The following is a 72,089-nucleotide window of genomic DNA, read 5'->3' as shown; positions in this document are numbered from 1 at the left end:
CTCCCATGATCACACGTTCTTGATGCCATTGGAACACAAGTATATCAACAAACTTTTCAAATTCTCTGTTTAATCAAATAATCTTTTAATAATTACTTTTGTTGTATTTTTGACACAATTCCAGTCTCTCCCCACCTGCTAAAAAATTTCGTTACGACGTGACCTGCCAGATCCTCACAATGTCACAGAATTGCAGTAAGTCTTAAGGAAAATGAAGTATTATATTCTGTTCATACCGAATGCTGCACAAATCGCAGTTCCACTGTCGCAACAACAACCCTTTGTTTGGACAGATGAGTGCCAAGAAGCTTTTCAAAAACTTTGCATTCCTCAGCGATCGATGCTTGGTTCACTTTGATCCTAACAAACCAGTTGTGATGAAAGTTGACGCTTCTTCTTACGGAATCGATGCAGTGCTTTCGCACAGATTTGGTGATAAAGACAGACCTATTGCTTTCGCATCAAAAGTGTTGTCCAAAGCTCAGTGTAACTATTCACAAATAGAGAAATAAGCATTGGCTATTCTGTATGGTGTCACCAAATTCCACCACTATTTGTATGACAGAAAATTCTACTTAGTAACGGATCACAAACCACTGCAGTTCTCGTTTTATCCGATGAGACCGGTTCCTGTACGAACTGCTCAAAAGTTGCAAAGATGGGCGTTGTTGTCTCAATACCAGTACGAGACTGTATCGTCCGACAGCTCAACATGGTAATGCTGAAGCACTTTCTCGTCTTCCGATTGGCCCTTATACAGACTCTGACGCTTCTGCTGCATCTTGTTGTCACATTGATGCTCACGATTCTGAATTGCTTCAATCTTTTCCTCTGAACTATAGGAATACTGCACAGGCCACGGAAGCTGATTCAGATTTGAACATTTTGCTAAAATACAATCCCACATCTTGGCCTCGCTCATTGCATAGCATAAAGACTCTGTAGTGTGCCGATACTTTGCACGTCGGCATAGCCTCGCTATACAGCAAGGTGTGATTCTTGTTCAGAATGACAGTGGAGAGTCAAGTGTGTTGATCCCCATAGCTTTTCAATAGAAGCGTTGCAGTTACTTGACCAAGGACACTGGAGGATTGTTCGTACGAAACGGTTAGCGCGTTGACACTGTACTTGGCAGGGTATGGACACCCAAATAGAGCATATGACGTCTCAGTGTCACGCATGTGCAGAAAATCACAGTCCGCTCCGTCACAAATATTCTCTTCTTGGCCTCGCAATCACCATGGCAGGGTGTGCACATAGCCTCCACAGGTGCTTTTTGGAGCATTCGTTGGTTGATTGTGGTAGACTCTTACAGAAAGTTTCCTTTTGCTGTGCCAATGAACTCGACAACGTCACATAGAACAGTCCAGGCGTTTTCCTCTATTTTTTGCCCTCAAGGTTTGCCTGAAGTCATAGTGTTGGACAACGGCTCTCAGTTCATGCCAAATGAATTTGACACATTCTGTGAACACAATGGTATACAGCTTGCAACTAGGGCACCGCCCCATCCACAGTCAAACGGCGAAGCGGGACGTTTTACCAGAACCTTGAAGCAGCAGATGACCAAACTTCGCTCCGCACACACTAGGGATCAAGCATTGCAACTGTTTCTCGTTTCCTATCGCATCCACGAGATGGACTATCCCCAGCGGAATTGCTTCATTGGTGCCGCCATCGGACGCTGCTCCATCTGCTCCACCTCCCTCAGCATCCAGCACCGAAAAAGGCCGCAAGTATAGCTTCGCACCGCACGATTGCGTTTTCCAGAGTTTTTAGGGGCAGCAGACGGTGGGCGCAAGATCCTTCGTCGACTTGGCGTGTGCACGTATCTCAATTCAGGACCTGACGGATTGCAGCGCCGACATCACAATCAAATTCACCACTGTCATGTGCCCAGTGATCCTTCTGTATCTCTTCCCCCAGATTCAGGGATTCCGAGGAGTGCGTGGCCACAGCAGCCGCCAGAGGGTGTCATCACGACACCGCTTTACGACCCCATGGAGACGGAGCCTTCGCCTCCTCCGCCTCCTCTCGTTCTACCGATGCAGCTGGACCCGCCCACGCTGCAGTGGGCAACACCTTCTACATCTTGGTACGGGCCTCAGGAGGTGGACGCGTACACTTCTGGCAGTTTTCCAGCGGGCGTTGCCACCTGAGCGAAGGCCGAATGGCGGGGTACTACTGGAAGTCTGACGTCCCCTGCAGCCACAGCTTCTGCTCCATAGAAGCGTCTACGCTCCCCCCCCCCCCCCCGGTTGTCGTGCTCTATATACGACAACGGTCCGTCACTTTGGGGGGGGGGGGGGAGGAATGTTAAGAGGTTAGCCAATCGCACGCTGATCCCTCCAGGACGACAATGCGTCAGCAGCAGTCCCTAGATGAAGAGGACATAAGCATCGCGCCCGATTGGTGGCAGCCAGCTTTGACAGTAGCTTCAACGTTAGACACTTCGTTACCCAATGCATCATAGCCTCATCATTCGCAGTCTTTATGTAGCACCGACTTGTGTTTTTTCTGTTCTGAAGAAGACTGATTATTTCGTATGTCGCTCTTTGCTTGAAACACATCTATCAAAGTTATGTAAACTCATTAATACGAATTGTTTGTCTAACAAACCGAATATGTAGGATTCCTAGACACAACAGAATTAACTGACGTTAAAAAAAGATGTTATAATGCAAGAGCTGCCTCCAACATTGGATCAGATTCGTGTAGACGACTATTACGTTTTGGATTTCGACATAATGCAAGATTTTGCTGGGATTTTTATAAAATGGAGATAAGTGACTGCCTAATATCAAACTATGGCTTGCGCTGTAAGGAGACTGCCAAGGAAGCAGCAGTGTGATTGTAGACAACGACAAGGGAGTTGGGACTGATTGTTTAATGTGGATGAGTTCCAGTTGTACACTAAAGAGATTTTTTTCATGCCAAATCACAAACCCAACAGTGAGCAAAGTTGTTGGTAAACACTCTATAAATTTTATAATGTGACCAGTGGTAAATTTTTACGTCTTCTTCAGCTAAACAATATGGTATTACCAGGCTGTAGGCTACAAGATACTGCTACAGAGTGGCTCACTGTTTGAGGCTGTGGAATACTGTCTAAGCGTATTACACAGAATTCACAATGTGCTCCAGTTTACACTGTGCTGACCGCTTCCATCTCGCATCAGTTAACGAACAATGTACAGAACATCTGCTTTATGGTGTTTAACAGCGTTCTGCAGATTGTCTACTGGGATAATAAGATAACACGAAGACATTACTCCCTCTTTAAGAGAATAGCGTCTCAGTATTGCGTCCTCCTAGTCCGGGAACCAGTCATCGGTCCTGCACACTCCGACTCCTGATGACTGATGTTAGCCCTGGTGGTGATCTTCTTAGAACTTCCTTTGCCGCTACGATCTTCGTCACCTTTCCGCTTGTTACCTGTCGCTGGAGCTTCGAAATTACCCTGGGTTGCAGGATCCTTATAGGGCTTCATTCGAAAGACTTGGGAGCATATCTCTGATTTTTCGACGTCTTGCATAGAGGTCGAAATCTTCAACTTCAAAAGTAGCGTCAGACAACTGTTTTACAATCTTATGAGGTCCAAAGTAGCGCCTGAGGAGCTTCTCAGAGAGACCAACCTTCCGAACAAGAGTGAAGATCCAGACGAGTTCACCAAGCTGGTAGACAACAGGGCGGTGGATCGTGTCCTACCTTCGGCGATCGTTTTCTTGAGCCTGCAGCATGTGGAGTCGAGCTAACTGCCGAGCTTCCTCATCTCTGTTTAACACCTGGCCGATGTTGTCGTCGTCTACGTCATCAGGATGTAATGGAAACACAGTGTCCATCGTCATAGTCGCCTCAAACCCATGCACCAGGAAAAATGGCGTAAATCCTGTGGTGTCTTGTTTGGCGGTGTTGTAGGTAAATGTCACGAAAGGTAGCACCTCATCCCAGTTGCTCTGCTCAACACTGACGAACACTGATAGCATGTTGGCTAAGATATTATTAAGGCATTCAGTAACCCGTTAGTTTGCAAATGGTAGGCAGTTGTCATGTGATGAGTAATGTTGTACCGACAGTTTATCTCTGTCACAAGATTCGATTGAAAAATTTTCCCTCGATCTGTAATAAATGACCTTGGGGCACCGTCTTTTAATACAATGTCTTCCATGATGAATTTGGCTTCCGCAAATGCTTCGGCTATTTTCACGGCTTTTGTAATGGCATAGCGCGTCAGATAATCAGTGCAAACAATAACCCACCTATTGCCACTAGCAGACGTTGGAAATGGTCCGAGGAGATCAATATCAACATGCTGGAAAGGCATTTCGGCTGGCGGAATTGGTATGAATCGGCCAGGTGGTTTCTGAGGAACTGCCTTTCTCCTCTGGCACTCTCAACAATATGAGACATAGTGTCAGACACTCCTAAATAAACCTGGCCAGAAAAATCTCTTTCGGATCCTATTGTACACTCCTGGAAATTGAAATAAGAACACCATGAATTCATTGTCCCAGGAAGGGGAAACTTTATTGACACATTCCTGGGGTCAGATACATCACATGATCACACTGACAGAACCACAGGCACATAGACACAGGCAACAGAGCATGCACAATGTCGGCACTAGTACAGTGTATATCCACCTTTCGCAGCAATGCAGGCTGCTATTCTCCCATGGAGACGATCGTAGAGATGCTGGATGTAGTCCTGTGGAACGGCTTGCCATGCCATTTCCACCTGGCGCCTCAGTTGGACCAGCGTTCGTGCTGGACGTGCAGACCGCGTGAGACGACGCTTCATCCAGTCCCAAACATGCTCAATGGGGGACAGATCCGGAGATCTTGCTGGCCAGGGTAGTTGACTTACACCTTCTAGAGCACGTTGGGTGGCACGGGATACATGCGGACGTGCATTGTCCTGTTGGAACAGCAAGTTCCCTTGCCGGTCTAGGAATGGTAGAACGATGGGTTCGATGACGGTTTGGATGTACCGTGCACTATTCAGTGTCCCCTCGACGATCACCAGTGGTGTACGGCCAGTGTAGGAGATCGCTCCCCACACCATGATGCCGGGTGTTGGCCCTGTGTGCCTCGGTCGTATGCAGTCCTGATTGTGGCGCTCACCTGCACGGCGCCAAACACGCATACGACCATCATTGGCACCAAGGCAGAAGCGACTCTCATCGCTGAAGACGACACGTCTCCATTCGTCCCTCCATTCACGCCTGTCGCGACACCACTGGAGGCGGGCTGCACGATGTTGGGGCGTGAGCGGAAGACGGCCTAACGGTGTGCGGGACCGTAGCCCAGCTTCATGGAGACGGTTGCGAATGGTCCTCGCCGATACCCCAGGAGCAACAGTGTCCCTAATTTGCTGGGAAGTGGCGGTGCGGTCCCCTACGGCACTGCGTAGGATCCTACGGTCTTGGCGTGCATCCGTGCGTCGCTGCGGTCCGGTCCCAGGTCGACGGGCACGTGCACCTTCCGCCGACCACTGGCGACAACATCTATGTACTGTGGAGACCTCACGCCCCACGTGTTGAGCAATTCGGCGGTTCGTCCACCTGGCCTCCCGCATGCCCACTATACGCCCTCGCTCAAAGTCCGTCAACTGCACATACGGTTCACGTCCACGCTGTCGCGGCATGCTGCCTGTGTTAAAGACTGCGATGGAGATCCGTATGCCACGGCAAACTGGCTGACACTGACGGCGGCGGTGGACAAATGCTGCGCAGCTAGCGCCATTCGACGGCCAACACCGCGGTTCCTGGTGTGTCCGCTGTGCTGTGCGTGTGATCATTGCTTGTACAGCCCTCTCGCAGTGTCCAGAGCAAGTATGGTGGGTCTGACACACCGGTGTCAATGTGTTCTTTTTTCCATTTCCAGGAGTGTATGTCTTAATAAATCCTGAATGTCCGGCCTCAGGTGTGTCATGGAATTTCTGTAGAACATCTAAACACATGTGTTTAGGAATCACTGGTAGCCACCTCTTTCCAAACGGATCAATGTTTTTCTTGCAAAGTAATCCATTAAGTACCTTAAATTGTCCTTTCACATCCTCTGACTAGTTTAAGGCAATCATAATTTGAGATATCTTGGCGTCCTTCTTCTGCTCAGCAGAGAGATCCTGGAGTGCAATGAGAAAGTCGCTATCTTCATCAAAGCCTTGATGGTGTTGCACAGGGTTTCTTGAGAGAGAGCCGGCATCTTAGTGTTTTCTTCCTTTTTTGTACACTATGGTAATGTCATACTCTTGAAAATGTAGTGCCCACCTGACGAGTCATCCTGTTGGATCCTTAAGACAAGTCAACCAACAAAGTGAATGATGGTTTGTAGCAACTGTCAATGGCCTTCCATAGAGATACTGTCGAAATTTGCACATGGCCCAGATCACAGCAAGACATTCTTTTCCTGTAGTTGGGTAGTTTCTTTCAGCTTTTGTAAGTGTCCTAGAAGCATAAGCTATAACCTTCTCTTTTCCATCCGAAATTTGCACCATAACAACACCGATCCCATACCCAATGGCATCTGTGTGCAGTTCTGTAGGTGCTCTCTCATCATACAGACCAAGTACAGGGTCAGTTGTCAGAGCTTTTCGCAGCACGTCGAAAGAAACTTGTTGAGCACCACCCCAGGTAAATTTAGCATCGGCTTTTAACAATTCTTGGAGTGGCCTGGCTTTGATACAGAAATCTATGATAAAATGACGGTGATAAGAACATAATCTAAGGATGCTTGTCACATCTCTGATACTTTTAGGAACAGGAAATTCCGTTATAGACCTCACCTCTTCTGGGTCTGGCCGCACACCTTCGTTTGACACAAGGTGTCCAAGTATTTTGATTTCTTTTGCTCCAAAGAGACACTTTCTTCGATTAAGTTTCAGTTTGCCTTGTTGGAGACACTTAAGAACGGTCCTCTGTCTTTTTAAGCGTTCATCAAATGTCTCTGAGAACACTATAATGTCATCTAACTAACAAAGACACATCATCCACTTCAGGTGACGTAGGAGATTATCCATCATCCTGTCAAAAATTGCTTGTGTATTACACAAACCAAACGGCATTACCCTAAACTCGTACAGGCCCTCAGGGGTGATGAATGTAGTTTTCTCACGATCAGCCTCATCTACTTCGATTTGCCAGTATACCGAGTACATGTCCATGTTTGAGAAAAACTTAGCCCCCTTCAGATAATCTAGTGTATCGTCAATTTGTGGAAGGGGGTAAACGTCTTTTTTAGTTATCTTATTAAGCTTCCTGTAATCAACACAAAAGTACCAACTGCTATCCTTCTTCCTGATGAGAACCACTGGTGACGACCACGGGCTCTGCAAAGGCTGAATGATGTCATTCTCCATCATTTTCTCTATCTCGTCGCCATGTATTCGACGTTCCATTGCTGACACACGTTATGCTCCCTGCCGCCGTTGGATAAGCAGTTGCCAGCAGCAAGTCGTATACTCTTAGCTCACTTATTTGTAACATAGTTTAATTCTTAATTTCTTTGCATGTTTTTGGTACTTGCATTGTTTAATTCATAAATTTCTGGCGTATTATAGTATTTGAGAGTTGTAGCATCGCGTTTTAGTACCTGAATAGTGTAAAATCGCGTAGTCTCCTTTCGCCGCCGAGCACTGTGTCAGCAGTGCGCAAGTAGCAGCATTACTGCATTTACTAGGCAATATTGTATTTTAATAATCGTTTAAATTTTGTGTCGAATTGTTTGTGCTCTCTGTAGATTCTTTGCACAACAGTTTTTAGCATGGATAGGGACTGCAACTGCCGTGTTCGGATGCAGGCTGAGTTGGCATCCCTTTGCTCCCAGCTTCGGCAGTGTTGGCTTCGGTCACACAGCTTGAGGCTGTTGCCAATGGGCATCACTGTGGGGGTCCGAATGGGGGTTTGTCGGGGACAGCCAGCTCGTCCCATGCATCCCCCGATCAGACTACGACTGTTGCTGCCCGGGATACTGCCCACATTGAGGCTGATCCCTCACCTGTGGTAGAGTGGGAGGTCGTCTCGAGGTGTGGCAGGGGGCGAAAGACATTCCAGAGGGCTGAACGGAAGGCTTCTCCAGTTTGTCTGATGAACCGGTTTCAGGCTCTGTCTCAGGCTGATACTGATCTTCGGCCAGACATGGCTGCTTGTTCTGTTCCAGAGGTTGCCCCTTGGTCTGCAAGATCCGGGCGGTCACAGAGGGTGGGCTTACTGGTAGTTGGGAGCTCCAACGTCAGGCGTGTAATGGGCCCCTTATGGATATGGCAGCAAGAGAGGGGAAGAAAACCAATGTGCACTCTGTGTGCATACCGGGGTGAGTCATTCCAGCTGTGGAAAGGGTCCTTCCGGATGCCATGAAGGGTACAGGGTGCACCCATCTGCAGGTGGTCGCTCATGTCGGCACCAATGATGTGTGTCACTATGGATCGGAAGAAATCCTCTCTGGCTTCTGGCGGCTATCTGATTTGGTGAAGACTGCCAGTCTTGCTAGAGGGATGAAAGCAGAGCTCACCATCTGCAGCATCGTCAACAGGACTGACTGCGGACCTTTGGTACAGAGCCGAGTGGAGGGTCTCGATCAGAGGCTGAGATGGTTCTGCGACCGTGTGGGCTGCAGATTCCTCGACTTCCGCAATAGGGTGGTGGGGTTTTGGGTTCTGCTGGATAGGTCAGGAGTCCACTACACGCAGCAAGCGGCTACACGGGTAGCAGGGGTTGTGTGGTGTGGAATGGGCGGTTTTTTAGGTTAGATGGCCTCAGGCAAGTACAGAAAGGGCAACAGCCTCAAAGGGTGCGGGGCAAAGTCAGGACATGTGGGGACCAAGCAGCAATCGGTATTGTAATTGTAAACTCTCGAAGCTGCATTGGTGAAGTACCGGAACTTCAAGCGCTGATAGAAAGCAGCGAAGCTGAAATCGTTATAGGTACAGAAAGCTGGCTGAAGCCAGAGATAAATTCTGCCGAAATTTTTACAAAGGCACAGACAGTGTTTAGAAAGCTGGTGGTGGCGTGTTTGTCGCTGTTAGTAGTAGTTTATCATGTAGTGAAGTAGAAGTGGATAGTTCCTGTGAATTATTGTGGGTGGAGGTTACACTCAACAACCGAGCTAGGTTAATAATTGGCTCCTTTTACCGACCTCCCGACTCAGCAGCATTAGTGGCAGAACAACTGAGAGAAAATTTGGAATACATTTCACATAAATTTTCTCAGCATGTTATAGTCTTAGGTGGAGATTTCAATTTACCAGATATAGACTGGGACACTCAGATGTTTAGGATGGGTGGTAGGGACAGAGCATTGAGTGACATTATACTGAGTGCACAATCCGAAAATTACCTGGAGCAATTAAACAGAGAACTAACTCGTGGAGATAACATCTTGGACCTACTGATAACAAACAGACCCGAACTTTTCGACTCTGTAAGTGCAGAACAGGGAATCAGTGATCATAAGGCCGTTGCAGCATCCCTGAATATGGAAGTTAATAGGAATATAAAAAAAGGGAGGAAGGTTTATCTGTTTAGCAAGAGTAAGAGAAGGCAGATTTCAGACTACCTAACAGATCAAAACGAAAATTTCTGTTCCGACACTGACAATGTTGAGTGTTTATGGAAAAAGTTCAAGGCAATCGTAAAATGCGTTTTAGACAGGTATGTGTCGAGTAAAACTGTGAGGGACGAGAAAAACCCACCGTGGTTCAACAACAAAGTTAGGAAACTACTGCGAAAGCAAAGAGAGCTTCACTGCAAGTTTAAACGCAGCCAAAACCTCTCAGACAAACAGAAGCTAAACGATGTCAAAGTTAGCGTAAGGAGGGCTATGCGTGAAGCGTTCAGTGAATTCGAAAGTAAAATTCTATATACCGACTCGATAGAAAATCCTAGGAAGTTCTGGTCTTACGTTAAATCAGTAAGTGGCTCGAAACAGCATATCCAGACACTCCAGGATGATGATGGCATTGAAACAGAGGATGACACACATAAAGCTGAAATACTAAACACCTTTTTACAAATCTGTTTCACAGAGGAAGACCGCACTACAGTTCCTTCTCTAAATCCTCGCACAAACGAAAAAATGGCTGACATCGAAATAAGTGTCCAAGGAATAGAAAAGCAACTGGAATCACTCAACAGAGGAAAGTCCACTGGACCTGACGGGATACCAATTCGATTCTACACAGAGTACGCGAAAGAACTTGCCCCCCTTCTAACAGCCGTGTACAGCAAGTCTCTAGAGGAACAGAAGGTTCCAAATGATTGGAAAAGAGCACAGGTAGTCCCAGTCTTCAAGAAGGGTCGTCGAGCAGATGCGCAAAACTATAGACCTATATCTCTGACACTGATCTGTTGTAGAATTTTAGAACATGTTTTTTGCTCGAGTATCATGCCGTTTTTGGAAACCCAGAATCTACACTGTAGGAATCAACATGTATTCCGGATACAGTGATCGTGTGAGACCCAACTCGCTTTATTTGTTCATGAGACCCAGAAAATATTAGATACAGGCTCCCAGGTAGATGCTATTTTCCTTGACTTCCGGAAGGCGTTCAATACAGTTCCGCACTGTTGCCTGATAAACAAAGTAAGAGCCTACGGAATATCAGACCAGCTGTGTGGCTAGATTGAAGAGTTTTTAGCAAACAGAACACAGCATGTTGTTATCAATGGAGAGACGTCTACAGACGTTAAAGTAACCTCTGGCGTGCCACAGGGGAGTGTTATGGAACCATTGCTTTTCAAAATATATATAAATGACTAAGTAGATAGTGTCGGAAGTTCCATGCGGCTTTTCGTGGATGATGCTGTAGTATACAGAGAAGTTGCAGCATTAGAAAATTGCAGCGAAATGCAGGGAGATTTGCAGCGGTTAGGCACTTGGTGCAGGGAGTGGCAACTGACCCGTAACATAGACAAATGTAATGTATTGTGAATACATAGAAAGAAGGATCCTTTATTGTATGATTATATGATAGCGGAACAAACACTGGTAGCAGTTACTTCTGTAAAATATCTGGGAGTATGCGTACGGAACGATTTGAAGTGGAATGATCATATAAAATTAATTGTTGGTAAGGTGGGTGCCAGGTTGAGATTCATTGGGAGAGTCCTTAGAAAATGTAGTCCATCAACAAAGGAGGTGGCTTACAAAACACTCGTTCCACCTATACTTGAGTATTGCTCATCAGTGTGGGATCCGTACCATATCGGGTTAACGGAGGAGATAGAGAAGATCCAAAGAAGAGCGGCGCGTTTCGTCACAGGGTTATTTGGAAACCGTGATAGCGTTACGGAGATGTTTAACAAACTCAAGTGGCAGACTCTGCAAGAGAGGCGTTCTGCATCACGGTGTAGCTTGCTCGCCAGGTTTCGAGAGGGTGCGTTTCTGGATGAGGTATCGAATATATTGCTTGCCCCTACTCATACCTCCCAAGGAGATCACGAATGTAAAATTAGACAGATTCGAGTGCACACGGAGGTTTTCAGACAGTCGTTCTTCCCGCGAACCATACGCGACTGGAACAGAAACGGGAGCTAATGACAGTGGCACGTAAAGTGCCCTCCGCCACACACTGTTGGGTGGCTTGCGGAGTATAAATGTAGATGTAGATGTATGCTCTCTGGCTTATTGGTTGATGGTCTCCAGTGCTAATACGGTGCTTCACCACCGATTTGTCTAATTTGCTCATCACCTGTGGATTGAAGCATTCAGAGAACTCTTGAAGAATGGCAAGTAGCTTCTTCTTTTGTTCCTTAGTGAGACCCAGTGATAGTCAAGCTAGAAGATCTTGTCTCATAGTGGAAGCGCCAATTTCGCCCACAGACTCAGCATGGAAGGTTTCTATGACACTCAGCCGTTTGGCAATTAACAGCCCAAAGTTTGCTATGCACATGCGTCTTGGAACGATCTGCAGTTCTCGGCAACAGTTAACTATCCACAATTCACCGGATTCGTTCTTAAACGAGACGACAGAAGCTGGTATGACCAAGTTATTCTTCAGTGGTATGCATCTATTACATTCCACTACAAGGACCATAGGTTTATGCATGGCATGTCATATGAGAGTTACCTTTCTAGCACTGACTGCTGGAATGATCACTTCATCCAGCACACATAATCTCCACACTCTCGTATGTGCATCTTCCTGTCCACAGTATCTCACCTCGTCTAGCATAATCTTCGAGGGACCACAATCTTTAATGGCCTGAGAAGCTTTCAAAAAGTCCATCCGAGAATGACGTCATGACTACACGCTTGTAAGATGATGAATTCTAAGGGCTGTGTATGGCTGCTTATACCCACATGAATAACACATCTTCCTGTAGGTTTTACATATTTCCCATTAACCACCTTTAGCAGAGATGTTTTGCTGTCGACGAATACAGTTTTCTGCAACTGGCGACGGCATTTCTCCGAAATGACTGAATATGATGCTCCAGAGTCCACAAGAGCTTGGACTGATCGGCCATCCATGAGGATATCGACGTAGTTTCCTATCAATTTTGTAGTGATCGAAAGTGGAGGATTTTTCTCTTCAGCAGCGTCACCTCCACGAAAGGTCGTACCCTTTAGTTTTCCAGGTTACGGCGCCTAGGTGATCGGCTGTAACCTTTAAACGGCGATGAAGACCTCGATTGGCGTCTTGAGGAGCGTCCTCTCCAGCGACTAGCTTGTGGCGATGGTGACCTACGTCGTCCTGCACCCACATCTTCTTGTTCAACTTCGTCGCCCCGGAGTTGTCATTGGCTAAGATTGGTCTGCTGTCTTCTGGCACGGGCGTCATCAAATATCCTCGCCTTTCTCGACAATAGCGCACCACGTGTCCTGGTCGCCTGCAGTGGAAACATACTGGTTGGTTATCCTGGGTCCTCCAGATGTTGGTCTTCCTTGGTGCCCAAACAGGTTCCTCATGCGGCATTGTAGGAACATAACTTCGCCTGAGTCTCGACTTTTTAACCGTTTTAAAGGGAAATGAAGGACGAGAAATTGGGTTCAATGTCTGTTCCACTTCCTCCCTTATGACCTCTTGAAGCGTCTCGTTTTGCTCGCCGTGCGATCCAAGTGCCTTCTGAACTTCCTCTTTCACTATCTGACGAAAAACACTTGTGAAATCAGTTCCTTCCTCCATCACAGACATCGATATGACGTTTGGAAGCCATTCAAACTTCTTGCGTGTAATTCTTTTTTGATGCATTGTCTCGATATACTGGCACTATTTTATGAAGTCGTCTGCTGTCGAAACCTCCTTCAGGTGTAGGGCTTGATACATATCCTCAGCAATACCCTTGATGAGATGTGCAACCTTATCTTCCTCCTTCATTCTAGGATCAACTATTTTACACAGCTCCAAGACGCCTTGAACGTAGGATGCTGTAGTTTCTTCTGGACGCTGTGCCCTGCACTTTAATTTATCTTCAGCCTTGCATTTCTGTCGTTGTGTGTCGCCAAAATACTCATGCAGTTCCGCCTGGAATAATTCCCAGCTTGTGAGCTTCTCCACATTGTTCTCATACCATTGCTTGTCAGTGCTCTACAAGTAGAAAAATGCATTAGCCAGACACACGGTGTTATCCCAATTGTTAAATTTGGCTATATGCTCATATATCTTCAGCCACGTGTTTGGATCTTGGCTATCATCACCAGAGAACCATGAAGGTTGTCACATGTGGTGGCACACAGTTGCTGACATTGTAACGTCCTCTTCTTCGTCTGTCTCCGATAGATTGTGATCTGTTGAATAAGGCTCGAACTCGGGTTTCTCGCCACGTAAACAGTGGCTCTGTCGTGGCCTGATGGGAGCCACTGTGTCGTCGATGATGTGCGCTATCACAAGTTCCAATACCCAGCGTCTCCACCGGAATAATGTCATGTAGAAGAAGGTGTATTTAGATGAATGACTAACTTCACTTACTGAAGGTTTATTCAGCACTTGCACGTACAAGAGCACAGAGCGATCTGCCTCTGGACAGAACACATACAGTATATGTACAGTTACAGAACATTTCAGTAAAATTATTCTTGACATTTGTGGATACATCTAGAATGTACTCAAAATGAATATAGAAATTAAAATTTTACAGTTCAGGTGAGGTTTGAACTCAGGACCCTCAATGCAAGAGTCTAATATCATAAACACTACATCACAGTGACTGAGCTAATCAGCTTCTTCTGTGACATAGGTTGCATAAGAACATAAAAACAAGTTCAATAAAAATAAAGGTATACATAACCTTGCCATCATAATAGCACAAAGTTAAGAGCTGCAAAGCTAAACTAGAAAGAAGCACTGCTTCTATCACAGTAATACTGTATAGCAGTTTACCATTTCGTGTTTAAAAAATTAGCTGAAAGAGAAATTTAAGAAAACAATAAAACTATTGCTTATAGAAAGTCCTTTCTATTCAGTCAATAAGCAAATACTAAAAGCAAAAAGAGTGAAATAGCCATACAGCGAAATAACATTAACATATATGTAGATAGATGCTCTACAAATTAAAGATGCGTTGTTATATATGGTAAAATGGAAATAGTGTTTGTGTAGTTAGACTGTACAGCAGATACAAAACATGTAATTATGTATGATGCTATTGTATTTGAAATTCGTATTCCTTGATAATTAAGTAGTGTGTATTATCATAATTGTACTAAACTGCAATGTAAATATGATATTGGATCTGATCCATACATGTTCATCCAAAGCTGCTAAATAAATAAAAGGACATCAGCACATAGTGTCACATCAGATTGCAATGTACAAACATGCTATAGACTTAAATTTAAACTGAGAATTATAGAGCAATAAATTGCGAATAATCTGTTTATAGCAGATCTAGCTAGATTTCAATCACAGTATGGCTATCATCAGTGTGGTAAGATGCAAGTCAAATTATCGTTACCACTTGCCTGTACAAACAGTCCCTACTCTACAGGGTGTCGAGTGAGAAAAGTTTAATATTTTACACAGTGACAGTATAAATAATCTGAACAAAAGATGTTTGTGAACACAGGACTGTAAATGCTTCGTTAGGGAGATATGGGTATGGGAAGAAACTTAAATTCTGTAAAATCGATGTGCACAACATGAACATTATGCAATACAACCAGATCGTAACCTGACTTTCTTGAAAACAATGTTACAGAGAAGTACAGTTATGTTACACATTTTTACATAATGTTTATTTATTTTGCATTAAGTACATAACGTATTACAACATGCATGTTACATGAATTCAGTTGAAAAAGACATATCACATCTTTTACAAACGGCTTTAACACTTATCATACAGATATTGTACAGTTCACAGAACTGGTTCGAATATCTCACCATGAACGTCAATGCACTTTTGCACTCTAGCGATAACACGTTGTGTTGCTTGTTCAGTTGCCTGTGATTGGTTCCTTATCAATTCAGCACCATCCATGATACGAGAAACAGTTCATCTCGTGTATTTACCTCTGATTTCATCCAAACCCATAAACAGAAATCTAAAGGTGTAAGGTCAGGTGATATTGGAGGTCAGTTAATAGCACCGCCACGGCCAATCCAGCGATTAGGTTAGGTGCAGTTAGATGGTCCCTCACATGCAAGGTAACATGTGGAGGGGCACCGTCATATTGAAAGTACATTCCAGTTCGCTTGGCTAAAGAAACGTCTTCCAATAGTTTTGCAAATGAATTTCCAAAAAATGCAGGCACCTCTCTCCCGTTAATCGCTGATTGATAATAAATAGACCTATCAAAAGGTTCCCGATCATGCTGCACCAAACATTTATGGCAAAATGAACTTAGAGATTGCTATCCACTGAAGCTTGTGTTTTTTCCCGTGACCATCGATGATTATTGCGTGTGTTGTTTATTCCATGTTGATAAAAATGGGCTTCGCCAGTGAATAGTATGTATGGAAGCAAATGACTATTCTCAATTACCCAGCGACAGAACTGATGTCGCTGGGCATTGTCGCCAACGAGGAGATTTTGGACACACAGTATGTGAAATGGATACAGGTCTCTGCATGTAATGTTTCTCATACATGTGTCTGTGGGATATTCATACACAGGGACATTCTTCATATGCTCGTACTGGGACTTCACCCAACACTTGGCGATAATTTCTTCCTGTTCTTGCAAAGTTGGTTGACGTGCACGCTCGGACGAAAAATGTTTACTTGGAAGACAGCCTGTTGCACGCAGGTAAACACTCTGCGATCAGGTAATTGTCGAGTCGGAAAGCGCCTGTGGTATTCTTCGCTTGCAGCGGTAGCACTTCCCGCGCAGAAGCCATAAACGTACACCATATCTGCATATTCCTGACTAGTGTAGACACGTGGCACTGTTAGCAGCGCTTCTATGAACACTATTGACATCATACATTACGCAGCCAACCGATCCGTCGCCGGTACACTACAAAATGCAGCTTACACGGCACAACTGCGCAAACAACGGGTGATTGTACTACTGTGCGTCACATGACCATAAAACGTGGTACGTTGTACAGCGTAAACATGGCATGTAGCCGTGCATAGCCGTGCATTGTTTACAAGAAAATTACGTTACGGTACAGTTATATTGCGTGCACGTTCGCGTTGTGCACATCAGTTTTACTGAATTATATGTTCCTTTCAATACCAATACCTCCCTAACGAAGCATTTGCGTATCTATGCTCATATAGCATTTTGGGCACAGAACTACTTACACTATCGCTGTTTAAACTATTGACCTTCCTCCCCAAACATCCTTCAAAGACAATCCACGTCAGTATTTCAGTGTCAGCTGAAGATGTTCCTTTTCCTTTTTTTTGAATTACAGACTGAGTTGCTAATTCCTCTCTATCAACTTTTACACATTACAATAACAGAAATTCAACTAGCAAATAGGAGAAATTTTTTTCAGTTTATTTTCGAATTTTTCTTTGCTGCCTGTCAGACATTTTATATCACTGGGTAAGTGATCAAAAATTATAGATGCAGCATTGTGCTTCCTTTTTTGTGCTGAAGACAACGTACCTTTTGGCAGACTGAATCCTTCGCTACGTTACAAAGCCATGTTTGTTAAATTTTCGTTATGGTAGCAGTGGTTCACTTGCAAGGGTTTAAATATCGCTGAGTAGTCGTTTTGACAGCTGACAATCGATTGCTGAATTGTTCTATACAGCTGTGGAGTGTGGGGTGTGTGTTGTCCAAATGAATGGTGTTATGTGTAAACAGTAAAGTTGTTGCTGCGTTTGAAAGGAAATGGAAAGTATATTTTCCAAAGACGATTCGGCAAATGAGAGTGAGCTAGAAATAAGTGAAGTATGCACTCCAACAGCGGACGTTAAACAATCACCATCACAGATTCTTGAAAGTACGATTGAAGCACAGGACGATATTCTGGATATCAAGCGAGAAAGTGACAGCGAAAATGTACATTCGGATTCCGATGACAACGAAGTAGAGGACGCTAATATAAACAGAGCGGCCAGTGCACTTGAAGACATTCTTAGTAATACAGGAGAGTTTAAGAAACATTCTAGTGAAAGACCTGTACAAAAGGAAGATCATCATAGCTCTGGGAGTTTCACATCGGGTATTTTGAATTCAAAAATTGACGCATCAGAAAAAAACGAAAAGAAGAAGGAAGCAAAGAGCAAGAAGGAGTTAGAAGAGGAGGAACGAGAGAAAATGCAGTGTGTAACATTGCTTTGTGTTATACCGTTATATTATTATTTACTTGGCCGATTTTTCATAGGTATCTGGCCTATTGAAACCATATAAAATTTGAGTTACAGTGAGTTCCTTTTTTTTTTTTTTTTTTTTTTTTTTTTTTTTTTTTTTTTTTTTTTTTTTTTACTATCCAATAACTACTTTATGAAGGTACTCGTAAAAGTCGCGTATTGGGCCTCCCCCCCCCCCCCCCCCCGTGTTTTTCGATGTGGCACGCACGTAAACATTATGCTTTGCTACCGGTCAGTTTGTTACCACAACTAGATTTTCTGCTTTCACTTTCGTTGCCATTTCTCAACCAAATTGTCGCCTTCCAATCTAACATAGACCTCAGGGTGTGCAGAGATCAGTCCGTCATCACAAACAAGATTTAAGGTGCGTCAAATGCATAACCTTCTGCCACATATTCTCTCATAGTTTTTATCCACTCTGGTATAATGACTGGGAAGGGAGTGGAACCCAAAAATTTAGTTCGTAAGGTAAAGCTCAATGGAGTGTAATTTTGGTTCCAGTGGAAGGCACTAAGAACATACAACTCAGACTAAATTATCGTCGTTGTTATACAATATATGGGTATCACAGATATGTAGTGATTTTTTTATTCCATTTGTTGCAATTTGTCATTCCTGATGGTGGTGGTAAGCGACAAATGCTCCATGAGCAAGCAAGAGACAAGATTTGCACAATTCACACTTTCTTCAAATTCAAACCATGTGCCGCAAGTGTCGCTTGGAACCAACAACAATGCGTTGCTGGTCCATGCCTCGATATGCGTGAACTGCCGACGTTCATGAATAGGGCTATAACGTAAAATGGGGTAGGCTAATAATAACCTGTTCGTGAAGAGCTGCTGTAATAACTATAACAGTTTTGACATGTATGTGGGTAGCTGGTCATTATTATGTTATGGAGGTTTTTTTATGGAAATGCGCTTTTGGTCTCCAAAACATAGCAGAACATGCTGGACTGTTCAGCAGTGTGCTGGTTTTCTGTTATTTAAAGGTACACAACAATGTTCTGTTCCTTGTGCAGCTGATCAGCAGCACACAGAATAGCTTCTACCAACTCCTTTCGTGAGGCAGAAATGATGTAGTAACTTTATACATGCTGTGCTGTTACACTCCCTGTGAGTGTAAGGTGTACATTCCTTTAAAGTGATCGTGCCTACATTGGATTAACTCTGTTTTGCTGTAGGTTACTGCTCATATGCTGTCAGCAGACTCCATAAACAGGACACCAGAAAAACTATGACAGCCTGCAGGGTTGTTAACCCTGTGGTGCATAGCGTCCACTACAGTGGACAGCTGTTAATGGTTGCTTCTTTGGCATTTTCGATCAGTCCTGAGGCTGCAAATGCACACAGTTCACTACAGTGGGCACTCCTTATTGGTGTCGTGTCCTGCATGCATTTGCAGCCTCATGACTGGAAACGTCAGAGAATTGAAAGTTGCCCACTGCAGTGAAATTCATGCACCACAGGGTTAACATAAGTGGACATCTGTCTGACCAGAGGATGAAGATAAGTTAGACAGGGATAGATGGAGTTGCTATGAAAGAGCTGTACAAAGGTCTTGATTTTGCATCAGCTCTGAGAAAAGTGTGCGGAAATGAGAGCTTTAGTGGAACAAGCAAAGTGGGAAGTCGGCAGGTTTGTCAGCATATCGAAATGACCGAAAGCTGCCAAGCAACAGTGTCTTGCCATGAGTAGTTAAAAACCTCAAAGTAGTCTTGTTGTGTGCCTCCAGAAATTAATAGAAAATCAGCATGCTGCTGGATGACTCAGTATGCTAGAAACTCTAAAAGAAGTGGCACTGAATCTAATGAAGGTTACTGCTTTCTAAAGAACTCAAACCTATAGTGGCAAGGGGTAAAGCAACTACATGTCCTTGCGTGTATGAATTTCTGATAGTACACAAAGAAGGAATGTCCCTACAACTCATAGCAAACAATATCAGTAACTGACATGAGTAGTGGCCAAACATGTGGCAGAACTATCTAAACATGTAGTGGGACACTGTACAAGTGAAGAAATCATTTATTTATTTATCCATATGGGCCTCATTCTATGATAGAATTGCATTTGTTGCTGTAATATAATGAAAAGAAGTAGCTCAAAAATATACATACAGAGTTCACAGGTATCCTTTATGAGGACAGAACAGGTGGTTGGCCTTGGCCTTGATAAAGGAAACATCTCGGCATTTGCCTGAAATGGTTTAGAAAAACCTAGATCAGTATGACTGCACAGAGCACACTCCACCCTCCCGGATGTGAGGTCAGGTCTTCACAACAGCACTGTCTCCTTTGGTTGGTCTGTATAGTATAATGGTCTTTGATATAAAAACAGTTTTGTTCTTCATCTCTGCACACATCAAAGACGCTTGCTGGTGACTCTGGAACCATGAGCTTGCTGCTTTGCCCCTTGTACTAATTCAGGTCAGTTTGCAAAACTGGCTCCAGGCCTGTAAACGTGCTGATATTTCCCATAGATGTCTTCATGTTCTCCCCTCAATCCATCTGAAAAACTGAGCCTGCATATCCCATAATGGGTGAGATGTTGGACTCAGGCAAATGACAAGACAGTACAATTAAGCACTATAGATCTTGGCACATTATTTTCTCATAAAAGCATTGCATTATTATAAGGTGACAAGCTGTTCTGAATTGTCTAAGTGTGGTTACGTAGTATGCATTAGGCCTACTTACGAAGAATGTTTTAGCTTTGTATGGATTGTGTATGAAGAACATTTTAGCTGCCCGTTTAAACAAGCATGTTTTGGTAATTTTTTCAACTTAATTGAACAGTTTGTTATGCAATTTTATTTCCTAACAGAAAATGCTGTTTTGAATCTTTTGTCTGTTTTTCCTTGGTAAATGTAGGCCCTAAGTCCAAACTGGCTCTTGTTCCATGATTATGTATAGAACTTGGTAATGTATTCCCTGATACATAAAACAGAGAGCCCAGCTTCTTCTTCCTGAAACGTTTCTGCTTATTCAGCCTGTTCGCAGAACCTCTCCCAAGCTTCTCTTTTCTCCTACAATCTATCATTTAGCATGTCCTCCCATTGCAGCCTTCTTCAGTTAAAATCATCCTTACCTGGTCTTTTCATCATGTTCATAGTCTTGCAGTTGGTCTTCATCCGGATTCTGTCTATTCTAGGGCTCTTCTTGTATATCTTTTCTGGTCCCAATGTGGTCAGACTATTTAAGCCTATTACTCTCCTTGGTTTCTTTTAGGGGCTTGATCTGGAGGGTGTTTAATATTGTTTCATTCATTATCCTATCCTTTCTTGTCTTATCTCGGATTCCTTGTAGAAAGTGCAACTTATATTCTGCTCAGAACATTCTTTATCAAAGCCCAAATTCTGATCCACAGGTCAGAATTGGCAGATGATGTGGCTTTTGTAACATGATCTTTGCTTTGGCAGGTATTTTTCAATTTGTAATTACGTGCAATACTCACTAATAAAATTTGAGCAATTTTCTGTTCTCTTTGAAATTTTATCCTAGATGTTTCCTTTTTTGGTTAATTTGCTTCCTAGATACTTGAAAACTTCTAGTTCTTTAATAATTTTTCCATTGCAGCTTATGTCATTCATTTTTTAAATTTTTGTACCTATTTTCAGTAGTTTGCTATTTTTTAAGCTTATTTCTATGCCTATTTCTTCAATTACTCTCTGCCGGGTATTTATTTGTTCTTCCAATTACTGCTCATTTTCTTCCCAAATCATCACATCATATGCTAATGCTATTATTTTCACATCATCTTCTGTTGGCTCTTTACAAACTTTTCTTATGATCCAGAATGAGATTTTCACTCTGCAGCAGAGTGTGCGCTGACATGAAACTTCCTGGCAGATTAAAACTGTGTGCCCGACTGAGACTGGAACTCGGGACCTTTGCCTTTCGCGGGCAAGTGCTCTACCAACTGAGCTACCGAAGCACGACTCACGCCCAGTACTCACAGTTTTACTTCTGCCAGTACCTCATCTCCTACCTTCCAAACTTTACAGAAGCTCTCCTGCGGACCTTGCAGAACTAGCACTCCTGAAAGAAAGGATATTGCGGAGACATGGCTTATCCACAGCCTGGGGGATGTTTCCAGAATGAGATTTTCACTCTGCAGCGGAGTGTGCGCTGATATGAAACTTCCTGGCAGATTAAAACTGTGTGCCCAACCGAGACTCGAACTCGGGACCTTTGCCTTTCGCGGGCAAGTGCTCTACCAACTGAGCTACCGAAGCACGACTCACGCCCGGTACTCACAGTTTTACTTCTGCCAGTACCTCATCTCCTACCTTCCAAACTTTACAGAAGCTCTCCTGCGAACCTTGCAGAACTAACACTCCTGAAAGAAAGGATATTGCGGAGACATGGCTTATCCACAGCCTGGGGGATGTTTCCAGAATGAGATTTTCACTCTGCAGCGGAGTGTGCGCTGATATGAAACTTCCTGGCAGATTAAAACTGTGTGCCCAACCGAGACTCGAACTCGGGACCTTTGCCTTTCGCGGGCAAGTGCTCTACCAACTGAGCTACCGAAGCACGACTCACGCCCGGTACTCACAGTTTTACTTCTGCCAGTACCTCGTCTCCTACCTTCCAAACTTTACAGAAGCGCTCCTGCGAACTCGCAGGAGAGCTTCTGTAAAGTTTGGAAGGTAGGAGACGAGGTACTGGCAGAAGTAAAACTGTGAGTACCGGGCGTGAGTCGTGCTTCGGTAGCTCAGTTGGTAGAGCACTTGCCCGCGAAAGGCAAAGGTCCCGAGTTCGAGTCTCGGTTGGGCACACAGTTTTAATCTGCCAGGAAGTTTTCTTATGTTGTTGTCCCTATTAAAAAGCACTGGTGAGATCACACATCCTTGCTCATCTGCTCTGTCCGTTATAAAGCATTCTGGTTTTTTGCTGTCTATTTTAGCACAATTCCAGTTGTGGCTCGTGGTTTCCATATTGAGGAAGGCTGCAACATTCATCGATCGGAATTAACCTACACCTCAGACTACCCTACAGATCCGTCTGTCACCACAACCAAGATTTCAGTAGGGGAGGGGGGGGGGGGGGGACATCACACTCTACCGAAGGTTCCCATACTACATCTTCTTCCTGTTTCATAATCATCAACTAAATAACATATTAAGCTAACTCCAAGGAAAAATCTATAGGTAGCTTATTTATCCCACAAATCGTACTAAAAGATACGTATTGAAGAGACCTTTAATGCAGTATATGTTAGCTTCATTGCGTGCTTATAGTTTGTGGTATTTTAATTTCTAAACTTCAGACATTTAATGTGTTGTGCACTCAGACTGCCATGTTTATGAGTTCATATGACGAATCAGTGATGTTTCCATGATGTCGTGGATCTTGTGCTGTCATTGGTTGACATGAGCAATTGCCATGGAAGTGTACAGACCGTATTTGTCATATTTACTATTGTGTATTACAAAAATATGTACTTTAAGTGATATAGTACACACAGCCATTCATCTGCATTGTACAGTGCTCTGTTAAAATTGAGTGTGTATCCTTGTCTGGATTTACAGTGTTTTTCTTCTTGATTCATGTTTACTTCTAATATGGGTGCGCCAAGTTTCTTCACTTTCATTGTAACCACATGTTCCAAAATTTTACCTAATAAATTACACACTTTATTCATATTGTGTTGTTTCTGAGCATGTGGTATGCTGCTGCTGTTCGCAAGAAAGTAAAACTCAAATTCATGACTAATGCATTGACAAAAAGAAACTTGCAAACAACGAAAGTCACCCACAGTCAGCAGGCAAGGAAACTTAAGTAATGGGACATATTTTGCACACTATTGCTGTAATCATTCATGAAACTCTCGCTAGGTAATGGTACTTATGTTATTGTAATCTAGGGCACTCTGGTGAGACATTTGCGAACTTATTCCAGCAGTGAATATAATAGGCAATTGCAGAAACAAACAAACAAACAAAAAAACCTGTCTAAACCACTTTCAAAAAAATAATACTAAATGTCGATTACAGCTCATCAATGCATAATAGAGATATGCAGAGACAGGGATTCTATAGTGAATTTTCAGCAACTCTGTTGATTCCCTTTTGATGTAAGCAGTGGGACATGAAAAATTGTACGCCAGTTGGTAGGACACCCTTAGGCTGAAATGCCAGAGTCTTTGTGGTGCCCATAAGAGCTGTACTTTTGAGGAAGCCACACCCCCAAAACCTCTGCTACAGGGCGACTGATAGCTGAAATCTATTATTTACAAGTCAATAACAGTCACTGCGTGCAACAGCCTCTGAATGGAGGGCGACCTGAGTGTCATAACTGTTTTTTTAAATTTATGAATACAACTATGATATCTTTCTCAAATTCCATTTGTTTTCTGTAATCTGTATGGCCAGAAAATATGGCATCTTTAGGCCGAATGATCTTCCTTATTTGTGGTTCTACCATATTCATGATTTTCTGTAAAATTATTTTCTCATAAAACTTCATGCAGCAGCATAATAATGGTACTCTTCTGTGTTTCTGTTAAATAGGTACAATAATTGCCTTTGTAAAATCATCAGAAATTTTGACATATGTCCACACTATCCTCATTATTCTATAGAGCCACTGAATTCTGATAGGTGATACCGCTTTGCTTATTTTTACTGTGATGTTGGCTCTTCAGTTATGCCATTTTCCATTTCTAATAAAGCTTTCTCTGCATCCAACATCTGCAGATCTTCTCTTTCTGTGTACTCTTTTATTAGTTTTGCCTTCCTCTATCTCATCATGTATGTTTGTTTCATCCTGTCCTTAATTCAGTAGTGTTCTTTCCATACTTCCAAACCTACTTCTTCCTTCCGCACAGGTTTTCTTTCGTTGTTGATGAATTTTGAAGTATTTTCTTATCGTGTCTCCCTGTTTTCTAATATGTAGTGTAATACGTTCTTGTCATGCTTAGAATTCTCTTCTATTGTGAACTTTTTCCAAGCCATCTTCTTAGCCAGTGCTGTAGTTTTCCTTGCTGCTCTGCTTAGTTGTTTTCATTTGTCTGTATTATGTTCCATTCTGTTTTTGGATTTTGAAGAGACTGCATGTGCAATTCTTTCATTCCACCTGGAGTTTCTTTGTGCCCGACTTTCTTGTATTACAACTGCTTTTAGGTGGGTCATTCCATGTCAAGTGACCTAGAGCACCCAGCTCGATCCTTTTCAGTTTTGATGACATTTACATAGTCTGTACCTGAGGGACCTGCTTGAACTTCTGCAAAGTTTCAGGTTCACCTGTAACTTGGTTGATCTTCTAGAGCCATTTTTGTGAAGACCACTTTTTCAGAGACTGAGAAGTCATGAAGAAATCATCAAGTTTGTCGTGCCACAGTTCCTAATCTAAAAGACTAGCCCCCTTGCTTCTTAGTGTAGTGGTACAACTTCTTGTGTTCAACACATAAATGATGCAAGTAAAGTTCAGAAAGCTATACTTTTTGCTTTATCTCAGTTCAAAGAGGGCAACAGATCAGCCAGGACAAATTTGCTCCATATTTTAGCAAGGCATAAGTAGAGAGGCAAGGGCGCTATGGACCTGGCCTTTGCCAAGCTACTGTCTGTTTGGCTGTTAAATATTTCACAGTTTAAGACCTAGCTTGTGTGTTTAATTACTGTGTTACCATCCTGTAAATTTGCTAAAAAAGTGAATGAACCAGATTATACTTATGTTCAAAGTTGTCTCAAACTGAACATCTATCATGTTACATTCATACCGGTCAATAGAGCATATTTCATTCTATTAGAAATGCTTATTTCTATTTTGGTGTCGCTTTGGGTAAGGTGCAAAAATTTCGCCTAAGCAATTAGCATTTTTTTCTAATCCAAGAAAAATCCTTGTGTTGGTCCATGGTAGCTATGCAACTACCTCTCTCAGTGACTGGTAACCCTATCGCCGAGTGGCCGTGCCCAACAGCCAGGCACGGTCAGCCAATGGTGGGTCTCTTTACTGCAGGTTCCCTCTCCATCAAGTAAGCAATTCTTGCTGTTATAATGGAAGTTTCTTTACAGCTTTCAGTCCTTTTAAGGCACAGTATGTCATTAGATGGCATTGGGAATCAGCATTACTACAACTGCGTGCATTGACTTGATACTGTTTCTCCATTTTATCAAAAACTTGAAAAGCTTCAGACACTAACCTCAAATTGTCAAGTCCTACTAGGTGTGATTGGAAAGTTTTAAGAATGGATCTGCTACTGGTTACAGGTTTGGTGGGTAGGTACATGGAGGGTAGGGAGTGAGTCATTGCCTTGTCCTTGAACGCCCTCTGACAGGAAACTGCGTTTCCATTGTTCAGTTTGTTGTGGCAGCTGGTTGAGTGCAGGTCTGTTAGGGCTTGTTGCTGGATTCTGTTTGCATGAAAATGGACGTAAAAACAGAGCAATGAGTTTGTGTGAAATTTTGTTTTAAAACCAGGAAATCAGCTTCTGAGACTTACGAACTATTAAAGACAGCTTTTGGAGATAATTGTATGAGCCAGTCAAATGTTGTTGTCTGTTTCAGCAGATTGAAAAATGGCTGTGAATCATTAGAAAATGAACCACGGTCCGGCTGTCCTACTACCTCTAAAACGAATGAAAATGTTGTGAAAGTTTGCGGCTTAGCCACGCTCTGATCGTAGACTTACAGTTAGGGAGATGGCTGATGAACTTAATTTAAATTTCTATGCAGTTCAGTCAATTTTAACTAAAGATCTGATCATGGGTTGAGTGCCCGCAAAATTCATTCCAGAAGTGTTGTCAAGTGACCAGAGACAATACTGACTTGAAGTGTGCTGAAAACTGATTAATTGGACTAAAAATGACCCAGATTTGTTAAATAGTGTAATTACAGGTGACGAATTGTGGGTATATGAATATGATCCTGAAACCAAAGTGCAATCTCCGCAGTGGAAGACTCCACAGTCACCACAACCAAAAAAAGCATAGCAAAGTCAGTTGAAGGTGAAGACAGTGTTGGTGATTTTTTTTTCGATTCTACCAGTATTGTGCATCATGAATTACTCCTGGAGGATAGAAAATTAACCAGGAATACTATAAATGTGCCCTCGAGTGTTTGTGCGAAAAGGTGTGGAAGAAAAGGCCTGCATTGTGGAAAGACAGAGTTGGGTGCTACACCATGACAATGCTCCAGCTCATCGTGCGTTCTCCATTGTTGAATTTTTGACCAAATTCTAATCTTGTCATCACAATCCCTATGTGAGCAATACATTGCGGTCTTAGTATATTCCCAGAGTACTCATTTTAAGCTGCTTCATAAAGCTTCATTAATAAATTTTCCCGGCACAGTGTACATCTTGTCTTCAAGAGTCTTCCAGTTCAGTTCCTTCAATATCTCTGTGACACTCTCCCATGGGTTGGAAGTCATTTGTAAGCAATGTCCATTATATTCATATCCTTACTTAGTGTTATGCCCAAGTATTTGCATGAGTTGGATGATTCCAGTAGTGACTCATAGATATTATAATTAGGAGGGTACTAAGTTTTGTGTGCAGACAAATGGATCGTCTGATGACACAAATTCGACATAACGATTCAAAAATTCATTTTGAAATCCTATTTTCTGTAAGCTCTTGTATGACATAAATCTGTCAGTTGTCACTTTCATGCCCGACAATATAAAGTGCTTTGTCAGAAAGACTAAAGCTTTCCTCCCCCTTGAATAAATTCAAACTATTCAACACTTGCGAGGATTCTCTTTCAGGGTTACCAAATACCCAAATATGTTAAACTTCATTTTTCAATGGTCACCCTTTCTGGTATTTCCCAGTAGCTATATGCAATTTGTCTGTTCTGACAACCTTGTTTTGTCCACTGATTAGAACACACTCGTTAAAGATTCATATGATGTAACTAACTTCTCAGCAGATGCCATAGTAGTCGCACACAGTGTTCGTTGATAATTGTGTTTCAGAATCTTCCTTTGTAGTGTATAGCCTCTTACCCAACAATAAACTAAAATTATGCTCTTCTCAGTGGATAAATTGGAACTGTCAAATCATGCATTCTCCCTTATAGATGATCCCTTTTGACTCTGGATGCAGTGCAGTTGCAAAGGGAAATCAGCATACACACCTTTGTTGTGAAGTTTCATGGAGATGAGTCCATGACATTCTACACAGTTCCTGTTATCCTCATTTGGAAACAATCCGAAGTCCCAACAAAATTTCAAATAAATTTCTGCATTACATAACCGAGAAATTAGATTTCATTTTGTAAGACTATTGGCACTTGAAAGTGAAACACTTTCACTCATCACTATTCACAACTGAAAATGATAAACTATGTTTCGCTGGCACTGCACAAAACATTTACGATAATTCACCACACCAGAGTTGTGCGATCAGCATCGAATCGCAAGTCTGACATACATTGTTTGGGTTTGTGCCACACCAAAAGTGCTCAAGATGTTTAGGTAGTTATTACTAGTGTTTCTCTCAACATCTATATTAATATGCATGTCCCCCCTTATTGCTTTGTTAGTTTTGGGGGCTGAGACACTTACCAGGACTTCAGTTAATTTGTTGAAGAAAGTATCGACATTACCAGTAAGTGGTTGATATAACCATTGAATGATTAACTTTCTGTGGATGTCTTAGCTTTGTACATTCAGTAGCTGCCAATGTAAAATGTTTGTTTACATTATTTGTGATCAGATCTTCTCTAGTTTTAAAATGTATCCCACCTCTGATGTAAACCATTATCCTCCACCCTTTAAGGGTGTGCTGTAGTGGCTTGAACATTCATATAACACAAATGCTATGTGCTATATTTCATTAATTCTACATCTATTCTGTGTATTGCATATCAGTGTGCTATTCAAAGACTGAAATCCTGCTTCAAGCTGATGTATTTACTATACAGATTGTTCTCCGCCCCACCCGCTCTCACTATCTAATCATCTTTGATAAAATCCTCACACAGAGTTTTTAAACCATCAGTCACTTTGTTCAGACTACTACATCATCATCATCATCATCATCATAATCATTTAAGACTGATTATGCCTTTCAGCGTTCAGTCTGGAGCATAGCCCCCCTGATACAGTTCCTCCATGATCCCCTATTCAGTGCTAACATTGGTGCCTCTTCTGATGTTAAACCTATTACTTCAAAATCATTCTTAACCGAATCCAGGTACCTTCTCCTCGGTCTGCCTGACTCCTCCTACCCTCTACTGCTGAATCCATGAGTCTCTTGGGTAACCTTGCTTCTCCCATGCGTGTAACATGACCCCACCATCTAAGCCTGTTCGCCCTGACTGCTACATCTATAGAGTTCATTCCCAGTTTTTCTTTGATTTCCTCATTGTGGACACCTTCCTGCCATTGTTCCCATCTACTAGTACCTGCAATCATCCTAGCTACTTTCATATCCGTAACCTCAACCTTGTTGATAAGGTAACCTGAATCCACCCAGCTTTCGCTCCCATACAACAAAGTTGGTCGAAAGATTGAACGGTGCACAGATAACTTAGTCTTGGTACTGACTTCCTTCTTGCAGAAGATAGTAGATCGTAGCTGAGCGCTCACTGCATTAGCTTTGCTACACCTCGCTTCCAGTTCTTTCACTATGTTGCCATCCTGTGAGAATATGCATCCGAAGTACTTGAAACTGTCCACCTGTTCTAACTTTGTTCCTCCTATTTGGCACTCAATCCGTTTATATTTCTTTCCCACTGACATTACTTTCGTTTTGGAGATGCTAATCTTCATACCATAGTCCTTACATTTCTGGTCTAGCTCTGAAATATTACTTTGCAAACTTTCAATCGAATCTGCCATCACAACCAAGTCATCCGCATATGCAAGACTGCTTATTTTGTGTTCACATATCTTAATCTCACCCAGCCAGTCTATTGTTTTCAACATATGATCCATAAATAATATGAACAACAGTGGAGACAGGTTGCAGCCTTGTCTTACCCCTGAAACTACTCTGAACCATGAACTCAATTTACCGTCAACTCTAACTGCTGCCTGACTATCCATGCAAAGACCTTTAATTGCTTGCAAAAGTTTGCCTCCTATTCCATAATCTTGTAGAACAGACAATAACTTCCTCCTAGGAACCCGGTCATATGCCTTTTCTAGATCTATAAAGCATAGATACAATTCCCTGTTCCACTCATAACACTTCTCCATTATTTGCCGTAAGCTAAAGATCTGGTCCTGACAACCTCTAAGAGGCCTAAACCCACACTGATTTTCATCCAATTGGTCCTCGACTAATACTCGCACTTTCCTTTCAACAATACCTGAGAAGATTTTACCCACAACGCTGATTAAAGAGATACCTCTGTAGTTGTTACAATCTTTTCTGTTTCCATGTTTAAAGATTGGTGTGATTACTGCTTTTGTCCAGTCTGATGGAACTTGTCCCGACTCCCAGGCCATTTCAATTATCCTGTGTAGCCATTTAAGACCTGACATTCCACTGTATTTGATGAGTTCCGACTTAATTTCATCCACCCCAGCCGCTTTATTGCACTGCAATCTATTGACCATTTTTTCCACTTCCTCAAATGTGATCCTATTTCCATCATCATTCCTATCCCATTCTACCTCGAAATCTGAAACATTACTGATCGCATTTTCACCTACATTGAGCAACTCTTCAAAATATTCCCTCCATCTGCCCAAGGCATCCACAGGATTCACCAGCAGTTTTCCTGACCTGTCCAAAATACTTGTCATTTCCTTCTTACCTCCCTTTCGAAGACTGCTAATTACACTCCAGAATGGTTTTCCAGCAGCTTGACCCATAGTCTCCAACCTGTTTCCAAAGTCTTCCCACGATTTCTTCTTGGATGCTGCAATTATCTGTTTGGCTTTGTTTCTTTCTTCAACATAACTTTCTCTGTCTACCTGGGTTCTGGTATGTAGCCATTTTTGATACGCCTTCTTTTTCCGTTTACAGGCTGCCTTGACTGTATCATTCCACCAAGCTGTTTGCTTCATTCTACTTTTACACACTACTGTTCCAAGACATTCTTTAGCCACTTCTAGTACTGTGTCCCTATACCTTGTCCATTCCTTTTCCAATGACTGTAATTGACTACATTCAACCAACTGGTACCTTTCTGAGATCGCTGTTATATACTTGTGCCTGATTTCCTTATCCTGAAGTTTCTCCACTCTTATCCTCCTACATATGGACCTGACCTCCTGCACTTTCGGCCTCACAATCCCAATTTCACTGCAGATTAAATAATGATCAGTGTTATCAAAGAATCCCCTGAATACACGTGTGTCCCTCACAGCCTTCCTGAATTCCTGATCTGTTATTATATAGTCAATGACAGATCTGGTTCCCCTGCCTTCCCAAGTATACCGGTGAATGTTCTTATGTTTAAAAAAGGAGTTTGTGATTACTAAGCCCATACTGGCACAGAAATCCAAGAGTTGTTTCCCGTTCCTGTTGGCCTCCATATTCTCTCCAAATTTACCCATAACCTTTTCATACCCTTCTGTTCGATTTCCAATCCTACTACTCGGTTTGAAAATCGTGGTTAACTTCTCTTGTGATGGAGAGCTTGCACCTCTGCTGCGACTGTGGTACTCTCTTTTTCCTAACATTTGTGATTTTCCTATCCTACTTACTCACAGGCAGAGTCTTTTATGCGCATTTCCTACCCCTCAACTCTGACTGCTGGGACCTGTTGCTGATGGGCACAACAGAGCAGTCAGTTTTTGTCCAGCTCTGATCAGCCTTCCTACCAACTTCAGGTTTTGAAACTCCCTTACCTCCCCCCTCCCACCATCATTACCTTCCTTCATCCTCATTAGCTTTCTCCAAGCTTGATCTAATTTGTGTTTGAAGAGCACAAGTTTTCCTTTCTTGCTCCTGTATTAATGGGATCCTGCTACATATTTTGAGTTCCAGGAGAGGTAAGTGTTGCCTCCCCAGAGATCTCCCCCAGTGCACTCCCCTCCTCTTGCTCCTAGTGAAACCACTTGCTTCAGCCCCACAAAACTTATCACTACTTACTTTCCAACTACAGTTCACACAGTTTCCACTCATGGTCAAATAAAATATGTATAGCAAAGGAAAAACCTTAAATATGTGGAACTAAAAAGATGTTGAGAGATGTATTATGTTTATTTTGTTATAAAAAGATTCAAACCTCCAATAATATGTTGAACAATGGAAAGTCCAGGATGTGGTACCAACAATTATGCAAAGGCTAGGTTGCTACTTACTGTAATTTGGCAAATTGAGTTGCAGACAGGCACAGTGAAAAGACAGTTACACATTAAGCTTTTGACCAAAGTCTTCCTCAGAAAAGGAAGTAAAACACATGCATTTACCCAAACAGGCACTCCTCACACACTCTTGACCATTATCTCTGGCTGCTCTGGTCTGATTACAACTGTTAGGTTGAACGAAAGCTGCAATTGGGATTGTGGAAGTGAAGGGGGAGGGATTACACCAGTACCAGAAGGCAGCAGGACAAGGCTTCCAGGGACAGTGTGGGAGGTTATGGGGGGAGGGTGGAGGTAGGAAGAGGAGCGCACAGGAGAAAAGCCTGGAAGTGTGTTGGCAGAGAGTTGCACACAATGAGGGTGAGGTTAGCGGACAGAGGGAGTGGGAACCATTGGGTGGAGGCTGTGGGGCAGTAGGTTGAGGGTGAGATAATTTTGGGAGAGGAGAATGTGTTGTTAGGGTAACTCTCATCTTCGCAGTTCAGAAAAGCTGGTGGTGGAGAAGAGTACCCCGATGGCCTGGGTTATGAAGCAGCCATGAAAATTGAGCATGTTATATTCAGCTGCATGTTATGTCATAGGTTGATAGATGATATCTTAATGATCTAGACTCAGGGCCAAGACTCCCTACCCTCATTCCTTCACAACCTCAACTACTTCTCCACCATCTGCTTCACCCTGTCCTCCTCAACACAGTGTACCATCTCCCTGGACACTGACCTTCTCCTCTCTGATGGCTCTATCCACAGTTCGTCCACATTAAACCCATCAATCACCATTAAACTGCATTTTGACAGCTGCCATCCCTTCACACAAAAAAATCCTTCCCATACAGCCTGGTTACTGGGGACAGTATATATGCAGTGATAAGAACCCCTTTACCCTGGATGCTGAAGGTCTCACAAAGGCCTTCACAGACAGGCAGTATCACCCAAAGCTAGTCCACCAACAGATTTCCCTTGCCATATCCCCATACCCTCCTATCCTCCCACCATCCCTCAAGAACCAGCTATGAAGGGGTGCCCCTTCATCACCCAGTACCACCCCAGAATGGAATAGCTACACCACATCCTTCGTCAGGTTTTGATTGTCTATCACCACATCCTGAAATGAGGGACATCTTTCCCACTCCTTCTAAAGTGGTGGTCCATCATCCACTCAACCTCCACAATGTCCTAGTCTATCCCTCTATCACTGAGCCACTCCCAATCCCAGTCCCTTGCCACAGGAATTAAATCCCTGTGGAAGACCCAGTGCAAACCTGTCCAATCCACCCATCTAGCACTTCCTATTGCGGTCCTGTCACAGGCTTATCACACTCCTTCAGAGGCTGGTCCACCTGCAAAAGCAGCCATGTTATATACCAGCTCTACTGCAATCATTGCACAGCTTTTTATTTTGGTGTGACTATCAACCAGCTCTCCACCAGGATGAATGGCCACCACTAAACTATGGCCAAGAGCAAAGTAGACTACCCTGTGGCACAACATGCAGCTTGAACACAACATGTGTGATTTTAATGGTTGCTTAACAACCCAGTACATCTGGATCATCCTCTACACCGTCAGTTTCTTTGAACTGCACACCTGGGACTAATCCTTACAACACTTCTCTGCTCCTGGAATTATCTTTGCTTCAATCTATGATGACCTACTGTCCCCACACCCTCCATCTCCTGCTACCTTTGTACCATAACCTCCTCCCAATTCACACCCCCTCACCTTCATTGTCCACCAAGTTTGCACCACCTACATGCATGCGCCAAAGTGTTGGCTTTGAATAACTTTTATGAAACATACTCTAAACTTACAAGCCCCTGATTTTGTACACTTAAACAGCTTTTTGAGCAAAATAAGAAATGTATCGATTAAAGTTTTAAATAAGTCTACTGACAGCTGCACTTCTTCAAAAAATGGCAGAAACATCATTGTGCTGCTTCGAGAGCCCACCTTTAAACAGCAAAAGCTGCAATTTTATGGACGAAATCAGCTGAGAATTGATAATATGATACACAGCCATGCTATCTTCTTGTGATGGTTGTACAGTAGCCTCTGTCCTTCTCTATCAAAATATATGCACTTGCAGATTTGATGGAAACATTTTGGGTAGTTTTTTCTATGCCCCAAAAATGAATTGTGTAAGCTTCAGAAGCTATATAGTTAAATTTGTCACACATACCTGCTTTTGATTGAAAATAATTGCTCAAAGTTAGTGTTTATTGTTTTCATACACAGTTTATATGTTCGAATGTGACAATGAGTAAGCAGAGAGTAAAATCAGTAAAAACTGCTTTTATGTCAGTAGAAATACAAGTGTAGTTCTATGCAGATTAACTTACAAGCAGTGAGCAACAGTGAGCAAAGGAAAATCTGTGCCTACTTATGGATGAAATTATCACCAAAAGTTTTCGTAAATTCATCCTTCAAGAAATTTCATATAACATTATTAGCAACAGTAGGCTATGGAAAACATTGTTGAATATATTGCCAAGACAGAGAAAAGGTTTTAAATCTTGGCACGTCTAAAAAGAGTATCAAGCTTCAGATACTATACATATTTAAATTTTAGACTTGTGCCTACCTATTGATGAAAGGACCCCAAAAAGGTTTTAATTAATTGCTGACTTTTAGCATTTAAGACATTATTGGAAACATTGCCAAAATGTTTTTACACCATTCTGAAGGATACCTGTAATCTTCGGACTGTCATTCCTCTCTGGTGCTGATCTTATGATTAACTTGCTCTGAGAGAGCTTTGTGACTGAACTAATTTGTGTTTTGTGAAATGAACCAAGAAGTGCGTGATGATTTTTGGTGGTTGAGATGGCCTGACAGTCATAGGATCCTTCATCATTTTGTTACGGTAAAAGACAATTTAAACCATGGAAAGAAATGTCATTGTTGGACAAAGAGCTTTTAAAACTTAGATATGGACTAGACTTTGCAGAATGTGCCAAAATTTGTTTATATCATAATGCCCTGCTGATAACAAAATTTCATTTTCTGCAAAATACTTGTTGTAATCCATGTGAGAAAAACAAATATAAAGTTAAGAAGGGTTTACACCCAGTTGATATTTCTCATGTTGAAAAGTTGAAACTCTTGACTAATCACTTTTTCAAGCCTGGCCAGGAGTTTTGTCCGAGATTCAGACAAGAATTTGCTCATAAGCAACTACACCCTGTGGATGAGTAAGAATCAGTGTGTACTGATTATGTGGATGCAGTTGACACTTGGTACACAGTGACTATTTCACTAACACCGCTTGAAGATTCACCTTTAAAGCTTCAATGAACTAGCACAAGGCAGAAAGCTCAGAGAGCACAAGGTTTCATCACCAAGACTGTAACAGCTGGTGGTGGCGTGAGCTCGACTGATGTTGTGGAAAAACAAATGCTGAAGCTGTGCCAGAAATGTAGAGATGTGACCATTTGAATTAATGAGCTAGAAATTAAAGGGCGCATATGAGTCATTCCCAGAAAGTTCAAATTTTTATCCTAGCTCCTGTCAGCTGGAGTATAGTACAAACAACAAAAGAACTAACTGTTCAACTTTAATTCAAATTGTTAATTTGTAATTGAATTACATTGAGGGTGACATCTACTGTAAAGGATATTGCTGTCAGATCCACAGGGCAGCTGTTGCTGTGGTAGACTGATATTTTAGTAATTAATTGTCACCATTAATCTCAAAGATTGAGGAAAGAGTGTAATCTTGCTGTCTTGTTCCTAAACCATCATCTATGGTTCACACACTTTCCACATGTGCTCCACAGAACACAGTTTTGATAAAATATCATTTTATTAATAGAGGAAAATGTGAAAAATAACTCCACTTAGCAATGGAAGATTGTAACCAAATTATGTTAGGAGATGTTAAGGCACTGGACATGTATTCCAGAAAAGCAAGATTCAAATCCTTGTGACCCATTCAGTTATATTTTTCTGTGATGTCATTGAATTGATTAAGGCAAACACTGGGATTGCTTCTTTGGAAAGGATAAAGCAAGTTGCATCTCAATCCCATTCTGTTCACAGTGAACACATTATTCATGGGATGTTAAACTTCAACTCTTTTTTCCTTGTTCTGAGGACTGTGGGTCAAAAATACACTAATTTATTGACATTGTCCACTTTGAAGTCTATGAAATCTGTCCATCAGTTTTTCAGGGAGTAGATTCTTGTTGGACTCAAGATGTACAGGACCACTCTGGGTTTCACATACTTCAGTTGCAGTTTCATTTATCCACAGTAACAAATTCCCAAAACCAGATGGAATATTGCTGGTAGATTTGTTTCTCATATGCTTGTGGCTATCATTCAACAAATGTGGGACAGAAATCTTGATGTTTGTGGTGTCAGCGATTTATACATTTGTGATCATGAATCCTCTAATGCTTCATTTTGAACTTTCTCAACCTTTTCAACTGTGGCTTTAGTTTCAGGATTTTCTTCATCTGGATAATCTTCAATGAAATTCATTTGAATTCAGTGATGCATTCCTTTTCTGTTGGAAATTGGCAAGTTGAAACATTGTTTTTGCTGTTGTTGTGCGCTTCATTCTGAAGACTGGTTTGATGCAGAGTTGCACACGAGTCTGTCCTGCACAACTATTGGATCTTACATTCATTTGGACCTGTTTACTGAATTTGGTACTTGGTCTCCCTCTGTAATCCCCCCCCCCCCCCCCCCAAACACACACCTTTCTCCATTACCAAATTGACAGTTCCTTGATGCCTCAGGACGTGTCCTATCAACTGATCCTTACTTTTACTTGTCTAGTGCCCTACTTTTATTTTCTCCAGTTCAGTTCAGTACTAACTAGTTCACTAGTTATCCAATCCACCCATCTAATCTTCAACATTCTCCCGTAGCACCACATTTCAAAAGCTCTTTTCTCTTCTTGCCTGAACTGTTTATCAGCCATTTTTCAGTTCTGCACAAGCCTACACTATGGACAAATTCTGCTGGATAACACTTAAATTTGTATTTGACTAATGACCACCCCCGTCTTTGTTTGGGCTGTGTTAAGCATGTATGGCTGAATGATTTGTTTGGCAAACCAGTAATATTATTTATGGACCATTGCGTAGAGTTATGTTTAACACAAGCGAACAACATAAGGTACCCCCCACCACCACCATTGGGCTCGCCAGTCTTTGGTGTGTTTGTGCTTGGCTACCATGGGTCCCCAGCCTTTGCAGCAGCTTTTCACTTCTTTGCTGCATGTCTATCCTCTTGCTATTCTTTCTCCCTCCATTGGAGGCCCTGTGAAAACTTGCTCTCATTTATGAAGTGACACTTTGCTTTTGGACACTACTACTGATTCTCAAGCATAACAACTGCTAGCAGTTTTGCTCTTCCATGGCTATCCTGTTTGTGTCGAGGCCCATCGAATGCTGAATTTTTCCTATGGTGTTAGTTACACCAGGCTGCTCAATGGTTTGACAGGCAGAAAACCAAACTTACCTCTCTGATCAGGGTGTCATTGCAGTCCACTGGATGATGAAAAAAGTAGCTGCATCCGTAGTGCCTACATGCACTCTTTTTCTCTCATTTGATAGTGGTGCTTCCATCAAAGATCAAAGCAGACTATGAAGATATCAGTACGGCCATACATTCTGAACCCGATGCACTGCAACCAGCGTCATCATTACAACCACACTCTAGATCATGTCGACTCCCAGCCAAATGTGTAACCTGTGGTAGAGATGCTCACGAGGGTGATCGTCTGCCTCCTTCTCCTCACTGTATCAAACTGCAATGGCGGCCATGTTGCCTTCTCCCGAGATTGTCCCATGTATCTCGATAAGCAGGCTGTCCAGGAGAAGCGGGTGAAGGAAAATGTGCCCTACCCTGTTGCTCACAAGTTGTTGGCTGGTTGGAAACCCTGCGTTCTACCATCTGGCTCCTACAGAACTTTTCTTGCTATATCTCACTCCATGAAGGACATGGCCACATAGTAATGTGACCTCAAATTTAGCACCGCTTTTGTGAAATCGCCCAGCATCATGGCAGCATCTCCATCTTCTCCTCTAGCTTTGCAACAAGCACCAAACTTCTGCCTCAACGGGTGAAGTCATCAGCTACACAACTGGCTGACCAGAAGAAATACTCCTGCAAAGACTTCCTACGTCCCTCCAGCCAACAAACATCTGAGTCTTCCTCTGCCAACCAGAAAGGCTCCAGGAAGTCAAACAAAGGGAAACAGTCTTCTCCTTCGCTGACTAGGAGATCCTCTTTGATGGTGTCTCCACATGATACCCTCACCAGACTGATCTCCGTGTCGCTGGTGCGCACCACCAACCGTTTTTCTGCCCTGGACTTTGCAGACAGACAGACAGACAGACAGAAGGAGAATGCTGACGCCTCTGTAGACCTCATGGAGCAGGATCCTCCAACCTCTGTGCCCTGTAGCAGTGAGTCTTCAAAGGCTGGCACATGGCAGCTGCCGAGGTGACACCCCTTCATTTTTTTCCTCATCATGACTCTCCTCCAATGGAATGTTCATGGCCTTCAATCCAACCAAGAGGACTTATAGCTGCTCTTAGAATCACAGCGTTCCCTGGTACTCTTAACTCCAGGAAGCAAAATTACATCCTCGTGACCACTTTGAGCTCTCACATTTCTTCCCAGTCCACTTTGACCTTACACCCGAGGACGGCATCCCATCTCATGGGGTAGTCATGCTGCTGATCTGGGATGATGATCATAGTCAACCCATCTTCCTGACTACCCAGCTCCAAGCTGTTGCAGACTGCGTTTTTCTTTCTCATTTGACCCCTCCATCTTTTGGGGAAGCCACCACATCCCTTTCTGCTGCTTGGTGACTAATGCACAACATCCCCTTGGGGTTCTCGCAGAAGCTGTCCGAAAGGTGCCCTCTTGGCTGGTCTTGTCAATCAGTTAACCTTATCTGCCTTAAGGTGGAAGTGCCCATGTTCCTTTCAGACTCTGCAAGTCTTACACCTAGTCCCATTTGGACCTACTCTTCTGTCACTTCATCATCTCAAATGGTCCGTTCTCCCTGACACAATACTCGAGTGACCACTTCCCATGTGTTGTCAGTTTGCTGACTCCTACTGCACCTCCGTGCACACCCAAATGGCAGCTTTTTAAGGCCGACTGGAGGCTTTACTCCTCTCTGGTGACCTTCAATGAACAAATTTCCTCAGTTGTGATGACCAGGTAGAATATTTTACAAACTGTATTCTTACCGCCGCAGAACATTCCATTCCTTGCACTTCCTCTTTATTGTGCTGTGTCCTGGTCCCTTGGTGGACTGAGGCATGCTGCGACGCAATTCGCACACGGAGACATGCTCTCTGTGTTTTTAAATGTCATCCTACAATAGCTAACTGCATTCGTTATAAACAATTTTGCGCATAGTGTTGTCATGTTCTTCGGTATAGCAAGAATAGCTAGCGGGATTTTATTTACTAGTTCTTTTAACAGTTCCACTCCCTCCTCCATCAAGTGGGCCAACCTCAGGCGGTTCTCCAGGACCAAAGTCTGTCCCACAATTCCAGCCTGACAGTAGCAGTTGATGTCACAGCTGACCCTATTGCTATCTCCAACACCTAAGGCTGCCATTTTGTGGAGATTTTGAGCTCCTCCCCCAATCACCCAACCTTCGTCCATTGGAAACGAGTGGAGGCGGCTCAGGTCATATTTTTCTCTTCTCAGAATTGTGAGTGCTACAGTGCCGCCTTTACCTGAGGGAGGTAAATCATGGCCTCACTTCATCCCAATCCTCTGCACCAGGGCCAATCAATGTTCACATTTAGATGTTGCAGCACTTTGCTCTTGTGGGCAAGCATTTCCTCCTTCATACATACAACCGCATATGGGCAGAGGGCATGTTTCCCAGATGCTGGCGTGAAGCCACTGTCATACCCATCGTAGTGATACCTAAGCCCGGTAAGGACTAACACCTTCCTTTTAGCTACCACCCCATTTTTCTCACCAGCTATTTTTGCAGGGTGATGGAATGTGTGATGCATGCCTGGCTGGTATGGTAGCTCAAGTCTCGCAGTTTACTAACCACTGCACAGTGTGAATTTTGAATGCATTGTTCTGCAGTTGACCGGCTTGTCACTTTTTCCACCCATGTCATGAATGGTTTTCTGTGGAAATCCCAGACTGTGTGTGTGTTGATTTGGAGAAAGCTTATGACACCTGCTGGAAGACTGGTATCCTCTGTACTATCTACAAATAGGGTTTCTGTGGCCGCATGCACTGTTTCCTTCTGGAATTTTTAAAAGACGAGGTTTTCAAGGTATGTGTGGGTTCTGGTGGGTTCTACCTCGTCGGACACCTTTATCCAGGAAAACAGTGTGCCTCAGGGTCCTGTCTCGAACATAGTCCTGTATGCTATTGCCATTAACCCTATAATGATCTGTCTCCTGCTGGGCATTGCGGGCTCCCTTTTTGTTGACGATGTTTGCCACCTATTGCACTTCTCCATGAGCTTGTCTTATTGAGCGGTGTCTTCAGCAATGACTTGATCATCTTCATTCATGGAGCATTGACAGTGGCTTACGCATTTCCACTGACAAAACTGTTTGTATGAATTTCTTGTGGCACTATTGGTTTTTTCCACATTCTTTGCATCTTGGGCCTGTTGCTCTTCCGTTTGTTGAAACTACGAAATTCTTGGGGCTCATACTCGATAGGAAACTTTCTTGGGCTTCCCATATGTCTTACCTGGCAACCTACTGTATGTGGTCCCTCATTGTTGTGTGTGTCCTCAATAGTACTTCCTGGGGTGCAGATTGAACCACCCTCCTCTGTTTGTACCAATCCCTTGGTCGTTTGAACCTAGACTGTGGGTGTGTTTTTTATGCATCTGCACATATGTCCCTCTTATGCTGTCTCAACAGTATCCACCATCGTGGTAGCCATTCAGCCACTGGCACCTTTTACATTAGCCCTGTTGAGTGTCTGTATGCAGAAACTGCTGAACTACCACTGTCCTATGGCTGTGGACTTTCTCCACAGCAGATATGTATGCCATTTGTCTGCCATGCATGGCCACCCATCCTTTGCCTCCTACTTCGATGACTCCTCTGATCACCAAAATGGGGTGTGTCCCTCTTCCCTGTTACCTCCTGGAGTTCGCTTTCGTCTCTTGCTCTGGCAGCTTAACTTCACGCTACCTGCCATTTTCCCTACAGGTGTGAACCCTTCAACACCTTGGCTTCATGCGATGGCCTGTGTTCACCTTGGCCTTAATTTGCTTCCTAAGGACACTACTGCACCCTTGTTCTATAACCTTCAGCTTCGTGACCTTCGCACAGAACTAAACAATAATACCTTTGTGTACACTCATGGCTCTCGGACTGCCTGGTGTTGGGTGTACCTTTGTCATTGGTACCGACATTTTTTGACAACAAAGTCAAGAACACTGCTCAGTATTTACAGCAGAGCTCTTCGCCCTGTGACAGGCCACGCAGTACGTCTGGCGACACAGGCTTTTCAATTGCATCATTTAATCCAACACTGTCAGTGTCCTTCAGAGTCTCTGTGCGTACACCATCCATCTCTTAGTGCAATGGGTCCAGGAAAGCTGCCACTTGCTCTCTCTTGTTGGAGCCAGTGTGAGGTTTGTGTGGGTTCCTAGTCACATCAGTCTGACAGGAAACAAGGCTGCTGAAGCTGCTACAAAGACTACATTCCTTGTATCTCGGCCCACTAGTCCTTACATTCCCTCCATTGATCTCTGTGTTGCCGTCTGTCAGCAGGTGGTGTCACTTTGGCATCACCACTGGTCCTCCCTTCATGGGAACAAGCTCCAGGTTATTAAGCCTCTCCTAGTGTGTTGGACCACCTTCTCAGGACCCTCTTGTCATGAGGAGATCATTTTAGATAGGGTATGTATCGGGCACTGTCTTTTTAGCCATCACATTTGTTAAGTGGTGCTCCCCTACCACTTTGTGCTCATTGCTCTCAACCTTTGACAGTCCGCCATTTCCTGAAGTAATGCCCTTCGTTAACCACTTACATTCCCATTTGTGTTTGTCTGAGTTATTGGTGGCATGTCGACAGCGTTTTACTTTTTATCCATCATTCCAGTATGGTGAAGGACATTTAACCTTTAGTTCAGGACCTCCATTTTTGTATGGCATGTTTTATAGATCTTTCTCCACATGCCTGGTTTTAGCTGTCTTCTCTTCCGTTGATTGGGATTAACGTGTAGTCGTTTTTAACTCCTCTCTTTGTCTTTGTGTTCTACAGTCCAGATGTGGGGTCGTATGACCTAGTTGTTTTTGTGCCCTAAAACAAAACAAACAAAGCAATAGGCAACTGAACATCACATCAGTATAACTTAAATGGTTAAAGTCATGCATACCAGCAAAGTTTTCAGGAGGCACGAAAGTTGTGTGTTTTGTATTTAACAGGCTTTGGGAGTTAAATTTTGTGGTAGTGATTGGAGTGGTGGGCTACTGCCCCATCCAATCCATCCTGAAGCGTCTGTGTGTTAGTGAAAACCATACCAAAACCACTACAGTTGTTCCTGGGATTAGACTGGACATACAGAGAGAAAAAAGTGTCGGGGGGGATTTAAGTTATAAATTGTACAGAACATCATATGTATAATATATAAAGTCTGGTAATAATAGTTTCATGTGGCTCAGTGGCCTAGTGGGAGTCATTCAATTAGATGCCACTTCATATCCATACTGGAAAATATTGGCTTGTTCCATGAATATATGCAGGCAGCACAAGATTTACAAACACCAGAGTGGAAAACAACAATAGGTCACACAACAGTGACAGTGGTGTTTTGGATTGAACGAGAGCTGTCACTGCTGCAGGAAGCAGTGAAGATGAAATGGACGCTCTCGATCATGTAGTAAGAGTCTGTGCTGCTAGTTGTATCATTCATCTCTAGATGGCATTGGTATTGTTTTCGTAGTTGTGGCAGATTTTAATTCATCATAAGTGAGGCAATATGCCCAATTTAATTATAAATTGTATACACAAACCTTTCTTGTAAATCAGTTTACCTATTAGTAAAAACCGTATCAAAATCACTACAGTAGTACCTAGCCAGAATAGACAGATAGAAGCGAGCAGGGGACTTTAAGTTTATATATGTAGAAGAAGAAGAGGAGGAAGAGAGGAAGGAGAATGAGAAGAAGAACGCTGTCTCTGATAGAATTACGATGTCTTTGGCCGATTTGAAAGTTATCACTTCTTGTCACTGAACTTATTTTTTTTAACCGATTTCCAAATTTACCCGTGAATTTCTTGACTGCTTTCTCAACATACAGATTGAATAATATCAGGGAGGAACTACAAACGGGTCTCACTCCCTTGTCAAATACATCCTTTCCAAGTACATCGACTATATAAGCTGTAAATAATCTTTCTCTCCCTGAATGAATGTTATCCCTACTACCTAAAGAATTTCGAAGAATGCGTTCTAGTTGTCATCGATAAAAGCTCCTCTAAATCTACAAATGCTTTAAATGTAGACATTAAAAACAAAATTTAATGATAATGCGGAATTACATTGTAGCCGTTTGAACAAGATGCACAACACTTTTAAAAGCAGTGTGAACCAGACTTGTGTTTTTCTGGTTATATAACTGTGGAAAATTTGTATATAACAAAAGCAAATTTTCATTAGTAAAAATGTTACTCCTGTGCCAGACTACATTAATAGCATTTGTCGATTTAGAGGAGTTTTTCTCAATGACGACTGGAACACACTCTTTGAAATACTGTAGGTCGCAGGGATAAAACATTCAGGAAGAGAGAGATTGTTTACAGCTTCTACAGTTGACGCACTGGAAAAGGGGAGAGTATTTGACAAGGGAGTGAGACATGTTTGTAGTCCCTCCCTGATATTATTCAATCTGTATGTTGAGAAACCAGTGAAGAAATTAAAGGGTGAATCTGAAATGGGTTTAAAAAATAAGTTCAGTGAGAAGAAGTAATAACTCTGATGTCAGCCAAAGACATTGTTGATAAGGTACTTACATGAAAAATTCATAGGAAGTGTGTGTTTTGTTTCAGAGTATTGGTATCCAATTTCACTGAAGATCAACTGGATAGATATGAAATGTACAGGAGGTCAGCTTTTCCAAAGGCATCTATTAAGAGGGTAAGTTCATTTATAAGCATTGTAAATCAGAAAGCAGAATGTCGATGAAATGAGTTAGTAAGGAATTTATTATTTTATGTATGAGTGTAGATTCCAACTTACCAAATACAACTGAGTTTGAGAAACAGACAGAAAACTATGATAATATGCTATGCTTTCCAAATTCTTCAAAGCCTCACAGCGTAGTGAATTCTCAAAGTGTGAGATAATATACAGTTGAACAGTCGTAACTATTTGTCACAGGTTGTGACATAGTCACAGCAAAATTTTCGTGGTGATGCAGGAAGATATTTACATTTTTTTTATATCAGTTATGTATGACAAAAATATTCATAAAGCAGGTTGTTAATTTCAGTCAGTAATAACTACCTTCAGGCCTGGGAACACACGTTCTGGTAATCATATCAAGTCGGCATATGTAAAAATGGCACAACCGTGGATATTAGCAAAACAAGCTTTGTTGTATCTATATAAAATGTAAGTACTACATGCATAGTTATAACAGACATGCCGATTCTGAATAATCTTATTAGACTCAGTCCCATGAGTTTCTTCAGGAAGTCAGCATGTCTTTTAAAACTATGCCTGTGGCACTTAACATTTTATTAGCATACAACAAAGCTTGTTTGGCTATAAACTGTGATTGTACCTTATTTACGCATGTCAGCTTGATATGATTAAGACACTGTGTGTAATCTGGTGTGAAGATGGTCTTTATTAACCAAAATTAATTACTGGATTTATAATTGTTTTTGTGATACCTAACAAAGCATTCTGTCAAGTTCGTATGCTGTGGTATCAAGTTAATTTCAGTCTTATTTAGCCTTCTTGGTGTTACAATTTTCTCACATGTTAATGTAAATTATTTTTTCCTGTGACCATCTTCCAATTACTCAATGCTTCAGATGACAATGAATGCTTTGATAAATCTGTTGTGCCTTCAAAAGCAGTTGGCTGTATTCTCAGCTTTATACATCTTCTTCTGTGCATGAATGTTTATTCAGTGTTTGCAGTTACTGCAGCCAGCAGCCTAACCACCTTCATTTGAAACAACTATCAATAGAGACAGGGACCACAGAGAGAATGTAGTGCTGCAAGACAGTTTGCTGAAAACTGTTCTTTACTCTAAAAAGTTAAAGCTATCACCCTCTTAAAGGTTGGTTTGAACAGTATAGTTATTTAATAGACGTGGTCCTTTTGCCTTCCTCTTACCTTTGAAATGATTCCAGCTAGTTATAAAATGACATATAATTTAATATGGGTTCCAAACCACAGGGCAGCTTTGCATGTTTCATATTAGCAGATCATTGTCAAACCTGAAAAGGATTGCTAAGCAACAGAAAAAATCTTTGCATCAATTCATAATTTAACCCAGTACCTTTTTATCTGCAGAATAAAACTTATCCTTAGTCGCAAACATGTGTTTGTAGGTAGAAAGCAACTAAAGGTGGTGGTGATGCAGCAGTTTCACATTACAATCATCATTACAAAATAATAAAGCAATATTCCATGTGTCCACTAGGTCAGACATCACAATGTAGTTGCATACTTCTCAGGTACAGAAAATCTATGTTGTGGTGCAGCATATCATTGATTACACCACAGTACATTGGTTATATATAGATGATCATTTCCTACTGAGTACACTGGCAGTAGAACACAAACCCAAAATCTGCACAATGAGTAATGTTGGTATGACAGGAAGATGGCAAGCACTTTTTCTGTTAGTGAGATGCTGCTCCAAGAATTGAATGGATTACAGCATCAACGTACTGAGTAATTTGCTGTAAGTAATTCATTATGAATTCTAGATGAATAATGACCTCCATAATTAAAAGTCAAAAGAAAAAATGACCTCAATTGGAACTGACATCTGTTCAGAAAGAGTGAATTATGCTGCTACCAAAATCTTTAATCACTGATGTAATAATGTTAAATGTATGACATATAGTATACTTAAGTTTGAAAGTAGGCTAAAAGGTTCCATCTGGGCAACATCTATTTCATGGCAGATTTTTTATTTTTGAAGCTTGTTATGTATTTATTGCAAAAATATAACAAACATACCTTTTTATTAAATTAAGTGTTCTCTTCTGCTGTATGAAATCGACTGCAAATGATAAGCATGCAACCCTATTTAAATTCAGTTTGAGTTAATATACTTCAGTGAGGAATATGTAAATGCTGAGGTTGCCATCAGGGTCTCAACCCATAATGAACAACGCTGAGTCAAATGTCATAGAATACAGATTTTCTTCACACCTCATTAAACCTGCAAGTTTGGTCCATTTTCAAATTGTCTTTTCCCTGCTTTGCTACTTTTCCTACACCATTTCTTTTTTACTCTAATACTGTGTACAGTAAAACATGCTGGCAATGAATTGTTCACTAGATGGGAGCAAAGTAAACAAAATTTAACATCTCACGAAAAGTTGTGAACTATCTGTAAATTGAACAGCCTGTACACGTAGACTGCCGATACTCATGAAAAAGTGTGTTTTTGGCACGTTAGTCATGTTTCCTGAGTAGCTAAACAACAAAATGTTGTACTAGCCCATCAGGGTTTGGTATCTCCCTCAACATTCTCTACATTATTCTCTATTCAATGCAATTTATAAAGTAATGCAGAGTTTGAAAAGCAGTTAAAACTGCCAGATGATTTGTATGGAGACACTCTTCTTGTCGAGTTGCCTTCAACTGAAGTAACAGTTATTAATAATTGTTCATCCACAAGTCAAATGCAAGGCTGGAATTTGTGGTCCTAAGCTTGGCGGAAGCTGGTGCTTTTGGGTTTGCAGGGCCTGTAAGATAATGGCCTCCTTCACATGGGTGAGTAATGGTTTTTCGTGGCACCTGCTACGTCTTCCAGTTGGCCATGTCCCTTACAAAGATTGACTGTGGCCACCATTCTTTGACTCACGTGCCCTTACCTGGCTGATACTTTCAATTCCTGTACCAGCATGTGCACAGGTTTGAAAGCAACCAAAGTACCTGACATTAAAACTATTTTGTAAGTGTTCCATTCTGGTATGCTCACCACATCAACAGTAAGATCTTCTGCCTCATTCATCTCAACTTGACATTGTTGAACCAAAAAAATATGCCCCTACAGGGTGGAAGCATTCAGGTGCAGCTGGCACATAAGCTTCTGCAGGAGGAGCCACGTGTCTCCCCTGTATTTATTCATTACAGAATTCTTGCACACCTTTAGAAATGGGTGGATAACCATAAGTTCTCCAGGATATAATAAGTTTTACGAGTTGCTTACAAAATAGTTCTCCGGGATATAATAAGTTTTACGAGTTGCTTCCAAAATTTATTTGTTGAGGTGTGACATACTTTGAAGCTGACCAACATTTTTTAGATCAAAACCAGCAATTGTAAAGTCTTGCCCCCCTCCCTCCCTCCCCAATTCCTCCTGGACAGACAAATTCCTGCAAACGCCCATGAAGTGGCTGTTGCGTACTGGCTACTGTATTCAGCACCTACCCATAAGGGATGTGGTGCTATAGACGAATGTTGAAAATTAGGTGGACTGATAAGGTAAGGAATGAGGAGGTTCTACGCGGAATCGGAGAGGAAAGGAATATGTGGAAAATTCACTGATAAGGAGAAGGGACAGGATGATAGGACATCTGCTAAGACATGAGAGAATGACTTCCATGGTACTAGAGGGAGCTGTAGAGGGCAAAAACTGTAGAGGAAGACAGAGATAGGAATACGTCAAGCAAATAATTGAAGACGTAGGTTGCAAGTGCTACTCTGAGTTGAAGAGGTTATCACAGGAAAGGAATTCGTGGCGGGCCGCATCAAACCAGTCAGTAGACTGATGACAAAAAAAAAAAACCATAAGGGCATCTGCATCCATCCTCATTATTAATTTTAATTCCCATGCACAACTTATGTTTTTCTTTAAACTTGTGTGTAAGAGCGTATTCTTAGATCTTCATTTCTGCTATTATATATTTTTGCTATGTTGGGTTTGCAGATGGGATTGGAAGAAACTGTTATGTATTTACTACTCATACTTCCTTGTAGCCAAGAAATACTTACCTTATCTTGTAACTTTTAGTGTTTGTTTGTACTTTAAATGCTACTTAAAGTAAATTGTTTACACATTGCATGTAATTAAGCATATTATCTAAACTCTTACTGTTTATGTTATCTCAATGAACTGCAATTTAAACTGTGTGCAGACTATAGTCCTTCATCATATATTTATCTATTAATGTGTAAAAATAGTAATCAATTCTCAATTTCAGTGTAGCACGATTGTTGCACTTGAGAAATGTCTTGTTATTGAACTCCTCTCCAGATTAGCTAAATTAACAGTTCAGATACAGCTGGTGCCATTTCATAGTTACAGAAGTTTAATTTTAATGCATTTATGGTTACAGCAGCCTTAGCGTATCTATATCTAGAAAAGAGTGAGTTTTATAGTGCAAAAGTACATCATATCATCATCGCACATCAAAGCTAAGTTATAATATCTAGTATTATGAAAATATCAGTAAATTTGTGAAGTTACTATTTTTGCATAAATTCATTATTTTACAAAACTATTAGCTGAGTATAACGTGAAAGTTATAATGATTTATCTTCGATGTGTAGTGCTTGAAAACTAACCTAACCTATGTTTCTGCGGCAGTAACATTTAAATTGATTGTAAAATCTTCACCTATTGACACTTCAGATCAAATCATTCGCTTTTACTGTTCATATGGACATGATAATCCATACATAATTTTAATTCTCATGAGTAGAATTCCTCCTGTGAATAATTTTCATTTTCTTTTGTGAGTAAGTTTCATTACACAAAGTATTTAAGCTTAGAAGATGTGGTACATTTACATTGTGTGACACATTTGTTACTCAATAAATGTGTTTTTAAATGCATTGTCAGATAATCCATTTTAGAAATGCCTTAGGTGTTATCTTTCTTCGAACAAAACTTTTTAGTGGAAAACATTAATTGTCACAATGGACGAGTACGCAGATTGTAGCAGAATTGTCAGAGATGACAACTACATGGTGTTCAATAAGTAACTATGCAACTCATAACTTGCCATATTGAAAAGTCATGGAAGTTATAAGAGGTGCTGGAGGTGATCCCCTTGAACTTGAAGACACATTTGCACATGTTTCTGCATTATCTTTATGATGTTGTAAAGAACATCGGAATGATGTTCCGAATGTGACGTGTCAGTGCAGCTTGGAGTTGTTGTGTGGTGTGTGGATTGCCTTTGTAGGCCTTTCCCTTCAACGTCCCCATAGAAAGTAATCTGGTGGGACCAAGTCGGGTGAATGTGGAGCCCAGAGTCCTCGAGAGATGATGCGGCCACCAAAGATGTCCTTTAAAAGTTCGTCGCCTTGTGGATGGTATGTGCAGTAGCCCCATCCTGTTGGTACCACGCATTGTCAGTTTTGTCCTCATTCAGTTCACCTAGGAAGGGCTCCAGAATGCAGGTGCTGTACGTTCTGCATTTATGGTGTCCTGAAAGCAGCTCAGCCCAGTGATGCGTGTATGAGTCATGGTGCACCAAACACAAACTTTTTGATCATGCAGTGGGGACACCGTAAATTCATGCGGATTCTCCAACTATTCTGGCTATTCCCAAAAGTAGAGAGGTGAAACCATGCCTCATCTGTGAAAAACGTTGTCAAGAATCCCCTCACCGTTGTCCTGCAGGAAGGAGAGAAACCAGTTGCAAAAGTTCACACACGCCCGGCGATCGTTGTCTCTCAGTTCATATATGACCAACATTTTGTATGGTTACATGGACAGTGACGTCAGGACAATCTTGCAAGTGGAACCCATGGACATGTAGGCCTGCTGAGCTAGTCGTCTAACCATTTTCTTTGGACTTTGCAGCATCATGTCTTGCACCTCTGCCACCTTCTCTTCGAATGTGGATGTGGGTGGCCTGCCTGATTTTGGAGCATTATGAATGCTTTCAGTCTTTCAAAACTTGGCAATGAGGTTCCATACAGCATTGTGGTTAGGCATCTTCACTCCTGGGAACCATGATACAAATGCAGCTTAAAACTTAACTAGGTCCAGAAGCCCAGCTGCAATGTCAAATCTAACGTAACTTCTCATACCATCTCAATTCACCAAAACTGACGTAGCAATCCCATCACTTCAGGTTTAACATAATACAGCTGATCGTACCATGTTTTACATTTTTGGAGGTGATAACTTCGCTGCAGGAAGTATTGGGTCACTACCAGACATAAACCAATTAATCTGTTGACAACACTTGTTTGTTTGTCCCAACTTTACAGGAACTGGAACACAGCAGATAATCCTCCAATCGCACTCCGCACTCCCCCAAGGCTTTTGACAAGGTGTATTTATACATCTTTAAACAATTACATTCTTTGACATTATTATGTTATATTTCATGTTTGATGTTGCAATTGCAATAAGTTAATCCAGCAAAAACTGACATTACAGAGTTTTAGTAGAAATTAAAACGAGTACAATGATAATTTCCGAAATTATGATCTTTTACAAGTGCAATTTTGAAACATACATACAGTTAACAGTCAAGTTCTTATTATTCAGTCCAGAACATTCTCAAATATCTTTACGTAATTTAATTAATTATGCGATTTTAAGAAACAATTTTCAGGTGGTAGTATTTCTACAATATCAAAATTACAATTCAAAGGTTTAAAGTGACATTTTACAACATTTGAAGGCTAAAATGCAGAATAATTACATGCATCACAAAATCTTTAAATCGTGTTACAAAAAATTACTGAATCGTTCTTCTAACATTATTTATGATACAAATTGTCTTTGTGAATCAGGTTATGTCTACAGTTTAAGTGAATCTTCTCTAGTTTTCGTAATATGTGTGACATTGCACTGAATTTCTCTATAGAATGTTCCATAAACATTAATTACGAGTATAATTACAGATTTTTAGTTGGTGATTTCTATAAGAATATGTTGTCCTGTTTTGCAACGATACATAAGTGTTAAGCTTTTCCAAAATTAACGGTTCACACAGTTAATTTGTGTTATGGTAAACAGTGAATTATAGTAATTGAATAGCAATTACGAAACTGATTAAAAAGGTTACTAAAATTTATACACTATTAATTTAGTAATTGAATTATAATTACAAAACTGAGTGAAAAAGTTTACTAACATTTATACACTGTTAACACTGATTTCAGAATGTGATCTTTCTCTTCAAAACATTCCGAAATTCATATCAAAGTGATAATGACTTATCCTAACTGTACATTACTTTACCTGATTAAAAATATAAATAAAATTCATTGCTCTGTGACACATTCAACATTTTCGTTACGGCTATTTCACACTATTGCACTAAATGACTTTATTCACTAAGTGTCCTTATACACTACCCACATCTGATGTAGCACATATCACCCTCTACAAAACCTGCTGTATCGGATACTCCACATGACCCAATACATTACTGCCGAGGTAAACTTGCCTCCATTGCGGAACACATGTTCCACAAGAAACACTCTTTGTTCAATTGTCAACATGATGATGTGGATCACAGTGATGATGTCACACAAGATGTTGGTCTTCAATCAAACTGGACCTGTGAACAAATACAAGGACCTGGTCAAATACAGTACAGATATGTTAAACAATCAAAAACGTTGTATTAATAATTGACAATTGTAGCAGTCATTACTTAGCAACCATAACGTGGCACTTTCTGAACACTCGGTAGTTAGAGGAGTGCATTATTTGCATGTGTGATGTTATAATACAGCCTGCATGAGAAATGATGCTGGTCACTTCTGGAAGGGCAGTGAGTGTCACTACGTAGTGAGTGTCACTACCAGTACACAATACTTGAAAGAGGGTACCTAATCTTGGAACGTCGAGGTAATTTGAGAGAAGTGCCAGATGAGTTAAACTTTTTCCATACTGCAGTCTGCAGTAGTCTAGACCAAAAGACACGATTCAGTGTAGCTGTCCCCAATATCTTCGGTGCTTTTCAGATTGAGAACAAAATAACTGAGACAGCCAAAGAATTTTTGAAGCAGTCTGACAGTATATGGCACAAGGAGCGAGCAAAATGTGGGAAGGCTTGTTTTAAGAAGCCGAAAGAAAGGTCCTTTTGCTGGGTAGTAGTTATGGGCCAGTAATGTCAGAACTGGTTCAGAACTCTGTGGGTGTGATACAGGTAAGTGGCATTTTTAAGCTAAATGCAGAGCTCAGTGATGTCATATCTTATCTAGGTTCTTTAGGGAGGATCTTGTAAAACAAGGTAATGCAATAATACTAAGAGGTGCAGTTTAGACTGCAACCTCAGTTATACAATTGAAGATGACATCAGGCACATTGATGAGGATGCTGCTCACACTAGCATGAAGATGGTTCCTTTTTTAGCATGACGATAAGACCTGGATGAACTGTTCTGTGGGAACATTACAAAATGCCTGGGAGGGGGGGGGGGGGGGGTTGTTCATTGGCAACATCATTGAAATTTAGGTTTTGTTTCTTATTTCATAGTGCATTGTTGTACAGTTCAAATTTATCACATTATTGGCCTATTACTGTGTAGTGTGTTTGCATTAGGTAGCCACGAAGTGGAAGACAAGTAGACAACAACATGGTATGACGCTACTTTGAAGTATAAAGTAATTCTTTATGCTGAAAAATATGGTAACAGGAGGGTTGGATGAGAGTTACGTGTAGCTGAAAGTAGCATTTGCTTGTGGAAGAAACATAAATCTGTATTATTTGCAACTACCACTACTAGAAAGAAACTCGCTGACCCTAACAAACGAAGACATCTTGACATTGAAGTAAAAGTTTTGGAATTTGTCCACGAAAGGAGGAAAATGGTTAGTATGTGGTTAGTGACACCACAAGAAAAAAGCAAAAGGGGTGGTTACAGTTCTAATAAATCAAGGCAAGAGTTTAAGGCTAGGCACGGATGAGTTCTCTTGTTCTCTTTTGAAATAGGTGGACTTATCTCTACGATGCCATACAACAGTATGCCATTCTGACAAGATTTTGAGAAAAATCCTCAAGAATTTCAGCTATAGATCTTCACACCTCAGAAAGAGAAGAATTTTTTGACAGGCCAAATAGGCAACACTGATAAGGCACCGTTTAGTTTGATATGCTATGTAATTACACAACTGATGAGAAGGGGACAAAAGAAGTTACCATCTAAACCTCAGGGTGTGAAAAACACCACATAGCTGTAATGCTGACAGTCACAGCAGATGAGCACAAACTTCTTGCTTTCTTAATCTTCCAGCAGAAAGCGAGCTCAAAGACCTCTAAAAATGAAAAGCTGTTCCCTGATGATTTCATTGTTCGAAATCAAGAGGAGGAGTAGGTCTCTGAAACTTCAATACATGACTGGCTCCAAAACGTATGGTAACTCCTTTCTGGTGGGCTTTCCAAACTACCATCAACATAAAGAAACAAGGTCTACAGCCTAGCCAGTGACCTTGTTATTATTCCTCTAAGAATGACTTCTTTGTTACAATCCCTGGATTTTAGTATAAATAAATCTTTCAAAGGCTTACATTCAGAAACAATATGAAAAGTGGTTTTGTGAACCAAACTGTGAAGTGACTGACAGAAAAATGAAGTGTGCTGCACCTGACATTATTCCACTCTATGTTTAGCTGCCTGGAAAAGCATCGAAGCACCATTGGCCATAAAATCATTCAAGAAATACTATATTTCAAATATTCTGGATAGCAGTGAAGATGATGTGCTCTGGAATAACACAGAGGATAATGGGGAAACAGGGAATGAATCTGTTTGTGATGTACACTCCTCTAAGGATACCAGTAATGATGACATTAGTGAATAACGATGAGGAAAGCATGTAATTTATGATACTCTTGTTTGCATGTTATGTAGCTAATCAAGTTGGACATTATTTTACTGATGCACAAACAGACCCTTTCTTTTACGATTTTAATTTTTAAAAATGAGGGGGGGGGGGCATTACATTCAGTGGTGCATTAGATTTATGTAAATATCCCCTTCTCTCTCTCTCCCCCCCCCCCCCCCCCCCCAAAGTTCTGAAAAGATTGGAAAATTCAACAAACTCTGCAGACAAAAACAGCTGTAACTTCTGTCCTAATAGGGACAGAACTGAGAAACTAGTAATTTGGGGAAGGTTTGGGAACAAGATTTCAGCCGACATGCAACATACCATATTTAAACAGTGTACATGTTTCACCCTGAGCATCTCAAAACATGTTGCTTTCAAAATGGATGAAGACAGATATAGCTGCAGCTCCATGTTACACTGCATAATGTAGTAAAAAAAGTTGGGATGACATTCGGGTGAGGAAATGTAAATTAGTATGTACAGCTGCATGATGCACTAAAGCAGTACGGACTGTATGCAGATTGTAACAAAATAACATGAAGTAAAAAGATATGTTAACTTTTAAATAGGTGGTGTGTTAGCAATACACAGTAAGGTGGCAGTGTTAATGGGCCAATAGTAAGCGTTCCTAATATGCAAGGTAATACACTGTGAACTCTGACCTTCATTGATGCAAGACATAATATAACTATCCCAGCCAAATGTTTATGGAAGTCTTAGTAAATATGTTCAGATTTACACAAACAAACATGACAAAAGTATCATCAAGATTTACCATGCCTCAGTGCTGGGTGCCAAGATATAGCACTATTTATACATCTTTTGCTGAAATGATATACATTTCGCCTTTTGTCATTCTTACATCAACCTGTGTCCTCTTTGTCCACAGTAAAGAAGTCATGTTTCTCAGGGTACGCAAATGAAAGTGGAGGGCCATGAGGATATTGGAAGTTAATTGTAACCACACTGGTATCTTCACTGACATTTAAAACGCATGCAAGATATCCGTGGCCTTTGTACATATAAGCAACAAACCCTATGATATCACTGAGGTATGAGTTTTGTTGGGTTCATCTTAGAGATTTATTTATGATGTCTGGTGAATTGAAGAAAACTTTGATTAGGCTATTATGACTTGCAGGAATAACATATTGTAACTTGTGGCTATCTACAGCTGTATGAAGCTGTGATGTGATGTCCTTGGAATGTCTCTGAAACAAGTATCTGGGTGCCTTTGTCAGAGAGTTGTAGATGCGTTACAGTGTGGTACAAGCAGCAACTCTCATGATGGTGCCTGGGTTTCAATCACATGGTCTTTTGCCATGTGACATGGCAAAGAACTGCCTTTCTGCATAGAGTTGAAATGATTGTGATAAAGAGGTATGTTTGCAGAATTCTTGCAGTTTCTGTACTGTACTGGAGCAGCATCTAAGGAGTAATACATCTACTTGGGTGTTCTGTGGAAAGTGGGATATAATGAAGTTAACCAATTGATTTTGGAAAAGATGAACACTTTGTCATATTTAAGGAAATCCGATAAATAACAAATGAATTCTGATAACAACTGAATTATGATCTATTGCATGAGTTTGTGGATGTCTATAGTAAACAACAAATCGATGAGTGGTGGTCTGTGCATTATTCTAGTGGAACTCCTGGGCTTCATCCTGCAGCACAAATGCATAGTTTTCTGCCAAATCACATACTACAGTGTGTTTACTGTCACAGAATGTCACATTCAGATTTTGTAGAAATTCAGACTTTTCAGTGGATGTGGAGTGCAGTAGGAGCTTTTTTATTTTATCCACAAGGTTTTCCAAGAAGTTTTCCACATAACATGGACATGTCTGGAGAGCAGTTCTATCTGCAGATGCGAACAGTTTGTGTGTTATTTCGTCACCTCAATTTTTGTCAAACATCTCTCCTAACTCTGTCATGAAAGGATCTGTACCTGGATAGTTCTCACATGTTGACATGTAACATTTTGGGTGTGCACACATACAAATGATGTGAGCAAGACACAGTTTGTATCTGTTAACAGTTGGCATCATGTGTCAGCTCTTTCAGTTTGGAACCCTCTGCAAATGAGCTTCACGTTTTGGGGAATCTAGCAAACACATACACCATGGGTACTGAGCTTCACGTTTTGGGGAATCTAGCAAACACATACACCATGGGTACTGGTTGTTGGCTGGTAATGGGCAGAATTTGGATAATCCTATTTTCATTCCTGGATGTTCTCCTTTGAATGTTTGATCGGGCGCTGATAACCTCACTGTTGTGCGCCCTAAAACACTAATCATCATCATCTTGAATGTTTGATATAGCTCCTGTAGGTTTCCCAGCTTCAGTCATTTTATTTATGAACTCTGAACTCATTTACCTTGGCAGAAAAAAAAACCTTCTTTCAAGACAACAGTGGCTTATTTATTCTCTGGTGTAGAATTCCGTGACACATTTCGCCGTGTGTTCACTCAGATATGTCTTAAGTCTTAGTTTAGGAGGCACTAATATATGACATCCTTATTCAATCCTTCGAAGACAAGCTTTTCAAAAGAAGTGTCAATATTTGGGGTCTTCTGACTGCTTGTGGCACTTTTGTGTTTATTTTGAAACACGTCAGATACTTTCTCGGGCTTTCTCTGGATGTACCTTTTCTCTGTCTCTTCTTCACCAGGGAGCCAGGGGCTCACCAAGAGGTATCAGACTGTCATTTAATGCAACTACAGCAGTATGTATCTGACTCGTCCGAAGTGTTATGCAAGTTTGTGATTCCTATCTGTTTCAGTGAAGTTGTTTCAGACTCAGGCCCTTATTGCGAAACTGATAGATTACAGATCACAGGTAGGAAACTATAGTAAGCTTTATAAAACGGCTAGAAACAGTTTTAGTAGTGTTAATGGAAAATAGCTGTTTTCAGACAGTTTGAAATAGCTTTCCAATCAGATATAATTGACTGAGGGCACCTAGACTTATTGATGTCCAGCTTTGGATTATTTTCCACTGCAAAATTCCCTATGAAGATTTACAGGTCAGGGATGCAGTACACACAGTAGGCAGCTACGTGGGTAGCAGAGTACATGTACATCTACATAAGTACTCCACAAGCCACAGTACAATGCTGGCTGAGGGTAATTGTCCCACTCGCAAATAGAGCAAGGGAAAAACTAGTGTCTTTATGCTTCCATATGAGCCCTAATGTCTTCTATTTTTATGGTCCTTACATGAAATGTACGTTGGTGGCAGTGAAATCGTTCTGCAGTCAGATTCTACTTGCAGGTTGTCTAAATTTTCTCAATAGCGTTCCTTGCAAAGAACATTGCCTTCCATCCAGGACTTCCTATTTGAGTCCCCGAAGCACCTCTGTAATACTTGAGGGATGTTGGAGACTACTGGTAACAAATCTAGGCAACCCACCTCTGAATTGCCTCGATGTCTTCCTTTAATTCAACATGCTAGGAATTATGAACACTTAAACAATAGTGAAGAATGGACTGGGCTAGGGTTCTGCAGTCTCATTTACAGGTGAACCACACTTTCCTAAAATCTGATGATAAACTGAAGTTGAACATTCACATTCCCTACTACAATCCATACATGCTCATTCCATTTCATTTCATTTTGCTTTGCTGTGATAGATATTTCTTCGATGAGACTGTGTCAAGTAGCACACTACTGATGCTGTATTTGAACATTATGGGTTTTTCTTCCTACTCATCAGTATCAATGTACAGTTTTCTACATTTGGATCTATCTGCCATTCATCACACGAACTAGAATTTTTTTCAAAGTCATTTTGTATCCTCCTTCAGTCACTCAATGATGACACCTCCCTGTACACAACAGCATCATCAGCAAAAGGCCACAGATTGCTACACTCACCTGTCTGCCAGGTCATTTATGCATGTAGAAAATAAAAGCACTCCTATCACATGTGCCTGGGGTTCTCCTGATAATACCCTTGTTTCTGATGAACACTTCCCACCAAGCACAACACGCTGGGCTCTGTTACTTACGAAGTTTGGGGTGCATGTGGGTGGTTATTTTGGATAGGCAGCAGTTTGAGGTCTTTTGATGAATGCTGGCAATAGATAGGCAGAGAGTGAAATCACACTGCATATAAAATAAAGATTTCAATTTTAAAAATAACTCACAGCATTTGTAACTAGTTCCTGAATTTACTACCCTCCAGGAAAGATGTCACACTCAGATTGTTATTGAAACAGAGAGCTGGATTAAACTCGAAGTAGATAGCTCGAAAATATTTAATGAGGGATGGAACATTTATCAAAAAGACACGAGATACCATAGGACAGGAACTGTTCACGCAGTCAACAAAAATATGAGCTTATCATGGTTGAAATTGAATCTGACTGTGACATTATCTTGACACAAGTAAACAGTGTAAGTGAACTCCAGTTAATCATCTGATGTTTCTATTGGCCACCCAATTCTGCTGTAACAATTTTAGAATCATTTAAAGAAAGTCTGCACTCAGTAGCAAGGAAATACTCTCATCATGTAGTATTAATTGGAGGTGAACTTAACGAATTATATACCTGCTGGGAGTTCAATGGGTTGCTTGCAGGTGGTACAGCAGGCTGTCTTTGAAGTAGTTCTGAACTCAGTTTTCTGAGAACTGTATTGAGAAACTGCATCGACAATCCACATGCAGTTGGAATATTTTTGTCCTTGTAGCTACAGCCAGGACAGACCTAACCAGCAGACTCAGTCTAGAGACAGGGATTGGGGATGATGATATCACCATAGCAATGATTTTGACTAAAGTTAATAAATCCGTCAGGGAGGCAAGGCAATATTTTTGTTAGAAAGAGAAGATAACCAGTTGTTAGCACTCCACAAAGACAGTGGATGGATATTACTTAGTTCCAGTGTGATGGACGTACACTGATTAATGGGAAAACTGATTGTAAATAGTGCTACAGAGAGTTATTTGAAAATTACTGAGGAAGCGGAGATTGTTACAGTCTTGATTGAAAAAAGGCACAGAAGTGTCAACAGAAAAAATAAGTAGAACTTTGTGTATCTATATAAGGAAATTGAAGCATGTAATTATTTCCACCATCATATGTTAGTGAAAGATCTTGCTGAGATCCCAAGAAAATTCTGGACCTATGTAAAATCACTAAGCAGATTGAAGGTTTCTATATAATTCATTTGTCAACCAGTCTGGTATAACAATAGAAGACTGCAAAAGGAAAGCTGAAGTTTTAAATTTTACCTATACAGAGAATGCAGTAATATGCATTCATAGTGTATAGAGGCAAATGAAAGAGTTGGAAACAAATGTCACCAGGTCCGGATGGAATTGTGGTTTGGTTGTACTGGGTGTACTCTGTTGCATTGGCCCCATACTTAGCTTACATTTATCACAAATCTCTCACCCAGCTCAAAATGTCAAGTGAGGGGAAAAAGCGCAGCTGACTCCTGTATATAAGAAGGATAAAAAACCGGACCGAAAAAATTACAAACCTATATCCTTAGCATTGGTTTGCTACAGAATTCTTGAACACATTCTCAGTTCGAAAGTAATACATTTCCTTGACGAACGAGGTGGCGCAGAGGCTAGCACACTGGACTTGCATTTGGGAGGACGATGGTTCAATCCTGTGTCTGGCCATCCTGATTTAGATTTTCCGTGATTTCCCTAAATCGCTCCTGGCAAATGCCAGGATGGTTCCTTTGAATGGGCAAGGCCGACTTCCTTTCCTGTCCTTTCCTAATCGCTGTCTGGTCTCCTCCCCCCAAACAACCCAACATTTCCTTGAGACAGAAAAACTATTCTCTGCGGATCAACACGGGATTTAAAAAGCATCACTTGTGTGAAACTCAGCTTGCACTTCTCATGTGATATCCTGCGAACCCATGAATACAGGGCTACAGGCAGATTGTATATTCGTAGGTTTCCAGAAAGCACCATGACATTGTCCCATTGCAGATGACTTACAAAGATCAGAGCATACAGAAGAGGCTCACAGACTTTTGGGTCGCTCAAAGAATTATTAAGTAATAGAACACAGTATGTTGTTGTAAACACAAAGTGTTCATAAGAGATACCTGTACCCTACCTCAGGGAAGATAGGACCATTTTTGTTCCCTATATAGCCTACATAAATGGCCTGAGCAACAAACTGCGACTGCTTTTGCTGTAGCACACAGGAAAATATTATTGTTGAGTGACTGTAGGAGGAAAGAGGATGACTTGGACAAAATTTCTGTTTGGCTGATGAATGGCCATTTACTTGAATGTTTTAAGACTAAATTGAAAGAGGTGATACAGGATGAGGTGTATGTAGAGATGCTAATTTAAAATTAAATTTATTCTGTAATAAATTTATCCCAGTATTGAAAGTAGTTTTGAAAAAAAATATTCAGGAAGCCCATTAAGGAAACACTTTATCCATTGTTAACTAAAGGAATTAAAATCTCATGGAAAAGGAAGAGGTAGATTTATATGAAGGCCAGAATAAGTCAAGATCCAGAGTTACTTGTGTCATACAAAAAATGGTGTAATATTCTAAGGACACTCATTAAAATGTCCAGAAGTATGCACATCCTGAAAGTAATTAATAATACATGTGACAAGATTAAAACTATATATTGTCAAAAGGGAGACAGGACAAGAAGTTAGTGTGAAAGAAACCATAACAATTAAACTAAATGACAGTGTGTCCGATAATTCAAAAGTTGTGAGTATTTTTAACTCCCATTTTCTAAATGTAGCATAAAAAATAGGTTTAAATGGTTCAGTTGAAGAAGCAAAAGAATGTATTAAAAAGTCATTCCACAAAACTTGAAGCAATTAGAAGTAGCACCAACATCCTTTACTAAAATTAAAAGAATTATAAAACTCTGTGGCGAAATTTCAGACAGAATTCTGAAAAGTTGTTCTAACTTAATGTCCTTAGTGAGGCATGTAATGCATCACTGGCATAGAGAATTTTTCCAGACATATTAAAATATGTAACTGTTAAACTTCATTATAAAAAATGTGGCAAGAAACATATTTTAACAAAATATTTGAAAGAATAATCTACTCGAGAGCAGTCACACATCTAAGTAGAAACCGTTTCCTTAGCATATCACTGTTTGGTTTCCAGAAGGGTTGCTCAGCTGAGGAAGCTATTTAGACATTCACTCAGCAAATATTACAAGCCTTAAATAATAAAGTATTGTCATTAGTATTTTTTGTGATCTTTTTAAGGTGTAGATCATGTTACTGTCTTAGAAAAACTAAAATTTTTACAAATTGAATGGCTTCATGGACAATAGTTTTTTGAGTTGTTCCTTATATATGTGAATCACATTTCACTTAACATTTAGCAAGCAGAACTAGTACTATTTGCAGATGATACCACTGTTTTAATAAATACCATTAGAAAGGAAGCAATAAAAGAGATCCTTTGTATTTCAAAAAATTAAATCGTTCTCTGAAAATGGAAGCACCCTGTAAGAGCACAAAAGTCCCATATTTGCTGCTTGCAGGACATGGAGACACACCCACATCATGATAGAGTGAGCACGCGCATGCGCCGACCGTCCGTTGCATTCAGTTGTGCAGAAAACATTAGAATGGAGGTTTCAAAAGAAGAGCCAAGGGGTGTAGTGCATTTTGCCTGGTGGCAACTGTGTGTGCTTTCGCTGGAGACTTTCTTGTTTTGGCTTGGGTTTGAAGTGACCATATCCAGTGATGACTCATGACAGGAACTCATTCCCTTCTTTGGCATAGTGCTGCAGATGTTCAAGAGAGACCCATTCAGCACACTTCCTGTACTGAATGAAGACTGTGAGGCACACATTAGGCACACACTCTGTCAAATTCCAATCTGTCCTTAATAATGGTGGGTTTGAATGTTTCAGACACTCATTGTGGCCTCTTCAGCAATGGCTGCTACTGTAACTCATTGGTCTTGAAGGGTGTGGGCATCCACCTATTGGACGGTGGCATCAATAATGTGGTGTGGCATTCCAGACTGTGCGTCATTGACCGACAACAACCACCATCCTTCCCTGAGTGACATGTAGTGCTTTTCATACACTTGTGACATTCTTTGATGAATTTCCACTCCCCACTCTCCTTCCGCAGTCAGGCAACACACTACATCATTTGTTCTTCTTTTGAAGTGTCTGTTTCACTGTTTTCAGCACAACTGAGTGTGATGGATGGTCAGTGTGTGCACATGCTTGCTGTGTCATCACATGGTTGTACGCTCGTGTCCCTTTAGTAGCTAGTTATAAACCTCAAAATTTTTGTAAGAAATGTAACTTCTGCCAGCAATATCATTACAAAGCTTCCAGCAGATTTCATTTTACTGCCTCTGGTTCCTTACTTTTTGATTGCACATTACAGTAAAACTGAGGCTGCAGAAGTTAAGAGTACAAAATTCCTTAATAATAGTTTAGTTTTAGTAGTAGGCTTCTAAGGGACTCGAAGCTCCTGTGCCAATCTCGCATGATTCCTCCAGATTCTCCTGTCTTGTGCTGCCTCTTGCCAGTTATTTATTCCGAATCTTTCACATATGCAGTTTCATTCCTTACTAATTTACTCAATTGAATTTAAAAGGCTTAAGCTTGAATAGCATTAGACAATGTAGTGATACTTTATTGTTAATACAGTTTACCATTAAGTTTCTGCAGTTTGTTTCTCTTATCTCAGTGTATACCTTGACTCATTCCCTGAATGTGCTCTTTCTTGAAAGGATCTATAAAACATTATGCATGAGTGAATGTGTGGATGCATAAAGTCATTTCCTCTCTTCAACAAATATCTTTCATCCTTCGTGGTTGTCATATGTCCTGTGGTTTGAGATGGAGGGCATCTCCTCTACAATACTTCACCATACTGGATATTAATTATAATATGTGTGTTTAACTTAACATTAAATACAAGCATTATAACTCAGTGATCAGCATCTCTGTCTTTTTTTTCAAACCCATACTTACTGAGTAAACATTGCAGTGTTATGTCACCTAATTTGTTGGTAAATACAAAATACCACAAATAGTAAGCAATACATAATACATTTCACGTAAGTTTCAGCTATGTGTTCTTTCTGCATGTTAACAAAGGTTTTATATTCTTTCCTCTCACCCTCAATCCTCATGCATCCACACACAGAACCCAATAAATATATTTTGTTTGTTTCTTTATAGTTGATGCAGACAATTACAGGATGTTCTGTCTCACAGAATGTTGTCATTGCTATGTCAGGAATTGCTAAAGTTTTTGTTGGTGAAGTTGTGGAAGAAGGTAAGGAGTGATATGTTCCACATACTTTTATGCTGATATTTAAGCTCCACTATTTTCACCAGAAATTATTATTATTATTATTATTATTATTGTTATTATTATTATTTTCTTTTGCAGCTCTTGATGTGATGGATAAACAGGGCGAGACAGGACCATTACAGCCAAAACACTTACGAGAAGCTATTAGACGACTACGTCTGCGAGGTGGAATTCCCAATAGCCGAGCTCGAAAAGTTATTTTCCGTGTTTAGTATTTCTACAGCTGACTTTTTAAAAAGTGTGGACTCTAAGAAACTGTGTATCGAAATAAGTTTCTAGTTGATGACTTTATTTTCAAATTATTGTTACTTGGGTAAGATGTAAGTATGAAATAAAAAATGAAATTAAGTATGTACTGGAAATAAAGAATGTAATTTTAAAGTCCAGTTTGTTATGTGATTAGGATGATTTGGAAAGAAAACACCTCTGATGAGGTCAGATTAATTACTGAGTAGCATAAAATCCAGATATTGTTTATATTACTACAATACAATTTGCATTATATATCATTTAGCTGGTCAGTTTAAAGTTGTCATCCTGGAGTATTTAAGTAACTGTGACAGATAATATAGTATCTGGGTATCATAAAGTATCTTGACCTTAGCCCTTAATGTTAAGCATAATTTTACATTTACCTTGTCTGCTGCTGCAGAAGATATCATCAGAGCCTTTGGAGATTCAGATGCTTTGAGGTTTAGCGTCTCGAAAAATTGTTGCGTTTATTGCTTCATTGCTGGATAGCTGCCAGTTTGTGACATAATCTGAATGTTGTCAAAGATATCCAAGTCTTGTAGAAGTGTGTCCTGGAGCTCATTTGCCAGATGAATAGTGCTGTTTACTTTACAACACCAAAGTCCAGAATTAATGTAACTTGATCATCCTTCAATGTTGAACTGGTTCTCATGCTGTTGATTTTTTTTATTGCCTCTTTATACAGTCTGATATAATAATGAATGGTGGTTGGCAAAAGTTAAGTTGCAGAGAAACAAACAGGGGATTCTCTGGTCCGTCTCATAATTTATTGCTGGTCATTGATCAATGTTGCCTAGTCGACAGTGCGTCTTGCATTCCTTGAGGTGGGTACTGATGCTTCTTTTACACATAAAAACCACACCAGACTGCATTTGCAAGCGCATAATGTACACCAGTCTGTTTGTTTCAATACTGTGTCATAATAATTTTTCTTTAAAACAATTGCTAATGCAGCCAATTGTTATATTTTTCTAACAAAAGGTAAACACTTCCTTTAACTGTTTTCCTCCCCTCTCTCCAGCAGCTGATATTTTTGAGGAGACAGTGCTCTACCCATCTCTCTGACCAAGTAAACATTATTTTTTTCTTTTTGTGAAGACAACTGTCAGTTGATTTAGCTCTGCCTGTAAGTTCTGTAGTTCACAGGTTCTGTTACTCTAGTCTATTTACTCCTTCCTGCTTTTTTTTTTTTTAAAAAAACCTGCACTTTCAAAAGTCACATTGACACTTCCGTTCTCCCTTTCTCCAGTGTGAATTCCATGTTTGAACTAACACTCTTCAGAAAAAGAAAGAAAGATGGAAGACAGAATGATATAGTAGGTTTTAACATCCCATTGACATCAAGGTCATTGGAGATGGAGCACACGCTAGGAATGTTTCAAGAATGAGGAAGAAATTTGGGAGTGCCTCTTCTAGGGAAACATCATGGCATTTGCCTGGAGCAGTTTTGTAAAATAATGGAAAACTTCAATCTGGATGCCTGGACATGGATTTGAAACATTTTCATCCTGAATGTGAGCCCAGCGTGCTAACCACTATGCCACCTTTCTTGGATTAGAAAAATAGAGAGCGCAGACTACTTTCTTGAAGAAGTTCGCTGTTGAACCATCAGAATATCTTGTAAATAAGAATATCTGGCAGCCAAGATAATGTGCTGTAACATTTTTATTTTTATTTTATTTCCTCAGTGAAGGGTTTCAACAGAATCTAGTTGTTGCCTTCAGATCTTATGGAAATAATATTACTGTATGTATATCAAACAAACATAATGAGAGCAGACTCCACTTGTAAAAGCAAAGGTGCCACATTGGTTTGTCAGATATATAAAACAGAGTAAATAAACAGTCCATAGTACCAGCAGTGTGCCCTGGAGTTCAGGCGAGTTTGTCGATGGAGCTGTTACAGCTACGGCATATCAGGATGTCCCGTAACTAGAACTGCCCCATTGACGAACTCGCCTCATCTTCCTGGTGTGCTGTAGCTATAATGGCTACATTGACAAACTCGCCTCCACTCCGGGACACACTGTTGGTGCTATGGACTTTTTATGTACTGTGTTTTACATCTTAACCAAGCCAATATGGTGCCCTTGTTTTATAATTGGAGTGTGCTCTCATTATGTTTGTGCAGTTTACGAACAGTAATATCATTTCCCGATGATAACACTTAGATTCTGTTGAAACTGGTCATTGAGGAAATATATTAAAACACACGATCTTGGCTGCTTAATTTTTTTATTTACCAAATTTGAAATCACTCCTAGCTATGTGTTCAACTTAAATATTCGAATATCTGTTGAGTAACAGAACTACAGTAGAGTCTCGATTATATGATTTTCGGTTATCCGACCTTCTGTGTTATCTGACCCTTTCACCGCACCGGCCGTGCGCCAGCCGACAACAGGTCAGTGACTAACGTGTTGTTTGTTGGTACTCAGTTCATTGTCGCCATCTGCTATTCCTCACTCCTCAGCGCTAACTTAGATCTGTAGTGGAGTGGATGTGTTGCACTTTGTTTATTGTAAAAATTTGTGGTGATAGCTTCAAAACGGAAAAAAGGTGGTTGTTTCAATGGAAGAAAAACTTAAAGTTTTAAAAAGAATAGACAATGGTGAGACTTTATTAAAAGTGGCGCAAGATTATAATGTCGTGAAAACAGCAGTTTTAGACTGCAATGAAATTGAGAAGTGGTGTTCTCAGCGAGCAACCTTGGCTGGTTTGGAAGATTGGAAAACCGTGAAAAAATGTGATTATGAAAAAGTAGAGATGAAGGTGTACCCATGTCAGGACCTATTCTGCAGGAAAAATCTTTAAAGTTTTGTAAAGAACTAAACGAAGGTGAACCTGATTTCACGGCTAGTGTAGGCTTGCTCGCTAGATGGAAGAAAAGACACGTAATTCGGCACCTTAATGTCTGTCGTGAAAAGCCTTCAGCAAATTTTGAAGCTGTTGAATTGTTTAGGAATAAACTTCACAAGGTATTGGACAAGGAAAACTTAACAGGCGATAAAATTTTTAACTGCGACGAGACTGGTCTCAATTACAAAATGTTACCAGGAAAAACATTAGCGTCAAAGGCCGGAACGTCAGCGCCAGGCTACAAACATAGCAAAGAAAGAGTGACAATTCTTGCATGCAGTAACACCACAGCAAATTCGAAAATGAAACTGTCTATGATAGGTAAGGCAAAAAAACCGTAGATGAACATCAACAAAAGCAAAACGAGGATAATGGAATGTAGTTGAATTAAGTCGGGTGATGCTGAGGGAATTAGATTAGGAAACGAGACACTTAAAGTAGTAAAGGAGTTTTGCTATTTGGGGAGCAAAATAACTGATGATGGTCAAAGTAGAGAGGATATAAAATGTAGACTGGCAATGGCAAGGAAAGCGTTTCTGAAGAAGAGAAGTTTGTTAACATCGAGTATAGATTTAAGTGTCAGGAAGTCGTTTCTGAAAGTATGTGTATGGAGTGTAGTCATGTATGAAAGTGAAACATGGACAATAAATAGTTTGGACAAGTAGAGAATAGAAGCTTTTGAAATGTGGTGCTACAGAAGAATGTTGAAGATTAGGTGGGTAGATCACTTAACTAATGAGTAGGTATTGAATAGGATTGGGGAGAAGAGGAGTTTGTGGCACAACTTGACTAGAAGAAGGGATCGGTTGGTAGGATATGTCCTGAGGCATCAAGGGATCACAAATTTAGCATTGGAGGGCAGTGTGGAGGGTAAAAATCGTAGAGGGAGACCAAGAGATGAATACACTAAGAAGATTCAGAAAGATGTAGGTTGCAGTAGGTACTGGGAGATGAAGGAGCTTGCACAGGATAGAGTAGCATGGAGAGCTGCATCAAACCAGTCTCAGGACTGAAGACCACAACAACAACAACAACATCTAAAAATAACACGTTTGTTTGTGTGGCCATCTTCTGCAGCAAGCATACAAATACTTGTTTTGCAAATTAAACTGCCTTTTCCTGCTGTGTATGGATTAAATAAAATAAATAGCAGCAGGAAAAGGCAGTTTCATTTGCAAAACAAGTATCTAAAAAATGCTTTACCGCTGAAATATTACAACCAAAAAAATGCTTGGATGAGCTCAGACATTTGTAAAGAATGTTTTTTTAACGAGTTTGTGCCACAAACTGAAAAGTTTTTGAAAGCCAACAACTTGCCCCACAAAGCACTGTTGCATCTAGACAATGCCACTTGTCATCCTAATGAAGATGAGCTTCAAGATCAAGATATAAAGGCCATGTTTTTGCCTCCAAATGTCACATCCTTATGTCAGTCTATGGACAAGGGACCTTAGAGACACTGAAGAGAAACTACTGCAGAAACTTGCTTTCCTCTTTAATTAATGCTATGGACAAAGGAGAAGACATGCTGGAGCAGTTGCGCCACATTAATTTGAAAGACGTAGCTTATGACATGGCCCAGTCTTTGGAGAGTGTTGGAGCAAATACAATTGCAAAATCCTGGAAAATTTTGCTACAGGAAAATCAAGAAAATTCTCCAGATGATGAAAATCTACAGCAACAGACCGAACCAGAAATTACTACCTTGCTTTCATTGTTACAAAAAGTTCTGGGTTGTGCTGACGCCACAGAAGATGACATAAATGAAAGGATTGTTCAAGATGAAGAATTTGAAGTGACAGATGAAGAAATAGTCAACATGGTAAACGAAAAAGAAGATGACGAAGAAGTGGATGTAGTGGAGGAAAGTGCGCCCAAGATTTCTCGCAATGAAGGACACAAGGCCTTAGAAATTGCTTTAAAATTGTAGAGCAACTGGAGGAAACATTGTCTACTGAGGTTTTACTTCTTAAGAGAGTACGTGATTTAGCAGCAAAAAAACGACAAACAGCATGCAAACAAAAGACAATTACTAACTTATTCACACAGTAAATATCTATTCAGTCTAATTTGATTTATATTGTATTTAATGTTTAACTCAGTTGGCCTACTTTAGTTCAATTTTTGTGTTTTTTTGTATTATTGTCCGTGTTATCTGACCTTCCCGCTTATCCGACCTTGCCGCAGCCGGTTTAGGTCGGATAATTGAGAGTCTACTGTATTTCAAAGCAACAGTGTCCAAAACTCGTGCTTTAACATTACAACGTCATAAATATGTAAAAAAAAACTACTTTGTGGTTTGCTAACTATAACAGAGCATAACATACCTGCAATGGTGTCAGTAATTTAAAATTACCGAACTGTAATTCCAAGTCAACGTGACAGCAGGATATGTTCATCCAATTCTTTTCAGTTGATAACCTTCACACACTCTCCTTTATTATAAAATTAGTTATATTTGAGGCATTTTCCAGAAGAAAGGCTCATGTGACAAAATGGTTAGCTGATACTACAGTTCAAATACTTTCAGTGTATTTGAATAACAACCAGATTCCCCATATAATATAATAGGATGTATTCTACAATTATGTTTATCTTTCCATAATACTAGATAACTTAACCTATGTCTTTAATGTGAAAAATAATGATTTTGATAAACATTTATAAGCCTTTTCCTATAGGTCAGTGTCAATAGGTTACAGTGAGCAAACATTTCTTTCATTTTGTGTTATTTTAACTCTCAGGACACATTAAAACATAACATATTATTATTTTGGATAATACCTATGATCAGTGAATGCTCAGAAAGGTACATATCATACAATTGCCATAAAGCTGTTACCATTTTCTATCCAATACTACTGATTACTGTTGCACAACCTCAACAGGTTTTTTCATAATGTAAATAAATCACTAACTGTCAATGCTAGAAGTGAGGTAACCCGCACATAGGCACTCACTGCATGAAATTAAAGGGAATTGCAGCACATATATGAATGGAGAAAATGGTTCCCTGGTTTCCAGCATTTAGATAATGAAACAAAACTTCGGTAGAATATTCTGCATAACCTGTTGATTAAATTTAAACAATTTCCCGAAAAAGGCATATACCTAAGGACCCCTCTTCTGGGAAATGACTCAGTTAATCTCAGTCTATCAAAGCATTTTAACATAGTTTCTTACTTAGGAAATTATTCAGTAGTTCTACTTATGGTTACCTGACGTGACCATTCAGTGCAAGAGACAATCTATAAATTTGTGCTGTGGCCTACGTGTTTATTTTCCAAGATCGCAAAGTTAACACAATTAGTGGAATAATAGTTTTGGCAGCATGTATTGCTATCTTCAGATCTATAAAACTGGGCAGCGGTAGTTACATCATACAACACTTAAACCGCTATGTTACATTAGGACTATACAATACGCTTCAGAAAATCAAGGCATTTCAATGACAAGCCAAGTGTTCTATCATAATGTACTCATAGTTGTATGTACATTATGATAGCACACCTGATATCTCCTTTTAATCCCTTGACTTTCTCGTGCATATTGTACAGTTCTAATGTGACAGAGTGGTTTAAGCACTGTGTGATGTAAGTACCACTGTCCAGTTTTGTGGATCTGAAGAAGGCAATACATATTGCCGAAACTAGTAATCCAGTAATTGTGTTAAGATAGTGGTCTTGGCAAATAAATTAGTTTTCACAAAATGACTACAGTATTTATAATCGACAATATCACAAATAATAGTGATTTTTATCTTGGTTCATGAAAAAATGTCTGCTTTATACTCTGGTGACATTTTTCATTTCTTTTACATGTGTCTACTGTTATTAGTCTGTAACACTTATCCAGGTTTACTTTAATAAGTATACAATTTAGTTTTTCTAACACCACAACTTTTTGCATGAGACACGAAGAACTTCTTCCATTACATGTTGAACATTTCAGTATTAACAAATTATTATTGAACCAGTATAATACCAAAATTATGATTTTAGGTTTTCTCATGTATATCCACATCCATCAACTTCTCAGCAATCAATATTTGTGAATACATTACTACTACTTTATTTAAAAATAAATAAATTTTTTTAGATCACCCATATCAGGTATCAAACAATAATATAGAATAAATTTCTTTTATTTCCACCTGTGATTATAAAATTGTTAGATCTTTAGACGACCGGTTTCAGTCAGCGATGACCATCTTTAGATCTACAGCAAAACATGGGGAAAAAAACACAGATACAAATAGTGAATGGTCTACATCTTGAAACAATAAAAAGGCCATAATGAAATGTGTTCCTGATATACACGTGGAAAACATATGCCTTAAATACGGTGAGGCAGACCTCTTTAAAAGAAGTCCTGATGTAATGAACCCATAGTGACATCATCTAAAGGTAAACACAAAATCAGCGTAGTGTCATCACACATATTTAACATGTTGTATATACTAGCCCACAGTGACAGCAGAGTCATCTTTTTAACAGTTCTACTAAAAGTGCTATACAGTAACGACAAAATGTTTGTCATGTGCTTGTTAGAGGTTGCTACTGTAGGTCTACACAAATTTGTCAGTTATATAATTATACAATATGGAATGTGAAGAAGAATAAAATAGGTAAAGTCGATAGTGGTCTTACCAGGTGTACAAGTTGTTACAGTGATAAAATACAATAAATTAAAAACATAGCTAAAGTTAAATTAGATTATTAAAAAGGAAATAGTTAAGTAACAATAATTCTTATACATTCTTGTGGCAATTTTAGATAAAAATGTAATGACATACTTAACAACAAGCTTATGAAGCTAACAGAATAATATAAAAATGATAAAATAAATAGTGAAAGAAGCCAAATGGATGAACAACAGACTATAGTAAGTAATCAGCACCCTCTGTTGACATGGCTGCTAGAATGTTGCATAGACGAGAAGCGTTAAGAGGAACTTAACCGCCAGAGGGCCCCTTGTACCCTGCAACATGCTGTTCCAAGAAAAGAATGATAGAATACCGTACCATACAAGTTGCAGCTTGTGAATTAATAAAATGTTGAATTCAGTCAATTCAAATGTGCCTGTTATGTTAGTTACAATTCATTAATTGTCATATTTTCATGAGAATGATTAATAAGCAACTTGCTGAACCATTGTTTCAAGGCAATGCTGTTACTTGGATGACTTGAAGAGTATATCACCACTCAGAAAATTTCAAACTCCAAATGCTCACTAAAAAAAAAAAAAAATTCATTGCAACAGTGTTATCACAGATTCGAAGAAATCTTTTCCAAGGGTCAGGCAGTCAAATAATTTTCTGTACCAGATGACTACAGTACGGTCCAAAAGTTATTGCTCATATTTAACGTTGTTTGTCAAGGTTCAGCAGAGAATACTTGCCAACTATAATTTGACTGTAACACAGAGGCAGTGGGCATAAAACACATCAAGGTTGCACATAATCATGTCATGAACAACAGAAAATCTGTGTGTCATCTACAGGTAGTTCGATCCTCATTACAGTATGCAACCAGCTTTATGAAATGAGGTCACTTTGACCCCTAGAAGAAACAGGTGACCTTAATATCTAAGTAAACTGCATAATCCACAGTATTGGTCCCATTTTAACTTATTTGAACAGGTAACCAGTTCAAGATTTAATTATTATATTATGTTTAATTGTTACATTATTTAATAGAATCGAATCATTTTGGCATGTTGGAATGTAGTGGCGACACAATATATTCATTTATTCTTACTAACAAAGGGAAGGTAAACAAAAC

General features: G+C 40.6%; 1 protein-coding gene across 1 annotated transcript; it reads left to right on the top strand.

Annotated features, from left to right (window-relative positions):
* The first annotated feature begins 17,102 nt into the window (after window positions 1-17,102).
* On the top strand, window positions 17,103-63,577 carry LOC126188091 (transcription initiation factor TFIID subunit 11-like). Its single transcript, XM_049929550.1, has 4 exons — window positions 17,103-17,657; window positions 43,936-44,023; window positions 63,061-63,157; window positions 63,275-63,577. Exons 1-4 carry the CDS (start codon window positions 17,224-17,226, stop codon window positions 63,406-63,408), a joined length of 753 nt encoding a protein of 250 aa, XP_049785507.1. The 5' UTR covers window positions 17,103-17,223; the 3' UTR covers window positions 63,409-63,577.
* The last annotated feature ends 8,512 nt before the right edge of the window (window positions 63,578-72,089 follow it).

Source organism: Schistocerca cancellata, chromosome 5, assembly GCF_023864275.1.
Source record: "Schistocerca cancellata isolate TAMUIC-IGC-003103 chromosome 5, iqSchCanc2.1, whole genome shotgun sequence".
Classification (NCBI taxonomy): domain Eukaryota; kingdom Metazoa; phylum Arthropoda; class Insecta; order Orthoptera; family Acrididae; genus Schistocerca; species Schistocerca cancellata.
The sequence above is the reverse complement of the archived record's forward strand: the minus strand, read 5'-3'. Positions and strand labels throughout refer to the sequence as shown.

Bases quoted from the DNA above. Each gene is read 5' to 3' on its own strand.
- LOC126188091 (XM_049929550.1), top strand. From the start codon at position 17,224: ATGGAAAGTATATTTTCCAAAGACGATTCGGCAAATGAGAGTGAGCTA. The intron at 17,658-43,935 runs GTGTGTAACATT...GTTTTGTTTCAG, and splicing joins GAGGAACGAGAGAAAATGCA to AGTATTGGTATCCAATTTCA. The intron at 44,024-63,060 runs GTAAGTTCATTT...GTTTCTTTATAG, and splicing joins CAAAGGCATCTATTAAGAGG to TTGATGCAGACAATTACAGG.